The sequence below is a fragment of the Podarcis vaucheri genome (assembly GCF_965113315.1).
Source record: "Podarcis vaucheri genome assembly, chromosome: 1".
NCBI classification, from domain to species: Eukaryota; Metazoa; Chordata; class Lepidosauria; order Squamata; family Lacertidae; genus Podarcis; species Podarcis vaucheri.
The window spans coordinates 117,936,652-118,008,740 of record NC_138759.1 but is presented as its reverse complement, the minus strand read 5'-3'; the positions used below and the strand labels follow the sequence as shown (position 1 = coordinate 118,008,740).

Sequence of the window (72,089 nt, the reverse complement as noted above, 5' to 3'; positions counted from 1 at the left end):
TCAGGGTCATGTGGCCAGCATGACTAAGCCGCTTCTGGCGAACCAGAGCGGCGCACGGAAACACCGTTTACCTTCCCGCCAGAGCGGTACCTATTTATCTACTTGCACTTTGACGTGCTTTCAAACTGCTAGGTTGGCAGGAGCAGGGACTGAGCAATGGGAGGTCACCCGTCATGGGGATTCGAACCGCTGACCTTCTGATCGGCAAGTCCTAGGCTCTGTGGTTTAACCCACAGCACCACCCATGTCCCCAGATACAAAAGTAGCAGTGTGCAAATAGAGTATATTCTCACCTGCATCAGAGCACCCACAGAGCTTTCTATCAAGGTGCATTCTGTAATCTCATGAGTTCTGTAACTGAGCTTGTGTTACAATCCGTAAAACTAAAGTGTAAAATATCAGAAATAAGCACAGGAGTCCACTTAATTATGGTCTGGTTGCATATTTATTGCTTTTATATGCATTGCCAAATCCTACAAAATTACTATTTTGGAACAAAACAAAACTATGTCCTATCTTTTTTCTTGACTTGGTTTCTTGTCTTCCTGCCATAGAAGATAACAACAATTTCAACTTTCAAATTAATATTTTAAAAAGCTTATTGGGTTTGCAGTTGTAGAGACAGAGACTGACATTATGCACTCTTAAAATGTGAAGTGCAACAAAGAAAGTTCAGCAGGCTTCAAAGCCCACCAAAATCAATGGGAATTGTGAATTTAATTTTGCATTATTGTTCCCAAGGGATGCAAGTGGATTTAAATCCATCTGAACTGAATCGAGTACGTGCAAAAACCAAACAAAACACTGTAGCGCATGGTGAATTCTAGATTGCTTGTGGTTGTTTTTAATGCTCAGTTTTGAGTGTCACTCTTCTGAGGATATGTTGACAGGTGTAAGTAACAATAATAATATACAGCCGTGTCAGTTAGATATGAACCTGATAAAAGTCCCTTCCACTGAAGTGAATGAGCACATCTAACTCAGCTTTTGTTCTGTTCACTCATTTGCAAGAATGGGTTTGTGCTTTCCCCCCTTATTTTTCACAGCTAAAAGACAGGTCTGTTAAGCAACACATTTCTCATCCAGTTGTCCAGTGTCCTTGTCACGTGGGGGCACCACAAAAATGGCTAGCATAAAACTGAAACCAAAGTCCCAAACTACACATTATACAATGGTGCCTCGGGTTACAAACACCTCGGGTTACAAACACTTCAGGTTACAGACCCCGCTAACCCGGAAGTAGTACCTCGGGTTGAGAACTTTACCTCAGGAAGAGAACAGAAATCGTGTGGTGGCGGCAGCGGGAGGCCCCATTAGCTAGAGTGGTTCCTCAGGTTAAGAACGGTTTCAGGTTAAGAACGGACCTCCGGAACAAATTAAGTTCGTAACCAGAGGTACCACTGTACTGGATGCATTATGGGATATAGTATAATTTTGGGGGAGGGGGTGTTAGAAGTGGGAGACCCAAATATCAGAAGCTGTGGAACCTCAGACATGCTGGGTAGAGGAGTTTGACCGTTCCCCCTGCTGTGATCCTGGCAAAAATATGTCCCCATGCGGACGAAAACCTCTCATCAGTGCCAATGGGTATGAGTAACACATTTGAGATTGGCATGCCATTGGGACCAATAATCCCAATAATTCAGTGAAAAGAGCATTGGCCTTTTGCTGCCTGCAGTTCGTCAGGAGCAACTTGTCGTGTGAGATTATAGAGCCATCAATGGACAGTCCAAGATAAACCATGCCATTTAATTGTCTACGTGCTGAGACAAATGGCGAGCTTGCCTTAAGAGGAAGCCTGCATTTCTATGTTCATCTTTCTTTCCATATACTACTTCAGTGAGTTAATGGTGATTCAATCTATTCGGAGCTGGAAGCTACTTCTCTAAGCTGGAGCATTTGAATGAAAAATGGGCAACCCACCCAGCCAAATCTCCCTTGGCCAAATGATCCCATTTAATCAGTGTTATTGTTTATATCTAGACAGGGGCTTTTAATCTGAGTATCTATCTACTAATTCTAACTAAAGGAAAGGAAATGGTGGGCAGGGAGGAGGGAGACAGAGTGTAAGTATCATTGCTGAGTCAGTTTTTCCTTTATCTATCTATCATGACAAACACGGCAGAGGAGTCTTGCTTTCCCCCAGAGGATTCTCATGCTGGGTCAAGGAAACATCTGCTTCACAATCCTGAAAAGGATTCTCTCCCCCTCCCCGCCCGACTCTTCTTCTGTATGTGTGTGTTCTCTTTTTTGCCACTTTTTCTTCGGTGTGTACATAATGTCTGGCAGCCTAATCAAGCATGCACGGTAAATTCTGTACCTAACAATATCCACTCCTGGTGTCCTTTAGATCAGGAATAGCCAGTGAGGTGCCTTCTAGATATCTATTGGACTACAACTCCCCATCAGCATCAGCCAGCATAGACAATGGTCATGAACAACAGGAACCCTGGTCCAACAGCATCCTGCCTGTTGTCTGATACTTGAGATGGATCTACACGCATGGTTTTTAACGTTAAGGAAGGGTTAATGGATGGTTTTGATAACACAGACAGACACATGACGTCCTCCTTTTTACATTCCTAATGCGCTATTACCTTGTCTTTTTTATCGCTTCATTTTTAATTGTTTTATGAGACTATACCAGTGAAGCACTGCTCGTATATCCCTATGTAGTGTTTTACCTTTTTTCACTGCATTCAAACTGCAACCCACCCCCTCAAATGGTATCCAAAGGATGGTGTTCAGGGAGGAAGAATTAAAATGTTACACCAGAGGGCGGAGCAGAGCAACCAGCGACCAGTAGCAGAAAAGAAACAGCGTTTTGGAAAATGGCGTGGCCGGGTATTACTGTACTTACAGTTGAAGAAAAAAACCAAGGTGAAAAATGTTTTCATTAACAAATATGCCCTATGACATTTTAGAATGACATATCTAATATCATTCTAATAGGAGGAAATAACGTTAAACAGGTCAGTGTAGATCCAGCCTTGGAAAACTTTCCAAGGCCGCATTCACATGGCAATTTATTCCATTTCATGTCATTTCCCTAACTGTTAATTTCCACATTATATTTGAACTTTCACAGGAAGTAAAAGCAATTTCTGGAACTATAGTGGAAGTATAGTGGATTAGAGCACAGCTTTGACACACATTTCTATTATTATTTGCTAGCGATTTTTTTCTGGAAGCAAATAACATGAAAATGAGCACTAAACTTGCACTAAACGATCATGACAATAGGGGAAATTCCTTGCAGCTATAGGTATACGGAGAAGAAATGCTCATTAAAATCCTGACAAGCTTTCACGAGGACTTTTGAGAATATGAAAACAGCTGCAGAAAAGTAGAGAGCTGAATTTAAAGATGAGAAAAAGATGAGAAACCAACATTTGACAGATTGGTTCATCCCTAGATGTAAACAGGAATGAGCTGCTTACTATTGAGTCCTTGATTTTCTAGAACTGTCTTCTAGTTGAGTGCGTTGTGTTCTACTCCCCAGTCAGTGAAGGGGTAGAATTCGTTGTCAGTCAGGGTGAGTTTTCTTAAGAGAACCAAGCTCCTGAGGACTTAGGCTGCTATTTGTAATGTAGTAATGGGGCCTCCATGCAGCCTACTGAGTAGAGCAGGCATCCCCAACCTTCGGCCCTCCAGATGTTTTGGCCTACAACTCCCATGATTCCTAGCTAACAGGACCAGTGGTCAGGGATGATGGGAATTGTAGTCCAAAGCAGCTGGAGGGCCGAAGGTTGGGGATGCCTGGACTAGCGCATACCCTCCAATATTTGTCAGATGAAAATAGGGACTTTTCTCACTTTCCCGCAACTGACCCTCCCATTTTTTGTTCCCCTTCCTCTACCATTGCAGAGCATTTCCACTACCACTACACCAATGGGACACAGCACACACACCCTCCACTGTCCTGAAAAAAACCCTTAATCCCGGTTTTATTTTATTCTTTGGTAGATTCACAAAAAGAGAAACACACACCAATAAATAAGGTTGAGAAAGGGGCAAGATTAGACGCGGATGCACAAAGCATTTTTAAAAAGTGGCTGGGGAAAACCAGCCAGATGGGCAGGGTATAAATAAATTATTATTATTATTGTTGTTGTTGTTGTTGTTGTTGTTGTTAAAATAAATAAATCAAGACTCCTTGCTCTCTGCTCCACTTCTCCTTTCTTCCTGCCCAGGCAGCCCTGTCCTCTCCCTGCACCTCAGAGCCGGTGTGTCATGTGTGACTGGACCTTAGCAGTGGCAGCCAGTGTGGTGTAGTGGTTAAGAGCAGTGGACTCGTAATCTGGTGAACCGGGTTCGCTTCCCCGCTCCTCCACATGCAGTTGCTGGGTGACCTTGGGCCAGTCACACTTCTCTGAAGTCTCTCAGCCTCACTCACCTCACAGAGTGTTTATTGTGGGGAAGGAAGGGAAAGGAGAATGTTGGCCGCTTTGAGACTCCTTAGGGTAGTGATAAAGCGGAGTATCAAATCCAAACTCTTCTTCTTCCTCCTCCTCCCCTTCCTCCTCCTTGCCCACTCTCCAGCAGCCACTATGAGCTGCGCAAGGGAGGAGGCTGGCAGCAGCGGCCATGGAGAGGCAACGGGATGCTCCCTCACAGCTGCCACTGCCGCTGCCTGCTCATCCTCCTCCCTAAGCTTGGCAGCAGTGGTGCTGGAGGCAGGGGCAGAGCAAGGTGGATGCAGTGGGGTCTGCCCTGGGTGTCATCACCAAGGGGGGTGACGTTCGGCGCACCAACCGCCCACGACTCCTGCCTACCCCGAGCGATTGGGGGAAGAGGGCGAGTTGCGCTGCTTTGCCAGTGGCCTTTCCCCTTTCCTCCTTTGCTTTGACAGTCCCACGCTCCTGGGCTGCTGTAGGAGGCAGGCAGGCAGGGAGGGAGATGACAGGAAGGAGGCTGGTGAGCAAACAAGCGTAGGGTGGAGGGAAGGAGAGAAGCAGAAGCTCCCTCAAGTCAGGACCCAAACCCTGTAACCCCCAAAAAAGTTCAAAAACTTTGGCGAACCCTCCCCTGAAAGAAGCTCAACAACTTTGGTCAATCCTTCCCTGGAAAAAAGCTCAACAGCTCCTGGCAATGACAATGGGTAGATCGCACCCAGTATTTTTACTGTGAGTAGATCGCAGTCTCTTGGGGGTCCAACTAGATTTCAATGTGGGGGGGGACAAGAAAGTTTCTGCACCGGGTACCACCTGACCTTGCTACGCCACTGGCTGGAGGAAGAAATGGGGACATTCAAGGATCAAATCAGAAGCCGGGATGGATTTTGTGATTCTGGGACTGTCCCTGGAAAAAAGGGACACTAAGATTTAGGGCAAGGAGTAAGATAGAGATGCAAGATGTCATTAATATTAGTGTATGGTGAAGTTCATCAGACATCAAAAACAGCTTTTAGTTCAAAGCAGTGATGGGAGAGTACAACATCGTTCCTGATCCTGTTAATAATGCTGCACGTGTAGAAATCTGTCCTATGGATGCTTTGTAGGCCTTTGGGACATTCGCTCCCACCTCTGCTTTTAAAAAGAGTTCCACGGACCAGAAATGCAAACACAAATTTTGCTGAGAAATGCTTCTGCTAAACGTTCAGCTTCTGGTTGCTGTGCTTAATGCTGCTACCTACCGTCAGCTTTTGTTCTCGTTGCTGCATTTTAAAATATTTATCGTTTAAGACCTGCTGCTTTTATTGGTATTATAGCCATGGTGAGCTGCCATGGGGGCTCGTATTCATAGGCAGAAAGGCAAGAGAGAATTGTAAGGAATGAGTAAAATAAATAAATGCAAACGGAGAAAACAAAGGGAGAAACCAAGAAAGCACTTCTGTTAAAAAGTCTGTATTTAAAGCTAATGAGTGCATCCCCCTAAATATATGGTACCGGTTTATCTTCCCCGAAATAAGACAGCAACTTAGTGATTTTTTAATTTCTACTTTTTTTACTATTTTGTTAATCTAATCACCAACTTCTGTGCTAGCATGTAACATCAAGTGATAATCAGGCATGCCCCCTCCCTCAAAAAGAAAAAAGGAAAAGGGTTTATTAGCACCAAAATTTGGCATTTTCTTCTTCTCTTTGCTTCTTGGAGGAGTGAGCATGTGAAGCACTGCCTGTGTGAATCAGCCAAGTCAGGTCATTCATGATATAAAAGAGCTTTTTGAATCCATTAATAATAGCAAAGACAAGTGGGAAAACCTCAGGTAAATATGAACTCTGCCACTGGATGATGTCAGTTGTCCAATAATTATATGCTTAATCACTTTGCCTTGCTTTAGTGTCTTCAGAATCAGTTCCTGCAGTCAAAGGGGAAGAAATTAGCATCTTAACAGATAAGGGTACAATGCTAGGACAGCAGAGAGCTCTGAGGTCATATTGGATTTGAGCAAGAGTTGTTTTGCAGTGAAAGTGTGGTTGATCTCTAGAGACCAGCTTTCAGCTGAAAATGATTTCCCTGTTTATAAATATGCATTGCCTGACTTCTCTCCCCAACCCCCAAGTTATTATGTTTTGACAACAGCCTCAGCTCCCAAGAGTCAATGGAGTTATTTAAAATGACAGGTCTCCTCTTGAAATTGTCTGCATTTGTGTGGCTTTCCCCCCTTTTCGTACCATCTACAATTAAAAATTAAAAGCTAGACATTTCATCGGGATAATTTAGAGATTTAATCCTATTTAATTACTATCAAAAAATCTTATTGCTGGATAATTGAGCGTTAATTGCAAGGAAACAGCCAATTTTCTTCTCAACTGTTGATGGTTTGCATTTTCAAAATAAAGCAACGAAAGCAAAACTGATCCTGATGTTCTTCTGTAGCTTTCCGTTAGCAATCATTAGAAGTAAAGATTCCACAATTTCATTGATCAGAGTCGGCTTGCAGATATGCTGAGACGCAACATGAAAACAAAAACAGATTTGCCAGATGTCTCCCTGTGGAGGTTCTGGCACACATGGGGCTGTGCATAGGAAAATGTTGCTAGCTTGTCCCAGCTGACTGGTTCTTTCATCATCTTTTGTGCCACAAAGTCCCTGCCATTCCTCTAACTTCCTCAAACTCTCCATGACTATATGTGCATTAAGACTCATTTTGATCTAGGCCCTCCAAGTTGCAAGGATCGTCTCCTAACTACCAAGCCTTTCAAGCTTGGGAGTACCTGGCCTGAATTTTACATTTTCCAGCTCTAAAACTAAATCAATGCATAGCTAAACTCATATGATGTTGGATTCAGGAGGTAGCTGTGTTGGTCTGACGCAGTCGAAATAAATAAAAAAAGTATCCAGTAGCACCTTAGAGACCAACTAAGTTTGTTATGGGTATAAGCTTTCGTGTGCATCTGAAGAAGTGTGCATGCACACGAAAGCTTACACCCAGAACAAACTTGGTTGGTCTCTAAGGTGCTACTGGACATTTTTTTTATTTTTTCATATGACTTTGGTTTGCCTATCATCTTCTCTATGCCTGAACTTATTGTTTGTTCCGTGCTTGCTTCGGTAGCACATATACTAAAACTGGAACAATACAGAGAAGATTAGCATGGCCCCTGCGCAAGGATGACACGCAAATTCGTGAAGTGTTCCATTTTTTAAAAAAAACAATTTATTTTCTGTTTCCTTTTCAAAAATATTTCAAAGTTTTGCTTTGGTTATTGAGAAGTTCTGGTCCAATCCATAGACACACCCATATACTTGACCTCATGTTACTGCTGAGATAGATGATAGATAGATATAGACAGAGATAGATAGATAGATGATAGATAGATTAGATAGATAGATAGATAGATAGATAGATAGATAGATAGATAGATGATAGATAGATGATAGATAGATAGATAGATAGATAGATAGATAGAGATAGATTAGATAGATAGATAGATAGATAGATAGATAGATAGATAGAGATAGATATAGATAGATAGATAGATAGATAGATAGATAGATAGATAGATAGATGATAGATAGATAGATAGATAGATAGATGATAGATAGATGATAGATGATATAGATAGATGATAGATAGATAGATAGATAGATAGATAGATAGATAGATAGATAGAGATGAGAGCACATGCTCTGGAAACAGAAGATCCCAGGTTTGATCCCTAGTTGGACTTGGAAATACTTTGGACTGAAACTCTGGCAAGCCAATGCCAGTCAAAACAGGGCAGGAAAAGTGGGGGACCACTTTGATACGGTAGGCTGGATCCCAAAGTAGCCACCCTTCCATAGGTCACTTTTGACAGATGGGCAGGACTACCTACCTGTCCATCACCTGACATCATGTTCCATGCCTGCTGGAAAGCTTGCGTCCTGTTCTCGGTTTAAATGCAGTGCCAAATGCAAGCCCACTGCCAAACAGAGCAGGTTCTAGTGCGGCTTTCCTTCTTGCTAAGAGAAAAGTCTGATCTTTTGAGGAAGTGGTTTTCTTGCACAAGAGCTTTCACTCAATTATAATTTCACAATCTGAGCTTGCTGGTATGTGATTGAATTTCCCCACCCACCCTGTAAAATAGGGACAGTCTGGAAACACCTTTTGGGTATGGTCATTGGCACCAGAATCATTAAAAAAAACAATAATTTATATTTTATCAAGGTGATTTCAGTTAAAAGAAATAAAGTGATACAGGGGGAAAAGAAGGAAAAGTGAGAGGGAGAAAAACAACAACAGAGATACATATAAAAGCAAAAATATACCGTATTTTTCGCTCTATAACACACAGCTGACCATAATACGCACATAGTTTTTAGAGAAGGAAAACAAGGAAAAAAATATTCTGAATGAAACAGTGGATATATCATTTTTGTGCTTCATGCTGTGGCCACAGACATGTGATTTGACGGTGAGTTTGGGGTAGCCCAATGCAAAAATCCTAAGAATCCATGTGGATCTGTGCTTTGTAACCACGTTTTTGCACCATTGTGGGCCCAAAAAACAATATACGATATTCCCATACATTCTTGTATCAATTGGTATAGTGTTATCATCCTAGTGCTTATGTAAATGTTAATAGCCTACTACATTTTGTATAAACACATGCCAAATATTATTGTATTTATCCATACAGAGCCTGCATCTGTAAGCAGTCCGTTCACAAATTGCCAGTGATGTCATATCATCAGTCCATTTACTGAAGGGTATCATTCTGACCCTGGTGCCAGACTCATATGACCATGAATGTTGCTGTGTTGTTGACTTGCACTTTGCAGACATAGCCTCTGCTCTACAACACTCTGTGTGTGTGTGTTTTATATGGTGAGAAAACGGTCTTTGAAGCTTGTGAGATGTAGATAATATTTATTTTATTGCAGTGACTCTGCTGATCTGACCACCAGTGATGGGGCAAGGGTGTTTAGGAGTATGGAGTTGAATTCCCTAGGCTCCTTTCCTGAAAAACAAAGTTGATTCCCTGCCCCCAAATACTGAAATTGGCCAGATGAACCTTTGAAGCCTCCACCATGCTAAACCTTAATGCAATGACCTAAAAAGACACTTGCTTTGACCCGCCTACCCACAAGCCATCTCTACATTCAGCCAAGAGCCGAGGAGGGTGGAGCCAATAGCTCCCCACCTCCACAATGGGCAGAAAAGAGACACACCCCAATATGTGTGTGTGCATGTAGACACACACAGCCTGCTTGCCTACTTGGCCCAGAAAAACAGCAGCCTAGCTACGACCATCCAAGCAAGGGGCTAGGAAGGAAATGCACCCATTTAATTTACTGGCTCTGTGCCAATTAAGAGGATTGTTGATTTGCCTCTGTGTGCAAAAATCTGTTCTTTGCCCTGGCGCTCTTGCCCATCCTTCATTTTCCCAATGTATTTATTGAACATTTCATTGTTCTCATCACTGAATATTTTGTTTTTGTCAGCGAATTTTGACTGTTCTGACAAATCCCATTCATCAACTGATACTGAAACCAACTGAGGCTTAAAACTGTTTCCCAGTATTGTATCAGGCTTTCTGTTAGAGAAAGGGGGGAAAGGAGCGGGGGGGGGGTGTTTTTAAACAAAAACAAAATAAAATAATAATCCCAAACAGAAAATTCAAGCTAAATGAATACAGCCTAACAGTGCCTTTTTTCCAATGAGTAAAAAAATAATAATCTAAAAAGTGTGCCCTTGAAATATGGATGTGCAACAAGCTCACGACAAGTATATAGGATTCATTTTCTCCAGATAATAATGTATATTTAAGAGAGCCACTAAGAGATGTCAATGCTAATTTAGTACATCTATTCCATTACATGCTGTTAACTTTTGCTTCTTTGACAACCTCGTCCATTACGTTTGCTGCTTTGGTTCAAAATCTGATTTGTGAAAATACCCTAACTCCAATTTAATATAATATTATAAATCCAACTGCATCTAAGTGAATGCCTTATTATTTACTTTAGGCACATATCCTCCTTTTATAAATATAATCTTTAGAGTTCAATAACAAATACGTGACCCTTTTTCAAAAAAAGGCTCAGAGAGTTGTAGGGTTTGCCCTGTAAAGGAACAAGGGATACTTACTGCAGGACGAGAATTGCTCTGAGCAAGCCAAGGGTGAGACAAACTAAACCGTCTTGAAAGCCTTATCCTCCGGGAGTTAATCTAATCCTTTTTTTAATGTTGGCGGCACTCATTATGTTAAGTTGTGGGCGAACATATCAGACGACACAGCGATTCTTCAAACAGCTCTTGTTTATTCAGAGGCAGAACAGAACTGAACTGAAGGGCTCAGTCAGCCTGCTTATATAGAGCTCCAGGAAACAGTTACTGTAGCAACTTTCTAAAACTATCCAATCACTGAACGTCACTTTCGATCCTTCATTTGCATAAAAGTTATCCAGTCACTGAATGTCACTTTCGATCCTTCATTTGCATAACTATCTACAGTATCCCCCTGCTAGCCCAGGGTGAGAACTTCAATACATAACACATTACATCTTGTGGGAATGAGTTCTATAGTTTAACTTTGTGCAGTGTGAAGAAGTACTTTCTTTTATCTGTCTTAAATCTCCCAACATTCAGCTCTATAGGATAGCTCTAGTTCTGGTATAATGGGCGGAAAGCTTCTCCCTCTTCGCTTTCTCTACATGGTGTCAACAAGGTCATGACCAGCAGACTGGGATGTTGGAAAATCAAAGGCTTTAGGTTCTAAAGAGGCCCTATGAAGGGACATGTCCCAGATTGTGCTTTGTGACTCCACAATGCTGACTGTGAGGCTCTCCTTGTAGATTCAATATCCTCAACAGACAGGTGTCCACCATCAGGAAACTCAATGGTCAGAAGGAGGCAGTCAATGATATCCTCTCCAGATATCCAGATGGTGTGCTCTTTAAGTGACCCTGAAGTAGAAATATATTTTAAAGAGTGTGGGCCAACGGCGTTGTTATTTTTGTGCACCCTTGAGATTTTATCTCCCTCCTTTTTCTTTCCCCCTTGGTGCCTTCCTTCCTCTAGTTCCCATGGTTTCCAGAAATGGCCACACTTCAGTGTCCACAAAAGCTTCCCAGAATGAGGCCTCTTTGGGAAGGAGGAAGGCAAAGCCTATTTTGGGAAGGGGAGAAACAAAACTTCTCAGTGCATTGAGCAAGCCTCTCCAGATATTCTCCTTTTTTGTCAGACCAGCTCTTTTTCTTCTCTCTGGCAATAGATCTGTCTTTTTCGCACTGGAGAGGTTTCTACTGTAAGTCAGGGCCAAACCACATGTGAGGCAGGAGATTGATGATCAGATCGCCTAACCAGTTTCTTTCTTAACTGTAAAGCAGCTGTATGGGCTCTGGTTTTGATTGCACCAGTGGTGCTGGAGGAGGTGTATTTATTGAATCCCTCGCTACCGCCATGCCATTTCATTAATCTAAACCATCCCTTCTTTGCTTCTATTACTCATGCTGGGGTGGGAAAATACTGTATGTATATCATGCTGTATTTTTTCCCCTCACCACAGGGTTAATAAAAAGCTTTGTGATGGTGATGATTAAGGCTGTAATAAGGCATTGTTTTTTATATTACCATTCACTGTATGCAGCATCAGTTCCATTCTGCTACAGTTCATGTTCCTCCCTAGTACTGAGAAAGAGCCAGTGTGGTGTAGAGGTTAAGAGCGGTGGACTCGTAATCTGGGGAACTGGGTTCGCGTCTCCGCTCCTCCACATGCAGCTGCTGGGTGACCTTGGGCTAGTCACACTTCTCTGAAGTCTCTCAGCCCCACTCACCTCACAGAGTGTTTGTTGTGGGGGAGGAAGGGAAAGGAGATTGTAAGCCGCTTTGAGACTCCTTCGGGTAGTGATAAAGTGGGATATCAAATCCAAACTCTTCTTCTTCTTCCCAAAATGACGTCAAAGGTAAAGGTAAAAGGTAAAGGCCCCTGAATTCAACTATGGGGTGTGGCACTCATCTCTGCTTTCAGGCCAAGGGAGCTGTCATTTGTCTGCAGACAACTTGTCAGTTCATGTGGCCAGCATGACTAAACCGCTTCTGGTGCAACGGGACACCGTGGTGAGTGCCAGAGCGCATGGAAACACCATTTAGCTTCCTGCTGCAGCGGTATCTATTTAACTACTCGTGCTGGTATGCTTTAAACTGCTAGATTGGCAGGGGCTAGGACAAAGCGACAGAAGCTCACCCCGTCACACGGACTCGAACTGCTGACCTCACGATTGGCAAGCCCAAGAGGCTCGGTGGTTTAGACCACAGCGCCACCCACGTCCCTCCAAAATGATGTTATTCATCACTGATCTCCTAATTATGGGTTGGTAATATAAGAAAGGAAGCTGCTCTGTGCCAGAGGGCAAAGGGGTGGGGTGGGACCCCTCCCTCATCTGACTAGTACTGAGAAACACAATAGCCAGGGTGGTGTGAGGGACCTCTTGTGGTGTTAATGCTGTCAGCCCCTCCATCGTAGGATCCGGTTGTATATATGTGACTCCGCTGTTCCTCATTCCACGAAAACCAGATCCTAGTTAAGAGCCTGGAACCCCTGGAATTTTGTACCACTCAGAGACTAGGGCGGCATTCAATTATATATATATATATATATATATATATATATATATATATATATATATATATATATTTGCTTTCGTAGATTTTCACGGGTACAGGAATGCAGGTTTTGGTGTCTTCGGGTGTATTCCCGTGTAAGAGTTGGGGTGTCTGGGCGACGTTTCGACGAGGTCTCACTCGTCATCTTCAGGCTGGTGCTTTCGGCTTCTTGTTACTGGAACAGAGCAGGATCTTAGTGTTTGAGTTCCTATAAATACTGTTGAGGGGGTGTGGTGTATAGCCTCCAACGTTCTGGGCAGAGAGGAAGTTCCTAGATTAGTGTGCCTTTTCTTCTTTTGTTCCTTAATTACTTGAGGGATATCTTGAGTGATTTCATGAGTGATATTCTGAATACCACTTAGGTGGGTCATTAAGTGTGGATTAGTTGCTAAAGCTTTCGTGTCTTGACCTCTTGAGCTTGTGAAGAGTTTTTCGAAGATGGCTGTGCTGCATTTAGTTGTGCTCTGGCTTGGCTTCGTGTATAGGGGCGAGCTGTGGTTTTGTGCCCTGTGCCAGCCAGATCTGTGTAGGGATTGCAGGGGGGTGCAGCATCCGGAGGTGCCACTATAGTTTGGCTACTGGATGGAGTTTGTAATTTATCTGTGGAGAGGGTCTGGGTTTGGGTCTGGTGTGGTTGATTGGTGACGGCGTTCTGTGTGCCTCTGGTTCTGGTGTCGGTTTTTGTGGGGAGGGCTAATTTCCAGATGTCTGGCAGGCGGGACGTGTCGTCACGCTTGTTCATGTTGTGAGGGTGTTTCTCTATCTCGATGGCTTCCATGATTATTCTCTTGTGGTGATGTTCCATGTTAAAGAGCAATTTGGAATCTGCAAAATTAATTTCGTGTCCTGTTTCTTTCATGTGTTGGAAAAGAGAGGAAGTTTTTTCTTCTTTTTTGACGGCATTCTTGTGTTCTGCGATACGTGCATTTATTCGTCTGTTTGTTTGTCCAATGTACGTGGCTGGGCAGACTTTGCAGGGTATTTCATAGACCCCTTGGTTTTCCAACTGGATTTTGTCTTTGGGGTTTCTGAGGATATTGGCTATTTTTTGGTTGGTGCAGAAGGCTGTTTTGATATTGTGTTTATGGAGGATTTTGCTAATTTTATCTGTAGTGCCCTTGATATAAGGAAGGAGGGCCATGCCATTGTTTTCTTCTGTGTCTTGGTTTTTGGGGGGTGTTTCTTTTTGGATTAGCTTGGTAACCCTGTTTTGCTGGTATCCATTGGCGATTAACACATTAGAGAGATTCTGTAACTCAGTTGTCAAGTGGTCTTTGTCAGCCAGGCGTTTGGTTCTGGAGATGAGAGTCTTGGCTACGGAGTTTATTTGTGCAGGGTGGTGGTGTGATTGTGCATGTAAGTAGCGGTTGGTGTGTGTTTTTTTCCGGTAGATAGTGTGTCCTAGGGAGCCATCAGGTTTTTTGTAGATTAGGACGTCAAGGAAGGGGAGTTGGTTGTTGTCTTCTATTTCCATAGTGAATTGTATTTTGGGGTGTAGGCTGTTGAGATGTGTGAGGAAGCTATCTAGTTTTTCTTTCCCGTGTGGCCAAATTACAAAGGTGTCGTCAACATATCTGAGCCAAAGTTTGGGTTTGTGTTCTGACTTATCTAAAGCATTGGTTTCAAAGTGTTCCATGTACAAATTTGCGATGACAGGTGAGAGGGGTGATCCCATAGGTGCTCCTTCTATCTGTTTGTATCTTTGTCCATTGTGGATGAAGTACGTGTTGGTTAGGCAGTGGTTGGTCAGGTCCAGGATGTATTCGGGGGGATTGTATTTGTTTTGAATGGCTGTCAAGGCTTCATTAATGGGCACTTGAGTGAAGAGAGACAAACAAACAGACGAATAAATGCACGTATCGCAGAACACAAGAATGCCGTCAAAAAAGAAGAAAAAACTTCCTCTCTTTTCCAACACATGAAAGAAACAGGACACGAAATTAATTTTGCAGATTCCAAATTGCTCTTTAACATGGAACATCACCACAAGAGAATAATCATGGAAGCCATCGAGATAGAGAAACACCCTCACAACATGAACAAGCGTGACGACACGTCCCGCCTGCCAGACATCTGGAAATTAGCCCTCCCCACAAAAACCGACACCAGAACCAGAGGCACACAGAACGCCGTCACCAATCAACCACACCAGACCCAAACCCAGACCCTCTCCACAGATAAATTACAAACTCCATCCAGTAGCCAAACTATAGTGGCACCTCCGGATGCTGCACCCCCCTGCAATCCCTACACAGATCTGGCTGGCACAGGGCACAAAACCACAGCTCGCCCCTATACACGAAGCCAAGCCAGAGCACAACTAAATGCAGCACAGCCATCTTCGAAAAACTCTTCACAAGCTCAAGAGGTCAAGACACGAAAGCTTTAGCAACTAATCCACACTTAATGACCCACCTAAGTGGTATTCAGAATATCACTCATGAAATCACTCAAGATATCCCTCAAGTAATTAAGGAACAAAAGAAGAAAAGGCACACTAATCTAGGAACTTCCTCTCTGCCCAGAACGTTGGAGGCTATACACCACACCCCCTCAACAGTATTTATAGGAACTCAAACACTAAGATCCTGCTCTGTTCCAGTAACAAGAAGCCGAAAGCACCAGCCTGAAGATGACGAGTGAGACCTCGTCGAAACGTCGCCCAGACACCCCAACTCTTACACGGGAATACACCCGAAGACACCAAAACCTGCATTCCTGTACCCGTGAAAATCTACGAAAGCATATATATATATATATATATATATATATATATATATATATATATGAGAGAATGTGTGTCCTCTTTCCTCTCCACCACTGATCTCATACCACATATGGGCACATATTATCTTGTCTGCAAGTGCAAAAGCAGGCTGTACAAACCAACTCTGAGGTAGCCACCAACATATAGAGAGCCAATTATGCAGCCTTTTCCATTTTAGTTGTTCCACAGCAGCAACACGTTTTGGTTGACTCTAGCGTCCCAATTCCACCGTCATATTTACCAGGGGTGTCCTCTAGGGGACAGTTGAGGAAACAGATGGTAGGAATCTCTGTACCCCTTTTGGTTCCTGAGAGAGGGGCTTGTGAGTCATTCCCCGTGCCCAGGCTCTGCTTTGTAGTTGACACATGCAGAGAAGGGTTGAATGAGGCTAATATTACTTTTGAATTCCACCATCTCCTTGCCAATTTCCTCAGATTTTCCACTGACGTCTTTTACTGCCTCACCAGCTTAATCCGAAGGGAATTTTTTGTTGCAGGCTTCTCCTTCCAGGAGCTGCAGTGCACATTCTCAAACAAGGCAAAGTTAAATTTCTTGTTCCTTGAAATAATTTATTTCACTGCAATTTCCCCAATGCAAGCCAGATTAAAAAAAAAGTGGGGGAAATCTGGGACTAAGTTAAAGCACATTTGTACCAGATGTCTCATTTGTGAGGAGAAGAATTCAGCTCTGATCAGAAGAGAATGTATGTGTAGCAGGTAGAATGGGGGCTATAGGAGTTTGAGATAAGAGGCATGTTGGATTCATAGTTTCATCCCATAAAAGGACAATACAGACTCCACTGCTTTTTATATTGCTTTTTATATTAGATGTTCAGATGTTTTTTAAAGGCAATCAAGTTGAAGCTCTAGGATTCAACTACCCTCGTGAAAAGACTGGCTGTTGTCACACATGAGACTTAAATTAGCTTTTGTTTCAAATTGTTTTCATCTAATATGAATGGAAGCCTGGGTTGTATGTGCATACAATTTTCTGCTGAAATCTCTCCTATATTAACAGCATCCATCATGCCACAAGTGCCCTTATGCATGTTTACTCACACATAGTTCTGTGGGACTTACTCTCAGGTAAGTGTACACAGGATCAAAGCCTTATAGCACAATTGTAGGCATATTTACTTGGAAGTAAGCCCTGCCCTGTCTAATGGGGCTTAGGCTAGAATCCTATGCATAATAACTTGGTAGTAGACAATTGAGCTCAGTGGAACTTCCTTCCAAATACACATGTATAAGATTGCACTGTGAGTGTCCTATAGAAAAACACCTCTGTAGTTTAATCCTCTACATACATACTTGGAAACAAGTCCTACTGAGATCAGTGGGACTTCCAGCAGAATCTTCTAATGTCTACTCAGAATTAAATTCCACTTATTTCAATGGGGCTTACGCCCAAGTAATTGGATATAGGATTGCAGTCTTACTCCCATTTTAGAGTGCTTAGAACTGCAGCCTCAGTAAAGGGTTTTGAGTATATCTGGGGATTAACATATAAGGTTACCAATAAAAATAAGTAGTGCTAAAATTGTTCCTCTGAAAGAAAGAGTTATCAGAATAAGTGATGAGGAAAACACACTCAAGCCAATCAATTTTTCTCAGGATATTAGCTGTTCCACAGCAGCCGAAGAAGGAAGATATCAGTCAATAGATGCTTGGATTAACTACTTTATGAGCAATAAGGCAAATCAAGATTGGCATTTTAACATTGCTTAAATCAACTGTGTTATGAGAATCAATGGAAGGATCGACTCAATAGGTGCCTGCGTTAATTCGCAGGTGGATATGACTTACATCTTTCAATTTTGAGCCACAACAGAGACAAAAATACTTTCGGCCATGATCCCACACAGAGCAAAGAATATTTGAAACCATTGAAATCGACAGGGTTAAGGATGCTTGACTATATGACCTTTGTCCATTAAAGGGCAGATGAGCATCTTCTTCCATTTGCCAGTTCATTATGTAATAGATTAGCTCTAGATCAAAGTCCATCATATTTCACATGGACATACTGCAAAAATTGTGTGTGTTGGAATCTTCACCCCAAACTAAACTTCCAGATGGTCAATGAGCAAGAGACAGTAAAACAGTGGCACCCAGAGGTGAATTTTTAATCACAGTTGAAATCAACAGCATTAATGATTATGTCACATTCTCTCTCCTGTGCTGCCCCCATAATAAACACAAATAGTAGAGACAACAGGATTCAGAACAGCCCTCCTAATCCCTGTTGAAGGACTTGTTTATTAATATTTTGTCAGGCATTTTAAGTAAGCTATTCTGATTCTATGGTTAATTTTGACTGAGGACACAGCCACAGGTTTAAAGCAATCATTTCATTTTAACAGCCTTGGCTTACCTCCAAGGAATCCTGGGCAGTGCAGTTGGTTAAGGGTGCTGACCTCTCACACAGGTACAGTTCCCAGCACCCATAACAAACTATGGGGCAGATTCAACTTATGGGTCCCTCTATACACAAGAACTTTCACCAGAGCAATGGGGCTTTCCCCCATCTCCTCCCAGCCCCATGAGCCCCATGAGCCCCCCAGATTGGCTCACAAGTGTCAGGAAAACACCCATAACAAGGGGGTGGAACAGAAGACAGGAGATTGTTCCAACATGCAAGCAGTGGCAGAGGAAGGGGTGTGCAGGTGTGCGGTGTCATCACTGAGGGGGATGACAAAAATACAAGTTTTAAAAAATATTTTTAAAAAATTGGGCTCACTAAACTTTTTAGTTCAATCAACAAATGTAACGAAACGTGGCTGGCACTGGGCACCACACCCTGGGGGCCGGCACTTACCACAGGGCCTGCAGAATGCCTGAGCTGTGCATGTCTCCTGGGAGTGACATGGTGGCTTGGGCGCCTGCAGGCCTGAAACGGCAGCACGGGGCTTGCGTCTGCCCACCACCTCTCCCTCAGCCACCCTACAGATGAGGAGGAGAGGCTTTGTGCAGTGTGCCCTGCCCCCATGGGCGGCTTGCCCCATCCCCAGCTGCAGGACGCGCGCACCACACTGCGCACCCGAGCAGCTAGCTACGCTGCTGCATGAAAGCAGAGACGCACTCACAGAGCAATCTCCTTAGCGTTCCATTGAATTTCTCCATATAGTTCCCAGATTTCTCCATGACTGTTAAAGTGGTAAGAGCATTTGAAAAAACATGGGATGGTTTTATCCCATTGTAACCTCCTTTAAAAAGGGGGGGGGACCATTTTTATTTGATTTTACAACAAAAATCAAATATAATTTTATATTAATGGTTTTGATTTTATAACAAAACCAAATACATATCCATAGAGAGAGATTTCTCTGAATCTTGAGATTTCCCCTCAGAATGAGGCATTTAGGATGCTAGTGGGATGTTCATTTGCGGGAGCATATTATACCCATTGTTCAACAGCCGGTTCCCATTTCTGAGTGTGCAATTTCTGAGCATGCAATTCTAAGTACTGGTGATTGCTCTGAAAGCCGTAAGTGACTTGAGTTTGCAGCACCTCATACTAACAACCTCATCCGATACCAACATGTCTGTTCCCTAAGATCTGAAGGGGCAGCTCTCCTCTGTGTTCTGATTATGGCCAAGGCAAAAGACTAGCTGAGACATGAGTTTGTGGGAATGTTCAGGGTGGGAGGAAAGGATATACTGTTTATTAATATTTCCTAACTTGAGCCAGCAAGTTCATTTACTTAGCAGAGTTTACATTCCCCTTGTACATGCACAGCAGATAGCTGGTTGCAGGCTTGCGTAAGCCTCTGACTATTATACATTTCAATCTGTCTTTAGACTGAATTGTACGTTCCTGGTAAGTTCCCTTGAATCCCTCTTAAAAGAATAAAGGCACCACAATCTCATTCAAAGTCAGTAAAAGAAGTTTGCTTACATCAATTCTAGATTCCTGAAGGCAGACTTAGTTACAAATATGTACATGTGGATCTACGCCATATGGGGGAATAATCCCAGTGCTTCTGCTAGCTGAGAGCTAGCAGAGCAGTCCTAGCTAGAAGCTGGTCAAACGAAGAAGGAAGTCAAAAAGAGGGAGGTCTGCTGCGTGACACGTCCTTTTGTTACCTGGGCAGGTTAGGTCACGCCCGCCTTCTATCACATGCAAAAGGAAGGATGCTCCAGCCAGGAGGAACAGGAAGTTTCGACTGGCTGGACCAAACATTCCCTCGCATGGCTTCTCTAGCATTACAAGGAATGCTGTACTTGACTGCCTCTCATGGATCACATCCCACATAAAGATCCTTTTTATAGTTTCCCCTGGATTATGAAACTCTCTTCCTCTGGACATAGCTGTCAACGTCTCCCCTTTTTTTAAGGGAAATTCCCTTATTCCGAATAGGATTCCTCACAAAAAAAGGGAAAAGTTGACAGCTATGCCTCTGGAAGTGTGCTTGGTTTCTTCCTCCCTCCCTGTCTTCCACTGCCTAGTGAAGACTTAAACAAAAAATTTAACCTGCCTGGTTATGAAAGCTTTAACCACTGGTCCTATTATTTCATCGATTGATAGCCTCCAACGTTCCTCGGATGAAAATAGGGGGTTTTCATAAATAAATTTAAGACAGGGGCAAGAATAGACACAGATGCACAAAGCATTTTCTTTTTAAATCCAGACTCTTTGTGCTCCGCTCCTCCTTTTCTCCCGGCCATGGGGGCCCTGCCCTCTGCCTGCACCTCAGAGCTAGGCCTTTCCGGTGGCAGCCTCTCCTCCTCGCCTGCTCTCCAGCAGCCACTACGAGTTGCCAAAGGGAGGCAGCTGGCAGCAGCGGCCATGGATAGGGAAATAGGGACATTCCAGGATCAAATCAGAAGCCAGGATGGCTTCTGTAGTTCCGGGAATATCCCTGGAAAATAGGGGTGCTTGGGAGATATGTGATTGCGCCTCTCTTTTACTGTTATTGAAGCTGTTGTGACAGTGTGTTACATTTGTTTTCAGTGATAGAAATCTCCCTGGGTGCTGGTTTTTTTGGTTTTTTTTACAATGGAAGGGAGTGATATAAATGGTATAATCCAAAGCAATACAGGTCATTTGACATGCTGTGGTTTATTGCTCTTAAGGAAGGCTACTTTGGCTGATCAGCTTGCATTTCTCACTCTTTTTTTGTAATAATTTTTATTAATTTTCAATTTTACATTTCCAAATAAACAAACTTTAAAATACCTAGTGACTTCCCTTCTTCTCCTCCATGGTTCATTATACATATCATACATCCCTGCATATTTTACTATAACCATTCAAATCAGTTTTCTACTTCTACATCCATCAAAAATTATGTACTCTGTTGAATTTATCTTAGTGCTGCCAGCGTTTTCAGCTGTATACAGTTATTTGCCATATATTCAATAAATGTTTTCCACTCTTTAAATGTATGTTCTTCTTGCTTTCTTATTCTCTGTGTTAAATCTGCAAGTTCTGCATATTCTGTCGACTTAAGCTGCCAATCCTCTTTACTTGGGACATTGCTCACTTTCCATTTTTGGACTAACAAAACATGGGCTGCAGTTGTTGCATACATAAATAGGTAAGGTAAAGGCAAAGGACCCCTGGACAGTTAAGTCCAGTCAAAGGCAACTATGGGGTGCAGCACTTATCTCGCTTCTCAGGCCAAGGGGGCTGGTGTTTGTCCACAGACAGCTTTCCGGGTCATGTGGCCAGCATGACTAAACCACTTCTGGCACAATGAGACACCGTGACAGAAGCCAGAGTGCACGGAAACGCTATTTACCTTCCCGCCGCAGTGATACTTATTTATCTACTTGCATTGGCTTGCTTTCGAACTGCTAGGTTGGCATACATAAATAACCTTTTTGGACACCTAGGAGCTTCTGTTTGGTTTATTCCCAACAAAAAGGACTCTAGTTATTGTTGTTTTGGAAAGTAGTTTTAAACATTTTTTTCAATTCATTATAAATCATTTCCCAATATACATTTACCTTTTTACATGTCCACCACATGTGAAAAAAGTTCCTTCCATTTCTTTACACTTCCAACACATATCTGAGTCTGTTTTATAAATCTTAGCCTACCTACTTGGAGTTAAATACCATCTATGAGCACTTCTCTCTTTTGGCCAGTAGTGGTGCAACAGCTAAATCCTTGCCTGAGATCTCTTAGCAGTCACCACTTCAAGATATACCCTGGGGCTGAGCCCTGCTGAGAAGGAGAGCAGCTCTGTTACCATGTCATGTTTCTCACTACTGAGCACTGAAAACTGAGCACCAAATAAAGCAGAGGCAATCTCCTGCAGGCTGTTTCCACGTGCGTGGCGGATGCCGCAGTGTGTGCTGCCATTTCCTCCCAAACCATCATGTTAAAAGGGCAGGATAATTAGAACAACCCTGATGATCCCATCCTGGATTCATTCTTGTGGCTTTAAGAGGAAGCTGGAAAGGAAATGAGCAGATTTGTGATGACCGCAAATTGCCCAAAGACTGCAGAGGCTTCCTTGTAAGACAGCCCGGGATTTGCTCATCATCCCACTATTTTTTCTGACCAGAAAGAAAGAAAGAAAGAAAGAACGAGCTGCAACAACGAGGTGATATAAGCGCCAGTTATTTATCTCACCAAAAACTTTAATTAAATCCAAAGAAAGTGTGTGGCTCTCCTGCATCAATCTCGGAAAGGCACAATAAAATCAGGCTCATTGATTTTTAATTAAAAGGCTATACCTTTGCAATTAGCAAGGCGCGTGCCTGCACTGCAATCAAAGTAGGGCTTCATGGCTGCGCTGAACTGCAGAAAATGGCTGGGGCAGCAGTGTGCTGGCCTCCAGGAGACCCAGACGATGGCCGGATCCATGGTGAGGTTCCGCTTTAAAGCACTGCGGAAGCCTTAAATGGAGTTCCAGGCAGGAACAAGACTGTAGGGTAAGGAACTGGTTTGGTCAGTTTCCCTGGCAGGCTGTTCCACAGTTGTATTGCTTTGGATTTGCATCCTTTGGATCTTTATCCTCTCCTTCCCCCAAGTTGTTCGGAGTAGCCAGCATGCATGGTCGCCCTGTTTAATCATCACAACGACCCTGTGAAGCAGGTTAGGCTGAGAGAGAACGACCGGCCCAAGGGCTGAGCAGGGATCTGAACTCAGATCTCCCTGGTCACCACATCAGTTCTTTCTCAGCCTCAGTGTTAGGATCATAGCTGTCAACTTACAGATTTGAAAATAAGGGACCAGCAGCCTCGAAAATAAGGGATCAACAGCCAAAATAAGGGATTTTCCAAGCACAGGCATGTTCAACTTCTGAGCCCCTCCAAGCCAAAGGCAGAAAGCCCAGCCAGCAGCCAAACGAAGCCTCAAGCGGTGGTTCCCACAGTGCAGCAACCCAGCAAAGGGGATGCAGCAAGGAAAACCACTGTCACCTCTCTGCTGGGAAGCGCTGAGCAAAGCTGAGCCCCCAGGCAATGCGGCCGATTTGATCGGCACAAGGCATGTAAGCAGTCGTTCTTAGACTCCTTATTGGGTGAGCAACGCAGCCAAGCAACACAGTTAGAGCCTCCCTCCTCCCTGGCCAGCAGAGAGGGAGGGAGAGGAGCTGCTTCCTTTAAAACCCGGGAAATTTAAGGGACATCATCAGTAAGGGACAGCAGCGGGACACAGCGCTGGGATAAGGGACTTTCCCACCAAATAAGGGACGGTTGACAGCTATGGTTAGGATAGCTGAAAGATCATCTTGCACGCTTAGATTCTGGCATTGCAGGAGGGGGTTGTTTTGCTTTGTTTACTGTTTGTGCATTTTAAACAGAAAATCAAAGAAAACAGAAAGGATTGGAATCTTGCCAAAGTGTCACAATTTAAATAAGAGACTGAATCTGAGTTCATTGTCCTGATCAACAGTACCAAGACTTCTTGTTCTCTGGAATTACTCTCACCCAAGAAACAAGAAAGAACGGAAAGAATGCCAGTGTGGCTGCAGGATCAGGCCAAAGGCCCATCTAGGACAGCATCCTGCTCTCACAGTGGCCAACCAGCACCCTCCCCACCAGCAACCAGCATTTAGAGGCATATTTCCTCAAACAGTGGAGGCAGAAGATCAGACCCTCCAAGTATCCCTGTTTTCTAGGGACAGTCCCAGATTCACAGAAGTCATCCCAGTTTCTGATTTGACCCCGGAATGTCCCGCTTTCCCTTAGGATATTCCTATTTTCATCAGAGAATTGTTGGAGGGTGTGGAGTTATGCAACCCCCGAGCCAAGGAGATCACTACACAACCTTTAGAAGACATATGAAGGTAGCCCTGTAGAGGGATTTTTTATGTTTTATGTTTTATTATGTTTTTATATATGTTGGGAGCTGCCCAGAGTGGCTGGGGCAACCCAGTCAGATGGGCAGGGTACTGTTGTTGTTGCTGCTGTTGTTGAATAGGGTGTCCCTGTTTTCTTCAGAGAAACGTTGGAGGGTAGTATTATTATTCAAAGTGTTGGTGCTGACCTTTCAAGCCCTAAACGGCCATGGCCCTGTATACCTGAAGGAGCGTCTCCACCCCCATTGTTCAGCCTGGACACTGAGGTCCAGCTCCGAGGGCCTTCAGACAGTTCCCTCACTGCGAGAAGTGAAGCTATGGGGAACCAGGCAGAGGGCCTTCTTGGTGGTGGTGCCCGCCCTGTGGAAAGCCCTCCTATCAGATGTCAAGGAAATAGTCAACTATCTGACATCTAGAAGACATCTGAAGGCAGCCCTGTTTAGGGAAGTTTTCAATGTTTGATATTTTATTGCTTTTTTATTCGGTTGGGAGCCGCCCAGAGTAGCTGGGGAAACCTAGCCAGATGGGTGGGGTATATATATTATTATTATTATTATTATTATTATTATTATTATTATTAGACATTGTGCCTAGTAGCCTAGTAGCCATATTGATCTGTGCTCAAGTGGAAGGCAAACCTTTCCCAACAGCTCCAGACAACCAGGCAGAAAAACTATAGTTGCAGAAGTTCCACTGTCTCTGCCCCTTGGATATCGCTTTCTCCGGTTCCTGGTGTTCCCCCCACCCCACACTAAGATCTGGCATAAAGCAGGCTAAAAACAAGCCAATAAAGGCACTGGGATTCTATGCAAGAGATCAGGATGTGCCTGGCTTCCCCCGCCCCTTCCCTACCCAATGATGGGGGTATTCAAAGCTCCACTGCAGCAATGCGCAAAGCCAGCAAATAAACGGCCAGCCTCATTATCAGCCCTACACCGAAAGGCAAGGAGATCAGCTACGGGTGCAATATTGCTCTAATGATCTTCCTTTCCCTGCAATTGTATTGCTTATGAATAGGGTATCAGGCAACACCGAATTTATTGCAGGTTTTTAACAGGTCTTAAGGGCGAATATTACCCATCAGCAGCATTGATCTATTGAGCTGTTTCCGCAGCTTCCGAGGGGGGAGAGTCTTCTCCGTTGTCCACTTTTTCACAGGCGAGAGGAGGAGAAAGGTCAATACGGCAACCTGCAGCAACAGCTAATGGTGCCACCCTGTGGCTAGAAAACGCACACAGCCTCGCCGGCTGGCCAATTGTTCTCTGCCTCGTGTCATTATTGCACTGTAAACTGCAGAGCGCGTAAACCGAAAAATAAAATATCTAATCATACTCAGAGGTATAAGCCCCAAAATCAGCAGAAATAAGAGGACGGAAGCTATTAGGCTTCCACGTGGCTCATAAATTAATTGGCGCGGCAGAACATCTTTTGCTGGGCCCAGCAAAGGAAGCCGCATAAAGGATGGAGACATGGAAATAATATCAGCAGAGCATCCCTGGTTATGAACCATGAAGCCTCTTAAACAGTTTTCAATCTCGCTTTTTAATGTTATCACATCCATAAAATATTGTCTTTTATTATTGCAACTGATGAATGTGTATGGCTGTTTATTGCTGGGCAAAGGGCTTAAGTTGTTGCAAGGCAAGTTGTCTGTGTGTTTTTAACAGTGGGAGTGGCGGAGAGGGGGGAGGCTTTGGTTCCCAGAAAATGTCATCGCTCCAGTGATCTACTCCTCTGGAAAGGAAATGTTCCTCAGGTGCACAGTAGGAGGAGAGAACAGAGTTTGTGACCTGATTCCAAGAACTGCTGCATCAACCGGTAAGGCTGGGCTAGGCAGATCTGTGCAAAGCTGCCATCACAAAACCTGATGACAGGCCAGCTTACTATGGGACAAGGACAAGGGTCTGTGTGAACGTTGAGGTGAACTGTGGAATTAAGTGAGATATTATTCATATGCATTAGATCCAGGAGAGGAAACCAGCTGTCTTTAAAGATGTTGTTGGGATTTGTTGTTGTTGTTGTTGTTTAGTCGTGTCTGACTCTTTGTGACCCCATGGACCAGAGCACACCAGGCACTCCTGTCTTCCACTGCCTCCTCCAGTTTGGTCGAACTCATGCTGGTAGCTTCGAGAACACTGTCCAGCCATCTCATCCTCTGTCGTCCCCTTCTCCTTGTGCCCTCCATCTTTCCCAACATCAGGGTATTTTTAAGGGAGTCTTCTCTTCTCATGAGGTGGCCAAAGTATTGGAGCCTCAGCTTCATGATCTGTCCTTCCAGTGAGCACTCAGGGCTGATTTCCTTAAGAATGGGTAGGTTTGATCTTCTTGTAGTCCATGGGACTCTCAAGAGTCTCCTCCAGCACCATAATTCAAAAGCATCAATTCTTCGGCGATCAGCCTTCTTTATGGTCCAGTTCTCACTTCCATACATCACTACTGGGAAAACCATAGCTTTAACTATACGGACCTTCGTTGGCAAGGTGATGTCTCTGCTTTTTAAGATGCTGTCTAGGTTTGTCATTGCTTTTCTCCCAAGAAGCAGGCGTCTTTTAATTTTGTGACTGCTGTCACCATCTGCAGTGATCATGGAGCCCAAGAAAGTAAAATCTCTCACTGCCTCCATTTCTTCCCCTTCTATTTGCCAGGAGGTGATGGGCCCAGTGGCCATGATCTTCATTTTTTTGATGTTGAGCTTCAGACCATATTTTGCGCTCTCCTCTTTCACCCTCATTAAAAGGTTCTTCAATTCCTCCTCACTTTCTGCCATCATATCTGAGGTTGTTGACATTTCTTCCGGCAATCTTAATTCCGGTTTGGGATTCATCCAGCCCAGCCTTTCGCATGGTGAATTCTGCATATAAGTTAAATAAGCAGGGAGACAATATACAGCCTTGTCATACTCCTTTCCCAATTTTGAACCAATCTGTTGTTCCATATCCAGTTCTAACTGTAGCTTCTTGTCCCACATAGAGATTTGTTGGGATACAGCTCCTCTTATTTCCCAGCAGCCCATTGGCCACACTAGCAGTGGCTGATGCTGGTTCAAGTTCAACAACCTCTGGGAGACCTTGGGCTGTAAGAAGGCATCAATTTCCATTCTGACCTATGTTCACTGCATGCAGCAGTGTTTCCATTCCACTGCAGTTCAGCTTGCAACAGAACTGCACTCTATATCTCGCTGTCTGCTGTGGGTGAATTTTATATAATTATATCATTACATAATTAATTATTCCACACCCTTAATCGCACTGCAAAGGAAGCACAATGCAAATGGGAAGGACTCATCATTTGTGTATCACGTGTAGAATGAACAACAACAACAACAACAACAAATAATCATATTTGTTGGATTGATTTCTGTTTTGGACATGGGACCAACAAGTGAACAAAGGCAATTTCTGCTCAGAAGCAGGTTTGCCTCCTCATTGAGAACTAGGTTTTAATGTGTGGAGGGATGCTAAATATTCATTCCTTCTTTCATCCAAGGAAATAAAGTTCATCTATGGGGGTGGGAGGGAGAGATATGATTTAGGACAGTGCCAGATTTAGGGCAGTGTGGGCTGTTCCCCTGCATAGGGTGCAGGCTGAGATAGCACAAAATTGAGAAAATCCATAATTGAAAAGATCCATTTTGGAGTGCCAAATTTTGGCCTCACACGGGACGCCATATTACAAAAGATTACCAGAGTCCACCCCTGCTTAGGGAAAGTGCTGTAGGTCAGTGGCAGAGCATCCCCAAAGTCCCAGGTTGAATACCTGACATGTATCCTGCCCCTCCTTTGAAGACTTCCAGCAGTATGGATGAGAATCATCCCATTTTATCCTCATCACAATTCTTTAAGGTTGGAGGGAGTGACAAGGCCACCAGCCACCAACGGGTATCATAGCTAATCAGAGATTTAAACCCAGATTTCTCATATTCCAAGAGCAGGTCTAACATACAGAATAACCCCCATAATCTATAGCAGGGATGGGACGAACCTGTGGTCCTCTGGTTGACTGGTCATATATGGTGACCCAGCAGGGGATCAGTAAACATGCTTCTTTTGCTTGCTTGGGACTGCAAAGCCAAGGGGTTGCCAATCCACAGTGCATCTCTGGAAGTCAACAGTCACTTCCTGGAGGTCAGCGTTTTGTGGGAGAGATTCAAGCAAAAACCAGAAATGAAGGAAATTAATGTGGGTTAAAGTGCTCTGTGGGGATGCGGGTGGCGCTGTGGGTTAAACCACAGAGGCTAGGACTTGCCGATCAGAAGGTCGGTGGTTCGAATCCCTGCCATGGGGTGAGCTCCCGTTGCTCAGTCCCTGCTCCTGCCCACCTAGCAGTTCAAAAGCACGTCAAAGTGCAAGTAGATAAATAGGTACCGCTCCGGTGGGAAGGTAAACGGCATTTCCGTGTGCTGCTCTGGTTGGCCAGAAGCGGCTGAGTCATGCTGGCCACATGACCCGGAAGCTGTACGCCGGCTCCCTCGGCCAATAAAGCGAGATGAGCACCACAACCCCAGAGTCGGTCACGACTGGACCTAACGGTCAGGGGTTCCTTTACCTTAAAGTGCTCTGTGAACCTACAGAACTAATCCACTGAGGTAGGTTTGCCTTTAAATGCAAAGTATTTCTCCCCCATCCTTTGACGGCGATGCTGGTGACTTTTATAATAAAAACTTCTATGTTGGTTCAAGTCTATGTAAGAGCCCAGTTACATATTACTTCCCCTCTGGCAAAAAAATGAATGGCATTGACAGCTAATTCAGCCATTACGTTTTAATGATTTAATTTTTATAATCACTCCCATAATACAACACCTTAGTCACAAACCCGTTAAAGGGGAATTAAAATGGAAATGCCCTGCGTTGTAACATTCACCCCCTTTTTGCAGCCCACAGGATATTGTTGGATTCCAGTTTTCCCATCCACCCCAACCAACATGGCCACTCGTCAAGTGTGGTGGGATCTGAAGACCCACAACTTCTAGAAGGCCATAAGTTTCCCACCTATGAACTGTTGTATAGTCTTCTAACAAAGAGTCTGACTTATTTCTGACCTTCACACTCAAAGCAATATAAAGGCTGCAAAGCGTCACATGTTGTTGAATTTCAATGCCCCATCTGTATTGGCCTTCCATCAACTTTTGAAAATGCACCCGTTTGCACAGGGGGTGGCGCTGTTGTCTAAACCACTGAGCCTCTTGGGCTTGCCAGTGGGAAGGTCAGCAGTTCAAATCCACGCAATGGAATGAGCTCCCATTGCTCTGTCCCAGCTACTGCCAACCTAGCAGTTCAAAAGCACGCCAGTGCAAGTAGATAAATAGGTACCACTGCGGCGGGAAGGTAAACGGCATTTCCGTGCACTCTGGTTTCCATCACAGTGTCCTGTTGTGCCAGAAGCGGTTTAGTCATGCTGGCCACATGACCTGGAAAGCTTTCTGTAGACAAACACCGGCTCCCTCAGCCTGAAGCGAGATGAGCGCCACAACCCCAGAGTCGCCTTTGACTGGACTTAATTGTCCAGGGGTCCTTTACCTTTTAACCTGCTCTCTTTTTTAAAAAATATTTTTTTTATTAAAGATTTTCTTGAATTACAAAAGTACATACAGAATGTTCACCCACAATTTAACAGTCTCAGTTTTCCGTCCATAGAATCTATTTGGTGTGGGACACTGATGTTATAGCCCAACAAGATAACAAGAACCCACCATCAGCATACGAATCAATATAGCTAACTTGACCCAACGAGCCCCTCCCTGCTCCCACACACATGCTTACAAAACTCACTGCAGTCAAAGGAAATCAACCAAACATGCCCTGGACTCGCCAACCGCTCTCACCACCAATGAAAGCATATAAATGAAAAGAAAGAGAACTTACCCACGTGACACTGACACAGAAACCTTGCACACACACTGTGTAAAACATGAAAGGATACTACCCCAACCCTCTCTCACACAGGCACACTTTTGAACTCTCAACCTAAGTTCCCAGTTTTAATTGCTGTGATATTTTATTGTGTATTTTCATTACGGATGTTCATATCTTAATGTCTGTCTAATCATTTGTAAACCACTTAGAAATCTCTTTTAGCATTTAGCAGTTTAGAAATTAAGAAATAGTAGTAGTAATCATAGTAATTATTATTATTATTATTATTCCCAAATTCCTAGTCACTTGCATCGGAGGGCATGTTTGTTATCAGAAATCCAGCATGCCCAGTAGATTAAGAGCTGCCTTTTAAATGTGTGTTCATGTCATGTGCTGATATCCTGCAATATATACCGTATTTTTTGCACCATAACACTCACTTTTTTCCTCCTAAAAAGTAAGGGGAAATGTCTATGCGTGTTATGGAGGGAATGCCTGCGGATTTTCCTCCTCTAAAAACTACGTGCGTGTTATGGTCGGGTGCGTGTTATAGAGCGAAAAATACGGTAAATTCTCCCACCCAGCCATTAGAGGATGCTATGTTCAGCATGGTGCAAATGCACCAATGGGAGCGCCAGGTTGGCTCTGCTGTCACATTTGCACCATGCCAACCTTTGTTGCCACCTGTCAGGGACTGGCTGGACAATGAGGAGTGGGGGTTCCAGCTGGAGAACCCCCTAGGGAAGCTTCAGAAGAGGAAGGCTCAGGGCCAGGGGAGTGGTGGTGGGACACAGAAGACACGTCAGAGGATGACGAGGGTGGGCAGACTGGTTGATTGCTGAACAAGCAACAAGCTTGAGTGAAAGAGAGGAAGAAGAGGCAGAAAGCACTGCAGATGCAGGACAGGCCGCTGAGAAGGAGGTGGGGGCTGAGGCTGCGACAGGTTCATAGGAGCCAGCTGGTCCTACTGTATTCAGCTGCCGCCCTCTCTTGTCTTCAAGGGCACAGAGCAAAGAGTATGTAGCAGAGCAAAGAGTACAGAGAGCCCCTCCCAGATGGAGTTTAAGACTGCTGGGAAAACAGCAGGCCGGGGAGGCCCAGATCATCAGTGCTTCACCAGGGCCAGTCTTGCCCATAGGTTTCTCTGTTTGTATTCTGTTTCCTTGAATAAAAAAAAATCAACTTTACTGCTCCTCTCTGAGTCTCCATCCTGAGCTGCAGTTGAACCAGCCCTGACACCACCTCATTTCTACCTCCCGGCACGCAGCGGCAGTGACTTGACTGACGGGAGGTCAGGGGAATGCAACCCCCACACCATCCACTGCTGGTTTAGTCACATGTCATAGCTGACTTGTTGGAGTGGAAAACAAAATAAAGCTTCCCTTCTCTTATTTTCAGACATGGCCTATAGCAGGGGTCAGCAAGGTTTGCCTCGCTTGGGCCAGTTCACTCCAGTGGAGATTCCTCCGTGGGCCAAATCACATGTGCACTCACGCTTTCCAGCATCTGCGTCTGTGCAGATGTGATTTCTGGCATCTGCGCAGGTGCAATTTCCGGCGCCACGGAAGTGAGTCCCTGCGCCACGCTGCGCCGGTTTAGCACAGCACGCAGGGACTCCCTAAGCGGGCAACTCAGTTCTGGGGTGGCTCATGGGCCAATTAAACGACCCCCATGGGCCACTTAGGTTGCTGACCCCTGGTCTATAGCTTCCTATATGCAGCCACCTTTCAGTAATGCAAACACTGTTCGGATCACTCCAGAAATTAGAAACCAAAAGGCAAAGGGAAATATCCCCGAACCCTACCAAAGCTGGGAAAGCTTTTGAACCCCAGTCTCCTCAAGTGACCTTCCCATGCATACGCCATTTGTTCTCCCTGACAGAACTCAGGATATACAAAATGGAAATATTTTCGTTTCCGCTTGTTGCAAGCTGGAAATAAATAGGGCAGCGGGGCAGCCAACCCACTAAAGCAGAATAATAGCTGATTGAGCTCTATTAAAGTCAATGAGACTTAGACTGGTTTAAACCCAAGTACTTCAGCTTAATTGGGTTGCGAACTGGACTGATAGTTGTTTGGTGTGTGCATTCCTAGTGATGTGATATCATCACTGGCCTGTGAAATGTCGAAAAAGCAGCTGTTTCTGGCTTTGGACCCCCGTCTTGTGGCCTGAAAGCAGGATATAGCAAAAATAGGGCAGGTGGGTACCAGAATGGGTCACAGAGAAACGATGCAGGATAAATTTCCCAGTCATTCAAGCTAGCACCACCACATGCTCAAAACTGAATTTAAGTCAAGAAGCACTTTTGCTCACATAAGGAATTAAAAGCAGGGTTTTTAAGGAATAGCTGCCTATTTTCCCCCTCAACACTTTTCTTTTGATGGCCGTTAGAGGAAGGGTTGTCATATTAAAAATGCATTAACTAAACCAGCTAAAACCATAAGGCTTTGTATTTGATGGGACTCCACACATGGGAATACACACACACATACAATGAAAACTTATTAGGCATCAGAAGAAATCTGTCAAGCCTTCCCCTCCTCCTGTACGGGGCCATGTACATCAGTTATACGGCACATGTAAATTAATTCTAGTTCTATTACAGCTTTCGAAAAGGAAGGAAGACTCCATTCTCCCTTCTTTGCTTTCTAGCTCTACATAACATTTCTTGCTTCTTAATGCAGGTTTTGCTGAAAAATACTGTGCCATCTTTACAGAGAACAGGTGCTTTTTCAAATCCTATTTAACGTAACATTCAGTGCTCTTTTTCAGCTCAACAAGGTGGCAGAGAGGAGGAAACACTATTGTCCAAGAAATTTGGGATTTCCTTAAAAAAAAAAAGGAACCAGGGCAATGTGAAATTCTGGGAGGGAACGTGGTGTTCTCTCAGTTGAGACTTTGTTACCAATTTGGAAGCATCCATTGTATTACTACAGCAGTGTTATTGAGCTAGTTTTATTAAGGCAAATTTATAGCAATGTTAGAAATTAATACCACTCTTATTTCCACCACAGCCTGGCTTTATTGAATGCCATGGGGCATATTAATCAGTAAAGCCAAGCAGTGCATGAAATAAAAGTATAAATTAACCTGTAACATGAATGTAAAAATGGGGTTTAATAAAAGAGAAATAAATAACACTTTAATGATAATCAAGCAGCCTGGCCTAACCAAGCGTAGAGTGTAATAATGCTGAAAACAACCCACTGATACACATTTAAAATGAAGTTTAAAGCCATGACACAAACAAAAAAATAATAAGAATGAAATCCAAAGTTCAGAAAAAGGTTTGAATCATTTCACATTCAACCACTGAGGCATATAAAAGAAAATATGCCCTCCATGTTCAGGAGCAACATGTACAGTAGTACTTCAGATTGCAGGTCTTCCTTCTATGACTACCGGTCAATAACGGAATTGACCGGTAGTATTCTGAGCTATTCCCACAAATAAAAGAACAATCATGGAATATTTCCTCATGGCTTTCTTAAGGCACCTCTATCCCGCTTTTCATCTGCAGCTCACAAAATACGTTTTTTAAAACATCATCCTATATAAACCTGCCTGGGATGGCGCTTTATGGATCTTTTTCAAAGGCCCTTTTACGTATTCTTCCACCTTTGGAAGTAAAACAAGACCAGGTGAGAGACTAGGGAAATACCTTTCCCTGTAGTGGCATCTTAGCTATGGAATGCCATCCTCAGGAATGTTTACCTGGCACCAGGTTTACGCACTAAGTGGAAGCACTTCTTTCCCCAGTTTTAGTGCTCCTGCTGCTTTTATGGAATTTTATTAATCTGCAGAGGTTTGTTTGTTTGTTTGTTTGTTTGTTTGTTTGTTTGTTTAGAACTTTTATAACCCACCCTTCATTTGAAGGTCCCAGGGTGGAGAATACATACACATTAAAACTAATTAATTCACTGAAAAGGATATTTCACCGACAGTATAACCCGTGATATTTTTCTAGGAAACGCGGTGCCAGAACTCACCACGACTGCCCTCCCTTGTTCTCTTAGAATGTCAAAGATGCCCACCTAAAAGGTGCTGGAACCAAGTTCCGGTGAGTTCTGCCTAAAAAAAAAAGCCCATCATAAAAAACACAAAATATATTGTAAATATTTACTTGAATCTGATTTTAGAGTGCCTTAACTGTTTTCCAGATGGGTAGCCACCTTAGTCTGTTCTAGGAAAAACAAAAAGTCTTGTGGCACCTTAACTACTAAGAAATGCACTATGCACTCCAGATGTTTTTGGTCTACAACTCCCATGATCCCTAGCTAGCATGACCAGTGGTCAGGGATGATGGGAATTGTAGTCTCAAAACATCTGGTGGGCCGAGGTTGAGGAAGCCTGGCTGTGATCCACAAACTCTTATGCCATAGTTAATTTGGGCACTTCCAGAGATCGGGACTTAATATTTCAAACAGGACGTTCTAGATAGTGCAAGCAAGTTGTTGGCAACAGTTTGCCTAGGCGTGAGATATAGGCCATGATTACGGTTGCCATATTTCAAGAAGTAAAAATCCGGACCACCCCCCCCCCCCAATTTTGGGGAAAGCCTGAAATTCTATGGACGTATGACGTATATTGGTTTCTTCAGGGTTTTCACAATATGCACACAGTCGGAATATTCTGGACAATTTTAAAATAAGTTGGGATGGCCTGGAGGCTGCTGAGTGACTGTCCATGTGTGTGCAAATTGGGGTGGAGTGGGGTTCCTTTATACCCTGCAGAGATCTCTCCAACTGTCATATGGTGCTTGTGAAGAGAAGAATCACGCTCTACGTTTTTAATGGCTTCAATCTGTTTCTTAAATTTATCAGGTGCAAAAACATGTATGCCAAGCACACAGAATATAAAGGGATGTGTGTGTAGCAATAACTACGATCTCTTCAAAGCCATTTGTACCTATAATTGAGATACCATTTTTTTAAAGCACATTTTGTTTGTTTGGATCAGCTCTTTTAGATAAATGCCTGTTTATTTCTATGGCCCCGTTGAAACTAATTAAAGTATCACCTTCGTAATTCTTAATAAGGCAATCAGGGCCTAAATTTCAAGGCTTGCCTTTAGGTACGGGTTGTAAAGTTGCTGCTGACAGGTATCTTAAGGCTTGTTTTTAAAATGCAGCCGTCATATATTCCAAGCCTGAACGCAAACAAAAGCCCAGTGCATGAACATTTGACCCAAACCTTCTGTTATAAAACAACATATGAGCTCCCTCTTCTGGACTCCCAGGAGAAGTTGAGTGACAAAAATCCCAACAAAACAATTTTCACTTGCCTGCTCATCGCAAACAAAAAGTGTAGTGTAAAGATGATGAGCTACCAGTACCTGCTGAATTCTGGCTGTATTAAAAAGCTTGAAGTCTTCCTCTAAAAAAAGAAGCTAAAATGCTACTCCGAAACAACCGTACAATTATTAATGGCACTATTGTGAGGAAAAAAGTATAGACGTTTTTAAAAAGGGAATTAAAAGATAGCGCGGCAAGTTGTATTTCGGGCTTTTATAAAGGTAACGTACTCTTGCTGTTTAAATTTGCCATGTCTGCTACTTTTGATAGAGCAGTGTTGCCTCATGACTGCCTTTTCAAAGTACGTCTTGGGTTCCGTCGAAGCCGTTCAGGATCTGACTCCAGAGAAAATGTAATGATACTAAACAGGAGGCAGCCTTCACATTTAGTCAAGTGAGGTCCCAGTACTCTTTGATGCTGTTCACTGGGAGTTCTGTCAGCTAATGAGTCAAGCCATCTGCAGCTATTTCCTGACAGATGTGGCAAACCATACTGAGTTGCATCTCTTAATGGGGAACGCCGCAAAAAAACCTCCAGCTCTTCCCTCCAGATTATAGGGCAGACTATTTAACCATCAGATGAAGCAGTTTTCCCTAGTGCACAGTTTATTAGGCTTTTTGTGTGTGTCACAAAGTCTTCCCCACCCAGAATTCCAGGTACCATCACTGCGAGTGCCATCCACCAAATGGTGGAAGGATCAAAGGATCAGAATGTGTGTTTTACCTGTGTGTGGCACCAAACCTACCATCCACCAACAACAGACAACAAACTGGTCTAGGAAGCTGAAATATACTCAGAGTCGAGTAGTAATTCCATGTTCTTTATTTCAGCTCATAGGAACAGTGATTACATTTCCCCCAAACCTCAGGCTTTATATACTTTATTTACACAATGAGTACCATCTGATTGGTTGATTATGTTTCCCTCCTGGAGCCTGATTGGGCTGCCAGTTGTTGAAACCTAGTATCCTACCGGCCTAATAGGCTGATTAACTTCCTCCTGGGGTCTGATTGGGCTGCTCCTGCAGGCCAATCAGGTTGTTGCATTCTAGGATCCTACCTGCCTATTGTTCTAGGATCCAAGCTTAGTACATAACAGAAGTCCTCCTCAGCTGGGATCTGGATGAGCAAATTGCTACCTGCCATCCGCAGTCTGTGAAATGGGAATAATGCAGGCTAACACAGGTTTTGTTGTTGTTTACGGAAATAAAAGCAACACTTTCTGAAAAGCACTTAAGCTGCTGTTCACATCTTCATGGAAGCCAGTGTACAAATGCTGATTTTCATGGCTGCAAAATGAGTGCTTTGCACACCCAAGGAGTTGGGGCTATCATGAATGATAACCAGCAACAGTCATTCTCATAGCAGACCCACTGAAATCAATGGGCACCCTATAATTATAGTAGGTGATGCTCTCTGGAACGTTGCTTAGGCAGTGTTCGTGTGACTATTGTTTGAATACATGGCAGGAGCTACAATCCATATTTATCCTGTGGTTTCTTGAGAGACGCCGCTGTTCACTGTTCACTGTTTCTCCAACCAGCTTCCATCTGTTTGAGAAACATCAGATGCGTTCACTTTGCTGTTAAACTGAGGAGTGCACTTTTGAGGCAGCCATTGCGCATGCGTGGACGACAGCACATGTGCGGATGCCGGTTTTTTGAACAGGAGTTGAGAGGGCTGCAGATGCAGGGAAACCAAACAGGCAAGGTGCATTAGGTGAAGACGTCCACACCCCTTCTCCGGTGTGTACAATATGATTTGAAACACAGTGGGGGGAATGATACTTCTTCATTTTAAGTCGTGTGCCTCCTCCATGTGCGGTCCGGAGGGTGGCAACACAAGGGCCTTCTCTGTAGTGGCTGCCTGTTTGCGGAATGAAGAAGAAGAGGAGGAGGAGGAGTTTGGATTTGATATCCCGCTTCATCACTACCCGAAGGAGTCTCAAAGCGGCTAACATTCTCCTTTCCCTTCCTTCCCCACAACAAACACTCTGTGAGGTGAGTGGGGCTGAGAGACTTCAAGGAAGTGTGACTAGTCCAAGGTCACCCAGCAGCTGCATGTGGAGGAGCGGGGATGCGAACCCGGTTCACCAGATTACGAGTCCACCGCTCTTAACCATTACATCACACTGGCTTTCCCCAAGAAGGTTCAGCCTGATGCCTTCACTCTCTGTTTTTAGACACCAGGCAAAAAAGTTCCTCTTCAACCAGGCCTTGGGCTGATTAATATTCTACAACCTTTTAAATGTGTCTGTGGGAAGGGGAGGGGGTATTGTTTTGCTGTTTTGTTTTACTTATTTACTTGCCTTTATCCTGTATTTTATTCAGTGAACTGCTCTGAGATCTTATGAGGAAGGGCAGCAAGGGCAGTATATAAAACAAACAAACAAACAGATTGTACATAGTCTTATCTTGCTTTACCAACCATAGCAAGATGTTTTAAAACATTTAAAAACATGGTGTGAAAACTCCAAACAATGTGATGTGCTTCGTGAAGTGTCAACGACCGGACTTCCTTCAGCGCAAAGAATTTTATCCCTTACAAATATCTATCTCCTGGTATCTGAAATCTCATCAAGGGCCCTAGGGCTTCCAAGCTTTGCTCCTCATCTACCCCACCATGGGGGGGGGGGACCCTCAACAGCAACCATTGTTTTATTTTTATTTTTTTAATACCCCGGCATAATGCCACGCATCCTCGTGTGTTTTCTCTTCGTCTCATTGAACCAGCGAAAGGACTGCGCCAGCTCTGCTTGCTGCTGGTAGCTGTCACTAACACTCAATCTGTCTTCACAAAATGTTATTGCAAGTGCGTTCATCTGGGGTGTCCTTATTCGCGACAGCTGACCTTCATAGGGTACATGTGACATTTAAAGAAAAGTTCTGCTTTACAGCCTTCCCTGTGCTTTTGGTTATAAATTATTTGTAGAGTATCAGTAATAATAATTGATTCCAGCCAGTAAGTAATAGAGTTATAAACAGCTCCCACTATTTAACGAAAGTAATGCCTCAGTCCCTGGCCTTATTTATTAGTATTCGAGAGCTCACCACAGCTCCTCTAAAATCAGTTATTGCTTAATTAAACTAGAAAAGATGACCTGCCGATGACTCTTTGTTCTTTCCGTAAAATACCAGCAGTGTAATTTCAGTTTTTCCTGCATGTTTATTTTTCAAGCACGACCCAAATACAGTACTGAAGTGTAAACAAACGTCAGGTAGATGAGAAAAGTGTGTATTTTCCCCCTTTGAAGCTTTAGATCTTTATTTCCACTCAATGTACTATCTGGTGTTTTTTTAAAAAAAATAGCCACTGCAGACATTTCCATTTTATTAGCTACTTTATAGCTCTCCTTATGTTCACAAGTGAATCAGTTCGAGAGATGGGGTAGATACACTCTCAAAGAGGAAATATTCTCAATGACTTTTTAAAAAGCACCATGTTAAAACTTACTGCATTTCACCGGAAATGCAATATATCTCGTGAAGTGCTACAGTAGTTACATGTTTGGAATATACAGCAAGCAATGTCCACAGACATAAAACCAGAAATGAAAAGACCTCACCAGTAAATGCTCTGATGTATGAGGCAATCTCTCCATCAAATAACAGCATGAAGATTTCAAATAAATAATCCCCAATTAAATCCTATCACAAGAAAAAAAGAAAAAGGATGGCAGGCACCGGATTTCACTCCACTCTCTCCCCCCCCCGGTACAATATAGTGATAACTGACAAATAAAACTTAATGCCACATTATCATGATGCAAATAAAAACGTACTGTATTCTTATATAAATGTCAAGGTTGTGATTGTAGCTCTGTATATCATTTCTCCGCCACTAGCTGGCACCCTCGCTTTAAAAATGCCATACACTTCCTTGAATCCGCATTTGGATTTTACTAATTAGGAAGCAAGAGACAGTGTTTTGTGGAGGCAGCAGACAGCCAAGAAAACATCTGGGGTGAAACAAGCTGAAAGTTTATATTTGTGGGGTTGACTGCTAAGCAAAGGGGCCTAGTGTCTAATGGGCCGTGTTCATTAATCAGAATCCAAGTGTTCTGGAAAATATTAGGACTTAATCCTTGGTGGATCAGGAAGCCGTGCATATAGCAACCAGGGAACGTATACAATACTGATATGGAATCAAATTATTACTATCACAAATTATACACAGTGAATGTTTTATATTTGCTGAAAGTGGGGGGGAATGCTCCAGTGTGCCAGCTGATTTAACAAACATTGTGTGTGTGTGTGTGTGTGTGTGAGAGAGAGAGAGAGAGAGAGAGAGAGAGAGAGAGAGAGAGAGATTTTACTCTAATAATTGCTACCTGGCTACCTTTATTCCCTGAAGCCCAGGTGACAGCTGCCCCAGGAGGCTATTCTGTTGCTCCTCTTTTCCCCAGGCGACATTTTGTTGCCATCAACTGGCTCCAGTAGGATTGCACAGCTGTGCTTTCCAATGCTTGTTCCAGAACCTTCTCTAAAGCACAAGCCATGTCGGGTTCAGAGAAATCAGCCAGAGCGAGGACATCATTCAGCCATTCCCTTAAGAGTCATCGACAAAATAGATCCAAATCGTGACAAATTGCACGTTGATCATGTTGGGACAATGAAAGCACAAGAAATGACACCGACTGGCCCGAAATTCCACTGAAACGAAATTGTCGTGCATTTAAGGGCAAAATCACTCTGTCCCGTGTGGCAACGTCAAGATTTCCGCATTGTGTTGTAAGGTCAGCAATACACCTTGAGATGCTCTTTTGGTACCTAGGAGTTATTTATTAATCTAAAAACTTTTGGTAGAATGTTCCAAAGCAGAATTTAAAACTTATTTTGGTCATCATGCAATATAAACAACATTCATTTAAATAATACTTGCTTTTTCTCATATTGCCTATGTCTACAGCCACTAATTAGTGCATAAAGATATTGAGTTGGATCCAGGCCTCCTCTCAAATTTGGAAAAAGCTGCTTTCTTTCTTCTTTTTCAAGTTAGCTTTCTTCACAGTTTGGCTTTGACCTGTCAGCTGCATAGAGAACAGCTAGCCCTAAAAAGGTTGCTTGAGATACAAGTGTGGGGCTCTCTGTTTTTCCTTTGCTTCAGTTCAGATTCCAGGCACCGTACCCATTTCGTTTCCAATACAAACTGCCCATTTAATTGCACTGTGAGTTTTATGATATGTGCCCCAGGCAGCATTCTTTATAGGAAGTGCCTCCGTGTTTATATAGACATGCAGGGTGTGCTCACACAAAGCAAAGCCAGAAAAATCTTCCTTGAAGAGCGATAAGTTTTTTCACAGCTATATCATTTCAGAAATGCTGATAGGCCAGAGGAGCAGAGGGGTGGTTGTCTTTTTGTTTCAATCAAATCAATATACAGTGGTACCTCAGGTTAAGAACTTAATTCGTTCCGGAGGTCCGTTCTTAACCTGAAACTGTTCTTAACCTGAGGTACCACTTTAGCTAATGGGGCCTCCCGCTGCCGCCAGCGCACATTTTCTGTTCTCATCCTGAGGTAAAGTTCTTAACCCGAGGTACTACTTCTGGGTTAGCGGAGTCTGTAACCTGAAGCGTTAGTAACCTGAAGCGTCTGTAACCCAAGGTACCACTGTAGCTCGGTTGGTTAGAGCGTGGCGCTGATAACGCCAAGGTTGAAGGTTTGATCCCCGTATGGGACAGCTGCATATTCCTGCACTGCAGGGGGTTGGACTAGATGATCCTCAGGGTCCCTTCCAACTCGACAATCATACACAAGGTTTTTCCCCCTTTAGGCTCCTTGAGTTCCCCTTCCCTCCTTTCGTACTACAAATGTGTACACAGTGCCAACTTAAAAGGCTGGTGGGTCGTTCTTCTACTCAATTTGGATTGAAGCTGGGGAGGGTGGGGCGGGACGTGCATTGAAACACACTATTTCCTAATAAAGAATGATGGAAATCTATAAGTTACCTTGGAGACCAATGTAAACAGTTGAGCTCCTTAGCAGGATTTAAATAACATTTGTAATGTAACAAGAACTAGGAGTAAAGGGGATATTTTTAAAAAATTGTTGTTGTTTAGTCGTTTAGTCGTGTCCGACTCTTCGTGACCCAGTGGACCAGAGCACGCCAGGAACTCCTGTCTTCCACTTCCTCCCGCAGTTTGGTCAAACTCATGCTGGTAGCTTCAAGAACACTGTCCAACCATCTCGTCCTCTGTCATCCCCTTCTCCTTGTGCCCTCCATCTTTCCCAACATCAGGGTCTTTTCCAGGGAGTCTTCTCTTCTCATGAAGTGGCCAAAGTATTGGAGCCCCAGCTTCAGGATCTGTCCTTCCAGGGCTGAAAGTAAAATCTCTCACTGCCTCCATTTCTTCCCCTTCTATTTGCCAGGAGGTGATGGGACCAGTGGCCCTGATTGGAGTGACTTAAAATATGCAGCAGAAAAGGATTAGTGACGGAACCCGTGGAGGGATGGGGGGAAGTCCAGAGATTTGGCTGATTCTTTGCTTGTTTATATTTTTATTATTGATGATTTTGAATTCAAATTTTAATTTGTAAAACTAAATAAAAAAATTTAAAAAAAAACACCTCTGGAGAACTGCCACTAGTCGTTATCAACAGGACTGGACTAAATTAGGGTTGCCATATTTCAAAAAGTGAAAATCTGGCCAGAAAAATTGTTGAGCTTCTCGGGGGGAGGGGGTTGTTGAGCTTTTTCATTTTACAATTTGCCAGAAAAATCTACACTTCTGACATGCCATGCACCCGGGTTTTCCCGGACATTTTTGCTAATTTCCGGAAATTCCGCCTGGATTCCATTTCCGGCGGACGAATCCCGGCTATGTCCAGGGAATTCCAAATGCATGCCAGCCCTAGTTAAATGAACCGCCATGGCTCTGACTCCATTTAAAGCAGCTGCCTGTGTTCTTAGGCCTAGGAGGCTTTGAGAGGCTTTGAGTAGATTCAATATCAGGAAATACTGGTGGTGCTAGAGGTCTCCCTAATCTGAATTAAAGGACTGAGGGAGATCCCGGTAGGAGGAGCGTGTTCCAACTGGACTTCATTCAGTGCTAAAGTTCCAGTGATGCTGATAAACCACAACAAAGGGGTGAGAAGACAGGAGACTCCTGAGCACACAGGAGAGGATGGTGACAAGTTCTGGTCTGATGCCACATCTCACAGCAGCATCACAAATAGCTCCAAGGGAGCATCTGATTGGCCACTGTGTGAGAACAGGATGCTGGACTAGCTGGGTCACTGGAGAGATGCAGTGTGGTGTAGTGGTTAAGAGCGGTGGACTTGTAATCTGGTGAACCAGGTTTGCGTCTCTTCTCCTCCGCATGCAGCTGCTGGGTGACCTTGGGCTAGTCACACTTCTCTGAAGTCTCTCAGCCCCACTCACCTCACAGAGTGTTTGTTGTGGGGGAGGAAGGGAAAGGAGAATGTTAGCCGCTTTGAGACTCCTTCGGGTAGTGATAAAGCAGGATATCAAATCCAAACTACTACTCCTCTTCTTCTTCTTCTGTTCTGGCGTTCTTAGCTTGCTCCAAACAAAGGTTGTGCAAGGCTGTGCATGGAACAGTTGTGGGTTGTTTCTTCTGCCAAGGAACCTGGGCTGAACTTTTCAGGGCAACAGATAAGAACTCATTCATTCATTAACTAGCTACTTGTTTGATCCTGCCTTTCTTCATCGAGTAGCCTTTACATGTCTGGTAAAAGGTAAAGGACGCCTGGACGGTTAAGTCCTGTCAAAGGCGACTGTGGGGTTGTGGCGCTCATCTTGCTTTCAGGCCGAGGGAGCCGGCGTTTGTCTACAGACAGCATTCCAGGTCATGTGGCCAGCAGGACTAAACTGCTTCTGGCGTGACGTAACACCGTGACGGAAACCAGAGCGCACGCAAATGCCGTTTACCTTCCCACTACTGCAGTACCCATTTATCTACTTGCGTGGTGTGCTTTCAAACTGCTAGGTTGGTAAAAGCTGGGACAGTGCAATGGGAGCTCACCCCTTGTATGCGCAGATTCGAACCGCCGACCTTTGGATCGGCAAGCTCAAGAGGCTCAGTGGTTTAGACCACAGTGCCATCTGCGTCAATGTATCCTCTTAAGCAATAAGGCTCACACAATATTCAGAGTTAAAACCACAGTGTATCAATTGCATTAGCCTTGCAGTTCAGCTCTCCTACAGCATGGTAAACAGAAAGGCAAATTAAAATGAACTTCCCAAAATGGAAAACAATTTTTAAATTGAAAAAAACCACCTTTGTTTTGCTTCCTGCTTTGTGGCTCCCATTGGCAGTGTCGGACTTTAAAATTTCGGTGGCGCCCTGTGTGACACCCAAACTCAGACCCCCACCCTGACTCTCACCTTCATTGCTACAGCACCCTCTGCAGCACCCTCTTGGCTTGACGCCTAGTGCAGGCAAACCAATCACGCTCCCCTAAATCCACCTCTGTTGTTGATGGAGCAATGCCAGCAGTCAGAGTTCAACTTTATTCACTGGTGCAATTGGCAAACGCAGTAGAGGATCAATTGGTTGAACTCATTGTTAATGAAGGGTTACAGCTCTGTTTGCTTCTAAAACAAGCAAGGCAAGTCAATTTTCCTGTGCCTGGCAGCAACCATCAGAGGCATTGACCTGCTGGGCAGGATACAATGAGTTTCTGCTTTCCCACTCTGCCAAACCAGAATTATTGCATCAGTGACCTGGACTTCTGCTCTCAACTCAGGGTTCGTCCACACTTCCACTTGTTCTGTGCCTAGAAAGCACAGGGCTGAGTGGTTTTCTGCTTAAACTATGCTTTCTTGGCAAGTGCCCAAGTGGTTTTGCCTCTCCTCCACTGCTTTCTCCTGGAAAACGTCAATCCAGAGGAAACCCAGCAGACATTTGCTCCAATTCAGCAGTCAATAGCGGGGGGTGGGGTTCCCCAGAGGAAAGCAACAGTGTGGATGAGTCCTCAAGCAGGCTGATGCTCATTGGAACTGATAGGGTGGGAGGCAGGGAGCCCAACAGTAGGGGGCGCCAGAGCCAATGATAGGCAGCGCCAGCTAACTCTAGCTTTGTCTCCAACCTACTCCCAACAGTGTGACAACACTGAGACTAAGCAGGAGGAAGCTGACAGGCTGTGCTGTCCCATGAACTGTTTGTAAGAAATGGAGCAGGCAGGTGGTGTGGGGCTGAAAGAGGGCAGACTGGGGTTAGGGGGCAGTACCCCATTTGTCCCAATACACCAGGCCCCTTTTACTCCAACTGATGTAGCTGGAGAAAGACGGTACTTTTAAAGAGAGCTGGAGGAAGTATGAGCGGGACTTCATATTGCATGGGGAGCCCACAGGTTTCTTTTGCCCCATTGTTACTTCTAGCCTTTTCCTGAAATACCAAGAAAAACATCCAAGAAATTTTAGCAGAAGGGAACGTAGGGTGAATGTACACACTGCACATGACATTCCAGTGTGGTGTAGTGGTTAAGAGCGGTGGACTCGTAATCTGGGGAACCGGGTTCACTTCCCCGCTCCTCCACATGCAGCTGCTGGGTGACCTTGGGCCAGTCACACTTCTCTGAAGTCTCTCAGCCCCACTCACCTCACAGAGTGTTTGTTGTGGGGGAGGAAGGGAAAGGAGAGTGTTGGCCACTTTGAGACTCCTTCAGGTAGTGATAAAGCGGGATATCAAATCCAAACTCTTCTTCTTCTTCATTCAAACCACTTTCAAGACACAGGGTGAGGGGGAAATGGGTTGGATCCACAGGTGGAAGTGGTTTTTATTCAGCAGAAGCACCTATGAAGGTGAGAAAGGAGGAGAGACCATGGGGTTGCGGCACTCATCTCACTTTCAGGCCGAGGGTGCAGGTGTTTGTCCACAGACAGCTTTTCAGGTCATGTGGCCAGCATGACTAAACTGATTCTGTTGCAACAGGACGCCGTGACGGAAACCAGAGCGCATGGAAACGCCATTTACCTTCCCACTGCAGCGATACCTATTTATCTACTTGCACTGGTGTGCTTTCGAACTGCTAAGAGCTGAGACAGAACAACGAAAGCTCACCACCATCGAGCAGATTCAAACTGCTGACCTTCTGATCAGCAAGCCCAAGAGACTCAGTGGTTTAGACCACAGTGCCACCCACGTCCCCATGTATACCTAAGTGGACTTTTTGCTGGTATGCTTCAGCCCCTGGCTGACCACCAAAGTGACTCTCGGACCCCCAAAAGCTAGCCTTCAACAAAGGACTAACCTTCATTACAGATCTGTAGTTTGAATCAAGCAAAGCTTACCTTGAACCTGAGCTTTTCAGGGGTATTTTCACATTCTCCAAGATCCCTTCCAACTCAAACACTATGTGGTTGCAATGGAACTCTTTATCCTGGGTTTCCCCATGTTCGGCAGACACTTATGAGAGGTTTCATTTGGTATGGGACCACTATGTTTGACAGCACTTCAACAAGGATTGTCATGCCAGTCAAAGGACACAATTCAGCCATGGATTCAATTCCATCTAAAACAGCCAATGCTTTTGGTCCCATTGATTTCAGTGGGAGAGTCCAAGGTTGGCTGGGTCATCATGACCCATATTGAAATACATATTTGATATTCAGTGTGTTTTCTACACTTAAAAACTCTCATCACTGCATGGCACCTGAATTACAAGCGTATTTTGATTATTTTGCTTAACTTCATATGTTTAAGAACACGTAGAAAACTATTCCACAGCTTCAGTTGCTCAACCTTTTCCTTCCCAAACAAAAGAATCTGTTTTATCTATTTCTTCTAGCTAAAGTTGATCTGCACTTGTTTACCACGAAAGGTGAATGTTACCTCTATAAGGCAGCACCAATCTGAAGGCTATTTCAGCTCCATGAAAGCACATCTCAAAATTAATCATTCAGGTATTATTCCATTTTGTGTGTTATACAGTTGACCTTAACTTAGATATTTGTTTGTGTAAACTGCTTATATTACTATCCTCCTTATTAGTGTAAGAATATGATTAATCATACGGTCTATGAAAGCAGGAGAACTCAAATCATGTGTGTCCTGAAGGCAGGAAATGTCATCAGGTTATATATTGCCATAAATATTTGTAGTACTCAGCAGTTTCCAACTGTGCCTGTTGCAATGTGACCTACGATATTAAGCACTCGGGTGTGCGTTACTGAGCAGAAACATGAATGTATCAATGACACACCAGTGAATATCCCTTTTAACATGCACATCACTGATCAGACTCCCGTCAGTGTCTGTATTTAATGAATTCAGCTCTTGACAGAAGTGCTTCTCATTTACTCCAACAAAGGTATTATGTTTTATGCTTAAATTCTCACTTCTCATTTGACACAATCTCAAGTAGAGCTCAACTGTGTGAGGCATGTCACACGTTAGTGGCAAATGGGCTATTAATTTGAGTATTATATTTTTACCCCTGGAGGATTACTGAGGCCTTTTTTATGTATTTATAATTTTCTTCCATCGTGCCTCATTTTACCTGATTTAATATTTGATTATTTGATTTGTGTTGGGCATCCCTTAGAGGACTAGGTTAACAGGAAACTAATCCATGTAAATAATAATCACAATGCTTTCAGTTAAACAGTGATGAGAACAAATCGTTTGTCAGCACAGCGGGAAGTCCTCTTAATTCTCTTCTAGCCCCACCAGCAACAAGCAGTGATTGTTGAGACCCTATGGCAGCATGGAGTGGTGGTTAGAACAGTCTTCTCCAGCTTAGTCCCCGCCAGATATTTAAGACTACATCTTCCATCTGCCCCAACCAGCATGGTCAATAGTCAGGGATGACAGTTCAGTCCAAAACACCTGGAGGTCACCAGACAAAGGAAGGCTAGATCTGAGTGTTGGACAGAAGAGACCTGGGTTCAAATCCCCACCCAGTCATGAAGTCCACTGGGTGTCCATAGACCAGTCACCATCTATCTCAGCCTAGCTAACTGCATAGGTTGCTGTGAGGATGGGAGAGAGAATCACTGATATCACCTGAAGTTCTTTGGAGGAGTGTGTGTGTGTGTGTGTGTGTGTGTGTGTGTGATCATGGAGGAAGATATGGTGCATGAAATATATCTGAACATGACTTTTCAGTTATGCTCCCTACATCTAACAGGCTTACTGACTCTCTTATTTGATTTAGAACTGTATATCTATCACACAAGTCGTGCTGGACATAGATATGAACAGATTTTTCCTCAACATCTAGGTGTATAATATATTGACCAGGTACTGGATAATGTAGTTCTATATTTTCAGTTCGCTTTTCCAGCAGGGCAGGCTGAACATCTCTTAACTTCTTCCAATCTTTTTCTGCAAGTATATTTTGAAGTGGTTGCAATGAGTCTCACTGTGTCCTCAAAAACATAGGTGGATTAACTGGGTTACTTTTTGAACTGAATATGCACAACTTTGTCATGAATACCAGTTTGTGTTCAAGGGAGATATAGCGTGCTAAACATAAACCCATTCCGTGGGCGATGAAGAGTTTGTGTCACCAGCACTCAGAATGGTAGGGCAAATGCCTTGGAGGCATCAATCAAAGTTGATGCCAGGATTGCGGTCTTCTAATTTTAAGGGTCCGTGTTTTTAAGGGCCAGCACTGCAACTACCATTGCCTCCTCTGAAATGCCTTGCTATTTCAGGGTGCGGTGCTGGCTTGGTTATGGTAGCTGAGCTGCCTTTTATTCCCCCCCCAAAAAGGGGGTGCAGAGCTGAGACCCCCACCAAGCTAGGAGGCTATAGCACACATTTCCTCTGCTGCCAGCCACCCCATCACAGAGCAAGCTCATGGACGTGGGGAGCTGCCTATGAGAAGGGTACTGTGTTGGAGAGAGCAGCTTGCCTGAGACTCCCTCAAACCTGCCCTGTAGGGATTATCATCATTGTAGTCATGGACCAAAATTTCTGAAGGCCCTCACAGGGCTCTCGCTGCTTGCACACTTCAGCAGCTTATATAGTGCAGGGAGCTGTGATGTCAGTATCTCGTAGGATGTGCAGTGGGCTGGTGTGAGGTGATGTTTTCTTGTCCCCATGTGCAGATTAACTCAATCTATACATTGTTAACATGGGCAAGCATCATCTTCTCGGTGATTTGTGTGTGCCGGTGGTATTGCCATGGATACTCGGGAAGCAGCTGTTAGGGCTGCTACGCTCTCTTGTTTTGTGTTTCTGTCGTTTTCTTCTCCTCCGTTTTCCTGCTCAGTGAAAGCCAGCCATCACCATGGCAGAACTCGAAAGCTACCTGTCTAGTCCTACTGGACTGGCATAAATCACCATGGCAGAACTCGAAAGCTGCCTGTCTAGTCCTACTGGACTGGCATAAATCATAGTACTCCGGTTTAAAGGGGCTATATAGCTTGCAATTGTATAATTAGACCAAAGAATTAGCGGTGTTTACAAGTAATCATTGCTGGTTGTTCGATGAATGCCTGCCAGTGTGCTTAAGAAATTGCTGGGGCTAATAGAAAAAGTGATATTTGTTCTGTTTAGAAGCCAGAAAATGGCAACTCAGACCAACAACATATATTTAAATTCAGCCTGAGAGAGTTGGCTGTTATTGGCTGAACACAGACCCCATGGTGTTTGCTAGCAACCACTCCCACAATCAGATCTGCATTGCAGTCATGGAAGGAAAACGATCTATTTTTTTTTCTACCTTGCTCATCAGGGGTTCTAAGAAGCAAGTCAGAAAGGACACATTCACATCTCTCTAGTTTTGATCTTCAGAGCAAATAATTTAAAAAATTAAATATGCATCAAATAATGCAGCTGTGTCTCATTAAAATTCTCAAATTAATAATCACAGGAAACCTTACATTCACATTGCAGATTTATTCATCAAACAAAGGGACTTCAAAGAGAGTGATTGTAAAATTAGAAGTCATTATCACAAAGAGCAACAAACTGAATTAGTTATCCTTAAATAAAATATGGAAACATCTCAACTTCCATTCTCTGCTTCCTCTGGCCAAACATAGATGGATATTTTATGGTCCAGTCCTAAAATTTATTCCGTCTGTAACTGAGTGCACAGGATGGGTTGAACCAAATCACAACAGCAAAACAAACAAAACAGAAAACAAAATAAACACACCATCTTGCATACTGATGTTGTGGTTATGTTTTGACAGCTCAAATATTTGGAATTTAATGTCTTGTCTCCTTGCCTTCACTTACATATATCTGAAAATTAAAAAACAGTTAAGAGAAAAGAGAAGCAATCTCATTTATATTTGCTAATCTTGCATATTATTGAAGAATTACAAGCAACCACGTCAGGTTTTTTGCAGGCACACGTCATGTGTGAAATTACTGCAATGTACCTGCATGTGCAACCATCATTTATTAGTTTCCTTTTTAAGATATTTACATACTGCCCTTCACTATATTTACAAACAAGAAAAAAACAACTACAAAATAAACAAAAGCATTAACATCATTCTCACAAGTTACATAAACAGCATAACTTAAAAACACCATTAAAATGGCTTAATCTATTAGCCACTAAAAACCTGGTGGGAAAGGTGGGTTTTCAACAGGCATATGAAAGAACAGAGTTGTGGGAAGGTACCGTAATTCCAAAGATGCGAAACCACCACTGAAAAAGACCTTCCACAGGTCGCTGCACTCAACAGGTCCTTTAATACAAGAATCACTAGGAAAGTCTCTTCCACTGATTTTAGTATGTGGGCAGGTGGATGGATATAGGAGAAAGCGTTTTCTCAGATATTTGGGATCCAGCCCATTCAGGGCTTTAGATATCAGCTTAAGTCCTTCAGTTAGGCCCAGAAGATAGCTGGCAACCAGTTGCTTCTGTCTGAGAATAGGTGTTATATACACAACAACCCCGCTACTCATATCAATATTCTCACCATCACATTCTGCGTTAATTGCAAATTCTGGAGAGCCTTCAAGAGTTGGAAGACCCATATAAAGTGTATTATAAAAGTCCATCCTGAAGGTTATCAGGGTGTGGATAACTGTAGTCAGGCTATTCCTGCCCAGAAAAAGCTGTAGCTGAGGGACCAACCTAAGCAGCTGCTGAGGTCGCCTTAGCTTCAAGTGACAATGATAGCTCTAGACTGAACTCCCAAACCACACTCTTGCTCTTCAGTAAGTGCAATACCATCCAGAACATGTTGTCTGACCAAATCCCAGACATGGTAACCCCCAAAGCACAGAGCTTCTATCTTGGTTGGATTCAACTTCCATTTCTTGAGCCACATCCAGTTCAATACCACTTCCAGGCACTAATGCAGGACCTTCACTTTGACAGGGTTGGTGAGCAACCCAAGTAGGGGCAGCAGCCCCTACCATATTTATACATGTGTTTTATATGCCAACTACATCTTTAGTCTCCTGCTTTCAGAGACTGCTGTTTTTGCAAAGAAGGAAGCTCCACCCAAATAATTTTTTTAAATTATCATATTTGCATACTGTCCTTTATCTGAAGATTACAGGGAGGTTCACCACATAAAAATACGCTGAATTGGGCTAGATGAAACACATTTGAGCCCTATTTTATTTTATTTTTTGCTTTTGCCATTTTTGCAACGTCAGTACAGATGAGAATTCAAATGGAAATGTTAATTTGCATGAAAGCCAATGCAAATTTAGATGGAGATTCCACTCACAAGGTGTCACCAGGGCCGTCTTACCTATAGGCAGTAGGGGTGCAGGGCACCCGGGCGCGGGCTCTCAGGGCGCTAGGCCGAGAGTCCGGGGCCCGAGAGTTGAGTCTGGGGAAGAGCCCGTCTGTTGGTTGGGCTCTCCTGCTGCAGGCGGCTCTGCGCCGCGAGTTCGGGGACAACCAAGCCAGTGAGATGCTGAGGCGGCCGGCCAGCTCCACCCTCCTGCATGCCTGGGACTGGGCAACCAGGATGGGGACGCACCAGGCGGATCTTTGCACCCCGGCACTGCATATGCTTAAGACAGCCCTGGGTGTCACAACACTTTTGGGACAACCATGCTTATTTAGCTATAGGATTCGAAGTGTTTGTGTTCCTACCTCTCCACTCTAACAACCCTTAGGAGAATTAGATCAAAGCTACAAAGTATTAAGCATGGAGATGGGGCAGGGGGAATTGATCTATTTTGACAGAATATGAATTGGATGATACACTTTAACGCCATGTAATTTTGTACACGGGCATAGCCAGGAATTCTGTTTGTGGGGGGCAGGGTATTGTTAAGGGGAGACAGAACCTCAGATTTGTATTGATTTAAGGGAGGCAGCTGCACCCCCACAGCTACGCCCATAATTTTGTACACCTCGAAATTGTGTTTTTTGGTATAAAGTTTACAGGTTTCTAGTCCAGACAGGGGTTAGCATTGCAGAGGAGCCGGCCAGGCCCAGCGACTCTGGAGGGCCCCCGGCCAGCTGAAAGCACCCCCAAGGAGATCGTAGCATCTCTTGGGCGGTGGGAGACCCTCCTCCGCGCTGCAACCGCATGCCTTCTCCTCAAGACAACTCCGGGGCAAAAGCGGCACAACAAAGCTGCTGCTGCTGCTCGCGTGCCCACGAAAAACAGGCAAGCTAGCGGCTGCAAAACACTTGCAAGTAAACAGCTGCCGCTGCTTCGAATCGTTACTCTGGGAGGCGCCATGGCTGGATCTCCCAGGGGAGGGGGGGGATGGAAGCGGCGGCGGCGGCCTTTCTACAGATCAATTATATATTCTGAGTGAGTGGCCTTAATGCAGCGTCCCCGTCCCCGCTTCAAACGTTGTTGAACTACAACTCCCATCGTCCCCGGCCGCTGGGCCAAATCTGGCGGGAACGGGCGAGTTCAACAACAACAACTGGCGCCCCCACCGCGAGGCTCCTGCGTCCCTGAGGTAAAGAGGCGAGAGAGGCTGTGCGGGTGCGGGTGCGGGTGCGCGCGCGCACCCCGGCCCGCCTACGCGCGCTTTCCCTCGCAGCCACGTCAGCTGTCACTTCCCCCCCACACACACACACCCGCCACACACGTCAGCCCTCCCTTTCCCACTCGCCGCCGTTGCCGCGCGCGCGATCCCGTCCCGCGTGCCAGCGCGCTCTTTGTCTTGGCCGCGGCGGCGCCGTTGGGGAGGACTGGGCTGAGGCGAAGGGAAGGTGGGTGGTGGTGGTGGTGCGGGACCTTCCCTCCCACCCACGACCCGGAATCGGCCCTCACTCGTGGTCAGGCACGAGCACGAAACACGGCTTTCACCCCACCCCCTCCCCCCGCGTCTCGAGCGCCCTCATTAAACGCTCCGCGCTCGTGCACGCGCGCCCGCCTCCCCTCCCCCCCTCCCGCTAAACGCCCGTTTATTTGCTGTTCTCCCTCCCGCCCCCGCGAGCCCGCCTTCCTCTCACGTGCCCCGCTTTTCCTCTGACCCGCCCCGCCCACCCTCTTCCTCTCGGCTCCATATTGAGGAGGCTGAAGGAGGCTAAATCCAGTCACAAAATGGAGGTAACGTTTGTCGGCGCCGCCGCCGCCGCGCGGGAAGGCAGGCAGGCAAGGAGAGGGTCCTGCAACGGCGGTTGCGGAGCGGGCGTGAGAGTGGGTGGGTGGGGGTTGCAGAGGGAGCGGGCGCGTGGCGCGGCGTATGAGGGGCTCGCGGGAGGGATAGCGATTGGCTGGCTCGGCTCCTGGCCTTCTCCCCATCCACCTCCCCCCCCCCTTCTAACCACCTCGGTTCTTGCTTTATCCAGCTGCAAACAGCTAATTATCCGAAATGGCGCGAGAGGGCGGCGGCAGTTGGGCGGGAGAGGCTTCTGTTGGGCGCCATTGTAACCCTGTGGAGAAAGAGGCTCGAGTTTGAGAGAGAGCAGCCGCAGGAGGCCCTTTCCTAAGTTGAACCCAAACCAAAATCCTTCCCTCAACTCTATAGTAGGCTTGAATATATATATATATATATATATATATATATGCAAATTACAGCCCGTGACTTGATCCAAGTGCCTATCACTCGATGGTCTCGCCGGTTCTCATTCGACTTCCCGAGCCACTTGTGCAGCTTTCGCCTTTTTAAAGTTTAAAAGTATAACCTTTCGAGTAAAATCCCACTGACTTGAGCGCGAGGACGAAACACATCCTGAGAACCTGGCTGAGGGCACCCCCCCCCCAAAAAAAAATGTATTAGAATTTGCTATATCTTTTAGCTGCATAACCTGTGTTTTTTTTAATGAAAATAAAATAGTTAACCAAAAAAAGCACCCAGTTCCTCCTACACAGCAGCAGAACAGCTAAGACTAACTGCCTCCCATAAATCAATTATTCGGGTGCTTTCAGTTATAATATTATGGGATATCTTGCACTTGTCCACGTGGCCCAATGGTGCTTGAGATGAAAACATGTTCTCCCCCCCCCCCAATAGTTCTGAATAACTGGTGGTTTGACGTTGATTTTGAATTGTAGCTGTTCCTAATTCTGTCTGTCTTGCTGAGTATTTTGGTGGCTGTCACTAAAGCCAGTGACTGGCGTTTTCTGGTTCATGCAAACAACCAGGCCTTCAAATGCCTCTTTAATAACATTATCTAGCTAATTATCTTTCTCTACCAGTATGATCAAAAGCCTGGCAGCTGAATTCTGAACGAAAGTAATGGATTCAACACCCCATTGAGTGATTAGTTTTGTAGATGAGTCCCCTTTATAAATTCATTCTATCCTATGCTTTTGATAGAATTACTTGAGAGAAAGCTCCATAAGGTTCCAATTTAATTTTTATTATATCCATTCTGTAACCAAAAAATTAACATAAAGATGTGAATAAAATAATCTTTTTAAGATTGGATGTGAGAAGACTTTCCAGACCTTGAAATCTTAAATTAGATTTAATTAAAACTGAACCTGATTGTGTAGCTTCAATGAAAGTCCTCCTCAAACCAATGCTGAACTAAAGTATAACAAGCATTTTTGTATGATGACATGCCAAATAATATTTTGCAAATCTGGAGACAACTATCTATGATTAAAACCTTTGCACATGTAGACTTGAAATGTCAAACACATGTTGCTTCAAAAAAACTATAACAATGTTGTGCTCTACACTGCATTCTGGTTTTTGTTTTTTAAAATTTCTAGCTGACATATAGATTTTATCTGTTATCCTATTAAACTTCAGAAACACTTGATCAGGCACCCCCAACCTTCGGCCCTCCAGATATTTTGGACTACAGTTCCCATCATCCCTGACCACTGGTCCTGTTAGCTAGGGATCATGGAAGTTGTAGGCCAAAACATCTGGAGGGCCGCAGATTGGGGATGCCTGCACTTGATGGTATAACACTTGTTTTGTACATGAAAATTAGAAATAACCTTCTGAAACATCTAAGTATTATTTATGTGACTTAGCAGTCTTGCCTAATCCTGTTTACCTGTAGCAGGAAAAGGGCTTTGTATTGTACCTGTAACAAGAACTATATGCTGTTCATGATACTAATGTTCTCCTTGGCCTTCTTGCTGAAACGAGCTATGCAGGGTGTATTGGGGCTTGCTTTTTTGCGCTGTTTCAGGGTTTGCATTCTCTCTATAGCTTTGCTTATCTAAGCTGAGTGTTAGGGACCTGGGTCATAGAATTGTAGAGTTGGAAGGGACCCCAAGTGTGAGGTGTTGAACCCCTTCAGTAGAAGCTACTGTCTGTCTTGAGTTATAAAAGGATTCAGAGAAGGCCTCTTGAATTTATTGCTTTAATTGGCCATTTCTTTCTTCCATTATTTATATGTAACTGGTTTGGCAACAGTTATTCCCTGCAAAAAAGCAAAATTTAGAAGGATAAATGTCCCTGCTCAGCATAACACGTGGGGGCTGATATTTTTGATCAAAACTACACCCCCTCTGCATACAAATAAATGGAGGACATAATTGCTAGATTTGACCTAACACAGCCCCGCAACTTGCAATAGTAGCATAATTGCAATGAACTACATTGCAGGCTTGTTGTAAGCCACTTCTTCTGTCCAACTTGGGCTGTATCCACCACCCTGGTTTGCAACTCCACCAGACCACACTGCAGGGTTGTTGAAAACAATGCAGCCTGCAATTATGAGGAGTGAAACACTGGAGGGTTGTCCTAAATCACTCTCCCAGCCAGCCCCTCTCCAACCTGAATTATGGGGAGAATTGCATTGGCAGGGCTAATTATTTAAATGTAGTGTTTCACAGGAAATAGGTCATGAGGCTAGAAAGATAAGTAGTGCCTCTGTTTGCTGGCACTCTGTAAGGCAATGCACATGCTAGTGCCCAAAACTAGGGGCTTCTCTGTTGAGTTGTTATGGGCACCTTTATCCTGCCGAGGGATTTTTAAATTATTGCTTCTCTGTGAGAAGCAGGAAGTGGCGCATCTAGGCAACAACATGGCCATCGCTGTGAGATAGAGATCTGAATCTATATCAAAGATCAGAACTGTGGGTTCAGTCATACCTCAGCTGTAAGCAGGGCAACAAGGACGTCAAGTCAATCCCTCCCACCCCTTTCTTTAAGCCGCTGGCCTAGTAAAAAAGGCCGCCTCTGCTTCAAGGACCCGGATGTCTCGCAGGAACGAGAGGCGCCAGGTTTGAAGGCAAAGTAGCTGTGACGTAAGCCTTGTATGGAGAGGCAGGTTTGGTGGACTCAGACAACACAATGAGGGGGAGAGGCGGAAGAGCCGAGGCGCTGGCATAGGGGTGAGAGAAAGGGCGCTGGCTGGCTGTTAAAGGGAGACTGGGCTCTTGATTCCTTCCCGCTCCTCCACCAGGCCTTTCTTCAATCAGTGGACTATAGGGGTTGAAGCACAGAGACCTGCCTTTAAACTAATATCGGGTACTCTAAAGCATGTTTAAACACATCTGAACAGTGTCTGATTGGCTTGCTATTGAATTGGCTTCCACAATAAGTAAAGATACTGTCGGGTTTTTAAATAGTAATATATTTCCAGTGATACTGTCAGGTTATATGCCTGGCTGACCTATTCAGGCATTTGTTCCCCTTTTTTGCTAGCTACTGCTTTGCAATTCAGGGTGCAAACAGATAAGTTCCATATTTCAGGATAAATGGCTTGAGATTAAAGACATTGTTTCATTCTCTCATACAGTACCATCCCTTTAAAGTGGCTCCCATATGCTTGCTTCACTAAAATAAGCCATTTATTTGTATGAGAGTAAGAAAGTAAAAACTTTTAGGAACGGGTAAATTACTCGTGCTACTTGTTATCTAGGTTAAAAGGAGCAACTGAGTCAGAACGCTCTCCAAAAATGGCGTGTAAAGATGAGAGAGAGGCTGAAGATTACAAGAGGAGGGGAAGAAGATCTTCACAGGTGGAATACTTTATTTTTTCCTAGTTCTGTTACATGGGTAAACAGAGAATTCTTGCTTTCTGCTGCTTTGGTAACACTGTGTTTGCTCAGACGCTACATTGCATTCTTCTCTTCTGCTTGGCTCTTACGCATGTATTATACTTTTCATTCGCCACACTAGTTGGTGATTTCTATAATAGCTTCTAACTTAATACTTATGCATATTGAGAGTGTTACTATGAAGTCTTGAACTGGAAAACCAGCAGTGCTGTGTCTAATGGTATAAAAGTGATCAAATTCTATGAACAGGCATTTTACTAAGCTTTTAATGGTTCTCCAGAAATACAATATACAGAAATGAGCAAGAACTGAGTATTGCCTGTTGATTAGGATTTAGAAATTTCGGACTGCATCCATTGTTGGATACGCCTTCATAAAAAGATACTCAGTATAGAAAACTAGTGTGTTGGGGGTAAGGTGTTCAATAGTCTTCAAAGCAGAGGAGCATTACGTCATAGAAGGTCATGTCTGCAATCTTAAGAGTGTCAGACCAAACATAGGTTTACCATATGACTGAGAACAAGGCCAGATGCTGCCAGGAGTGGGGATGATCAATTTCTGAACCAGTTGTAGTGGGCATTATTTTAGAGCTCTTTAGCAATAAAGCTGTTTTTGAGAATCCATATATTTCCCTTCTCCAATGCCCCCCATGACTTCTTACAAACTCTGAATGGTGGCTTGTAATGTATGGGGTTATGGTTTTAGTTCTGTGTTGTATAATTGTAGAGTTCCAAAAAACCACAAGATCTTGCTGTGTGAGGCAGCACCATCCACCAACTGCCCACAGATGAATGGAATGCATAAGATCTAAAGACATCCTGTTTGTGGAAGGCAGGAGGAACAAGGGAAAGCTAGCTGCCATTTTGCAATCAGTCCATCATGACAAAGGTCCTGCTTTATGGGAACTTACCAGAAGTTTTAAGTTTTTTCTAGCTGCCCTCATCTTTTGGCAAGGAAGATGTGGAGCCTGTTCCTTGCTCTGTAGCTTGGATCTGGGGTGGGTATCATCCCCATAAGAGTTCTGAACATAAGAAGAAGGAAGACCCCAACCTTGCTCTCCCAACTCCAAGCATGAATGTTTGGCTGTGGGTGACTTAGATGTAAGAAACACCTTGGATGCTTGCTGTCAAAGCAGCTCTGAAGAGAAATGTTGGGATGGGACACTTCAGTAGTAGAAATCAAGAGCTGCAAAGAGCCTCAAGACCCCACCCAAATAAGGAGGTTGAGGATTGCCATTTTGTCAAATCTTGCATCTGGAGGTCCAGCAGGAGATCAGAGACTAAGGCTGTAGTCCTGCACAATTTAAGCCCCACTGAAAACATTGGGACTTGCTTCCTGGTAAACATGCATGTTTCACAGCAAAGGAGAGACTGAATGACCACAAAGCTTCAGCTTGGCTACTAAAGATAACCAAAATTTGTGACCTTCTGTCTTCCGGTTTGGACCAATTTATACCGTGTCCATTTGCTAACCAGCTTCCATAATCCAGGTTTTACCTAGAAGCCCCCTAGTATTCCAGAATAGTTGCCATAAAAACCATGATGGGAAAGATTAAAGTCTTGTAGAATTGGCGATGTGAGCTATGCTTTTCTGCTCAACTGTATTAGCTAGGCATACATTTCTCCACTAATAATTAGGAATGCTGTGGGTGTCAGTTAAGAAGGCTGTTGCAGAACATTGTACTTGTTTCTCTGAAAACATGTGGCTGTTAAGCCTCTTGTGTAGGGACAAAATAAAATGTAATTTAGGGAAATCTGTTACTTAGTTTGGAGTCTCTCCAGAAGAATCAATAGCTTAATTCAGAGAAATGTACTACTTTCAAGGAGCGATGGTTAAAAATACTGTTGATATTGGGGAGTTCCTGCGGCATCTAACCTGCTTCTGAGGGAGAAAGTAAACACATTGTGAAGTGAGAGTGTAGTACATAAAAAAAGAAAAGGAAACATTTATATTTTTCTGTTCCTTTGAATTATAGCTCCTCCGTTTGAAGACTTTAACATTAGGCTTTCATTTAGTCTCTCATATACATCACCTGTAATAAAACATGTAATTTCTACCTGCAAACTAAGGCACCTGAGGTTGCAGCTTATAAGAGGAACCATAGGCAAATGAACCACCATTACCAGTGCCCTGCTGGAATTGTATGAGCAGGGGAGACGTGAGGGCAGACCAGCATTCTTGTGCTTCTTCATCCTTCCCTGAGGTTTTATTTTCATGCCCCATAAAATTCATTACACCAGTTCCAGAGCTGTCAGTCACCTCCCTGGTTTGGGTGTGTGTGTAGAGGAACTGGGAAGGGTATGGAACTGTTGGATCTATAGCCTTCCCCCAGCAGGGACATAATTTTATAAATAATAGCTCTCCACACATTATTTATGCAACCTTAATGCGAAGTTCCTTGGGTGCTCGTCACTAAACAGTTCCCATGGGGGCGCGACATAGCAGAACTGATACAATGGAGTTTGCAGCATAACACAAAATGGTTGCCACATCTAAAAGAGCAGGAAAAAGATGACCACAGAATGAGGCAGGCATGCCCCTCATCAGTCTCTGCTGTGCTCAGTCACGGAGAGAAACTCTTGTTTGAAAGGGAAGGGAGGGGTGAGTGTCCAGCCCTGGCATCTAATGAAATGTGTAATGGCAGTGGAGGGGGGTGTTCAATGTAGGAGAGACTGAGCCAGTGTAAAGAGGAACTGAGCAGAAAGAACAAAGAATCTCTCAGGCACTGTGGATTTTTTAGAGGATGTTTCTTGAGACCTTTTGCGGGTGCCATTGGAAATACTGGAAGGCACCCTAGGCTCCATGAGTACCACACTGGTGGTCCCTGCCTTGGTACATGAAGTGTAAATGAGAAAGTGATATCATAAAATGGGTAAGAACATCTTGTTCCTTATGTTTCTTAGAATTGAAATACCTCATCTACTCTTTGGAATGATTAGGACTCATCTATATGGGGACAAATTCTGTGTCTCCTGAAACTTTTTCAGTTATGCCATGCACAGAGGACACCTTTGTTTTGTAGTGCAATGGTGTGTTTCTGAGCCATAAGCAATGCAGTTGGCTATTTAAAAAATGCGGCAACATTCTTATTCCGTTGTGTGCAGATTATTCTGAACTTTACAAAGTTAAGTAGGACTGGATGCTGCTCTCTCGTGTTGTGTAGCCTAAAGTTTTGTCCTTCCTGCAAAAAACAAATAAATCTGGGGGTTGAGATGTTAGGCGTGGTAAGTAGAAAATTATAAGTACCGTTAGTTGATGTGTTTAGTGATTAGCCAACTTTTGCTAGAGTTGTCTATCCTCTGAAGTTCACGACATGGCATTAAAGGTTTTTTGTTTGTTACTCCTTTTAACTTAACTTGAAATAGTCAACATTTCTTTATATGCACAGACCAAAGACATCAGTTGATGAAAGTGTTAGATTCTTAGTTGAAGTTTATGTCCTTATCCTAGCTGCCTCTAGCACACTAACAGCACAGACCTTTGCATGCCTGCTCCAAAATCCCATTGAGTCTAGTGGGACTTAATTCATGTAAATGTGTAGAGAGTTGTACTTAAGACAGACTTGAGGGTAAGCACTGTTGAACATAATGGGATTCCTTTTCCATAAACTTGCCTAGGATGCATTGGATGGCTACTTTACTGAGTAAACATGCACTGAATGAGGCTGTAAGAACTGTTTAGAATCATAGAATCATAGAGTTGGAATAGACCACAAGGGCCATCGAGTCCAACCCCCTGCCAAGCAGGAAACACCATCAGTGTTTATACACTATGTAACAAAATCCTGGATTTGCACCCTTTAAATTTGTTTATGTAGAAGTAAGTGTACAGAGAGAGGAACCGTGAGCCAGTTGAGTTTATTATTTATTTAAATATTTACATTCCTCACTTTTCATTAAAAAATACAGCAAAGCAGTATAATAGTACCTAATCATAGTGAAGTGTGATAAGACAGTAAGTTACTGTGAATTGTGTGGGTGGACTTCGCTGCAATAACACAAATCTCGTACAGCATATTGAAACTTACCTTCTTTCAGGGCTACGATCCTAAAGAACCCGAACAGTTGAGAAAACTGTTTATTGGTGGCCTGAGCTTTGAAACTACAGATGATAGTTTAAGAGAACATTTTGAAAAATGGGGCACACTCACAGATTGTGTGGTAAGTGATCATAACGTTCAGTTTACTGTTAACAATGTTATGTGTGCTTACTTGGAAGAAAGTCTCACTATTTCCAGTGGGGCTTACTCCTAGGTAAGTATGCACAGGTTTGCAGCATTCACAAAAGTCAGTGCCTAAATTATTGTTATATGCTTTAACTTTCTTGAAGGTGATGAGAGACCCACAGACAAAACGTTCCCGAGGCTTTGGCTTTGTGACCTATTCTTGTGTGGAAGAAGTAGATGCTGCTATGGCAGCCCGCCCACATAAGGTTGATGGACGTGTGGTGGAACCAAAGAGAGCCGTTTCTAGAGAAGTAAGTGAATATTTCAGTATATATACTGAATTTGTCAAACCTTAATTGTAGGAACTTTTAATCATTTGCAAATCTTTTTGTAAGACAATTGTAAGTATTTAGGCATGGCACCATCTTGGAAGGTTGAGATACTAAATGTAACTTGTTACTTTGTAGGATTCTGTGAAACCTGGTGCTCATTTAACAGTGAAAAAAATATTTGTGGGAGGAATTAAAGAAGACACAGAAGACTACAATTTAAGAGATTACTTTGAAAAATACGGCAAAATCGAAACCATAGAAGTAATGGAAGACAGACAGAGTGGAAAGAAAAGAGGGTTTGCCTTTGTAACGTTTGATGATCATGATACAGTCGACAAAATTGTTGGTATGTAATGCTTTCCTTTTGTGCAGCCTTTTTATATTTCTTTCAAGCTATTGTTGCATGGAACTTTCTCCTAGTGAACAAAAAAATTACTGTAAGAACTAGACTTCCTTTTGCTTTCTTACTAAATTGAATATATTTTAAAAGATTACCCTTTTAAAGCTCAATATAGCGCTGGGGGGTGCTTTTCTCTCCTGAACTTTTTTGTGCGGTGGCTTTCCTACAATTTTAGACCATGAGGAGCATGATTTGCCCCCAACCTCTCTTCAATCCCCCTCCCCTGCCTGAATCTTTCTAACATGTCTTTGTAGTTACGTGCCTAGCTGAGAAAGACAGTCCAGTTTCCAGCCTGTACTGTTTGTTGTTGTTGTTGTTTTACTCAATCAATCCAGTTCCCTTGCTGGGACCCTTGTAAGGATCTAGCTGGCTGTCTACCTGTCCCTATTCCTCCCCTCTCCCACTTGGTTTGGTCACATGCTCTCTCTCCTGCAAGTAAGAATTTCATGCTACACCCCCAGGTTTCAAGCATCCTTCACACTAATTGAGTATACTTAAGAGCCGGGTACAACAGACTTGCTAACTGCTTTAAAATATAGCCTGGACAATGCTAGGATCCTAAAGAACCTTGGGTCCAAAGCAATCACATTCTTGGAAATCCAGCAGGAAAATGAGCGCACCTGGGTTGAGTGGGAAGAGTCCAACGCAAATGACCATCAGGTACCACACAATGGAGGTCTATGGAGGACATGATCGGCTAAAATCCGAAAGGGGAAGCTTTTTTATTTCATTATTTCCTACTGTTTCCATATCATTCAAGCACTGCTTGGATTCCATGAGTCATTTGTTCTCTGAGGAGCTCTTTCCCCCTCTTTTCCCCATGAATTTTTCCTTCTCCCACTCCCCCCAAATAATTTCTAGGCTCCAGAGATGTTCCTTCCTTATGAAGAGGTGAGATGAGAGGGATGCCGAGCATCCATTTTATGATATATTCTGCCCACAAAGATCTAGGAAACAAACTTCATTGCCCACTGTTTTCCTGACTTCCTTTCTTTGGCTCTTTGTGCTATGTGTCTTTTGTTTTATGGTATTTTTAGAGTTTCCTTTCCTGATTATAAGGAGGAAATAAAACTAAATAATACTGCTGCTCCTGTGAAAATATCTTCTGAATAATATGGCATAAGTGCTTATTCAATTGTGTGCATTTTTATAATAAGGATCGTTTCAAAACTTCTTTTAGTTCAGAAATACCACACTATAAATGGACATAACTGTGAAGTGAAGAAAGCTCTCTCCAAGCAAGAAATGCAGACGGCAACTGCACAGAGAAGTGAGTTTGTTACATAATAGCACAGCCTGTGGCGATAACTGCCTACAAGCATTTTAATAATTCACTCTCTTTATTCTTTAGGTCGTGGAAGCAGTTCAGGCAACTTCATGGGCCGTGGGAACTTTGGAGGCAGTGGTGGAAGTTATGGCAGAGGAGGAAGTTTTGGTGGCAGAGGTAAACATCTGTTCTTGCTTCTCCATCCCCCTCCAAAAATACTACCCTGAATTACAGTGCATCACTGTATCTTACACTTTTTGTTCTGATTTTAGGTGGTTACGGTGGCGGAAGTGGTGGTGGTGGTGGCAGCAGAGGAAGTTACGGGAGTGGTGATGGATACAATGGCTTTGGTGATGGTAAGGATCTAATACCAGTTCAATTATACTTGTGGGGAAGGGTTGTCAGTCCCTTAGATCTGCCTGGTGTATCTTAATGTGAGAAATGTGAAAGGGAAGCTGATAACTTGTGGACAATCTAAGTATTACAAGAAATTGGGTTCTCTTAAGTCATGATTGGGATGCAGGTTAAACCACAGAGCCTAGGACTTGCCAATCAGAAGGCTGGTGGTTCGAATCCCCGCGACGGGGTGAGCTCCCGTTGCTCGGTCCCAGTTCCTGCCAACCTAGCAATTCGAAAGCGTGTCAAAGTGCAAGTAGATAAATAGGTACCACTCCGGCGGGAAGGTAAACAGCATTTCTGTGTGCTGCTCTGGTTCGCCAGAAGCGGCTTAGTCATGCTGGCCACATGACCCGGAAGCTGTACGCCGGCTGCAACCCCAGAGTCGGCCACGACTGGACCTAATGGTCAGGGGTCCCTTTACCTTTAAGTCATGATTAACTTATCCCATGGGACTAAAAAAAACACCCTTATATCAGACTGGGTGATCACCACACTTGTCCAGGGCAGCTGATGGCAGGCTGTCCATCATTTAGATTCAGGTAGGTAGCCGTGTTGGTCTGACACAGTCGAAATAAATAAAAAAATGTCCAGTAGCACCTTAGAGACCTACTAAGTTTGTTCTGAATATTAGCCAGTGGTAGGTCTTGGAATGCGGCATTCCAATAAAGGCAATAGGGCTGAGACAAGCTAGGATCCACTGATCCCAAACTGGTCTCACTGCTGTCATGTGATGCTGTCAGGCCCAATTGCCTTTCCAGCCTGGAATGTCTCCCCACCCCACCTTCCACCTTGGCCACAAAGAGTGGCAGGGCTGCAGATGCATTTTCCCTGTCATTCCACAAAGCCCTGCCACCTGGAAGGACAGCTGATTGTGCCCCAGCCTGGATCTAATCCAGTGTCATGAATCCTAAGTTCCTGTGAACAAAATTCTGCTCATGGGAGTGCCACCACCCCTGGGGGCAGGGAAGGAGGTCCCCTAAAAAAGTGCTCCAGGTAGTTGGGGAATCTCCAATAAAAGTTGCATAGGTGTGGCACAGAGGGCTACTGGTGAAATTGGCAAACACTTCCCCCTTCCGCTCGCTCTTTCTATTAGTAAGAGCTTCCACTGGATCAGATTCTCTTCTGTAAATGGACAGGCAACTTGGGCTCTAAACATTATTTTTAGATTTGTGAAATGTATGTAACCTATTAAGAGACTTTGGAATTGCGTTATTGACTGCAGCCAAAATATAGTTGGGTATGCACAAAGCCTTCTCAGAGCAGGATAAATAACCAAAATATGGGTGATCCTCAAGCTGCTTGAATGACCCATGACAGATAGAGCCTCTGGTCCTCGCACTTGGAATACTCGGCAGTTTCCAGTAATCAAGTGATAAATCATGCTCAGTGGCAACCAGTCTTCATCTATGGACATGAAATGGTTTCCATTGATTGTAAACAGCAAATTGTGACTACAAATCCTTAGACAGTCGTGGCTAAGTCATTGATTTTATTTGGACTTCTCCATTGGGATGACTTGATTGGTAGTTATTACCAAGTCGTAATAAGCCTTTCATAGTGGTTGGTCTCCATGCAGTATTGGTGATTTTTTGGATACTTCTTTACAGTTCCCAGTTACTTTTGTGTTTTGATCATGTCGTTTCATAACAAAACATTCACATTTCTGTCACTTCTATTGATCTTTCTCAAGGTGGGAACTATGGAGGTAGTCCTGGGTACGGCGGCAGAGGAGGTTATGGTGGCAGCCCGACCTATGGAACCCCAGGTGGTGGATATGGCGGAGGAGGTGGAGGCTATGATGGTTACAATGAAGGGGGGAGCTTCGGTGGTAAGAATCCTGAAGTATATTGTGTTGATCCATCTGTTCTGCTCATGTTGGATAACAAGCTTGAGGCCTTTAGCCTGTCACTGTTTTTAAAATGTTGTGCAGTGTAAACTTCAGCTGAAAATGAAAACCACTTCCAAGTTCTAACCCCTTGAAATCACAGTGGTATGAAAGATATATGGGAAAGCTTCATGGTTCCCCGCCCCCCAGGCCAGGTTTATAGGATGTCTTTTTTAAACTATAGAGTTGCACTGGTAACAAGACTCCAGAGCAGGGGATCTATAGAAAGAGGGCTTGCTTTCCCAGCTGAGCAACCTTCCAGTGGCTACATGTCAGTGGTGGACAGAGCCCAAGGCAAAAGTGTGCAAAGGAAAGTACCCCTGTAGTTTTCTGCGCATGCCCTTCTCTATCCCCCAGCCAGGGGCAAAGAGCTCATTGACACATTCCAGCCAGGCAGAACCCTCAAGAAAGGTAGAAAGGAGGGCTAGTGAGCAATGTGACCTGGGCTGAGTCCCAAGGGCTGGATAGAGAGGCCTGAAGGACTGCGTTTTGTGCCCAGGTATGAGGTTCCCCACCATTGCTTCATACAAACATTCATTAAGCCTTAAAACATAATAAGGGAACAACTTCAACTTTCTAGCCAGCTAGTTCCATTGCCCAGAATTTATTTAAGAATCTATGTTAATGGATTCTACAAACTTTCCCTCTCTTACCTGAAACTCCTTGTGAATCATTTACTGTTGTTGTTTTCTTTCTGCCTCTGCATTTTATGCCGGCATTGGAGTGTGAAGAGTCCAATCCATCTGTTCAGTGCTCAGATCTGGGGAACTTTGGATCTGTGCTAGTGAATGCCTTTCAGTGTGGATGGAATACTAGTCTCATTTTCTGGGACTGGACTACTGTCCGATAATCATTTTTAAAAAAAGAATAATAATCTTGTTCATACTTCTCTCAAGAAACTTTGAACTTGGTTAAGTTAACACAGCAGAATTTTAAGTATCCAGAGTTATTAATGTGGTTAATTAAAAGAACAGGAACCCTTAATGATTTAGCAAAGGAGTGAGCATTTTTTATTTCTCCAGCATAACAAAGGTTGGCAAGAACTGAACAAGAAATAAATTTTTGCATGTGTATTTTGAATTTTCTTGGGAACAATTGCAGTTACTCAGCCTAGCTATGATTATGTCCAGTTAGCTGAAATCCCATTATGTGCATACAGTAAATCTGGAGTTATGAAACACGTGTTGTATACTAAAGTGTATTTTGTGCTGGGTAGGTGAGTTAATGTGAATGAATTGTAGTGCACTTGAAATGTACTTCTCAAATAATTCTTGATCTGATAAGCACAAACCTTACATTTTATTATTCTCAGGCAACTACGGTGGAAGTGGAAACTATAATGACTTTGGCAATTATAGTGGACAGCAGGCCTCAAGCTATGGACCCATGAAAGGAGGTAGCAGTTTCAGTGGCAGAAGCTCAGGCAGTCCCTATGGTGGTAAGTACATCTTACTAAAGTACATATGTGTCTGTTACACTCCTAAAGAGTATTTATTTCAACAGTCCATGTTCCCATTTTTAGGTGGCTATGGATCAGGAGGAGGAGGAGGTGGTGGCTATGGTGGAAGAAGATTCTAAAAATTGTAGCAGAATAATGGTAGGTATGCTACAAATACTTGTTGTATATGAAGACTATACAACGTTTCACTGAGAGTAATCCTTTTCTTATCCTGTATTCAACAGGCTACACAGTTCTTAGGAGAGAGCGAGGAGTTGTCAGGAAAGCTGCAGGTTACTTTGAGACAGTCGTCCCAAATGCATTAGAGGAACTGTAAAATCTGCCACAGAAGGAGCGATGAACCATAGTCAGAAAAAGTTACTGCAGCTTAAACAGGAAACCCTTCTTAAGGACTGTCATAGCCACAGTTTGCAAAGAGTGCAGCTATTGATTTAATGCAATGTAGTGTTTAGATGTACATTCCTGACTTTTTTTTTTAATTTGTTGTTTGTAGCTTTGTCTTTTCTTCATAAATCAGGTATATTGCCCTGTAAATTTGTGGTAGTGGTGGTAGTGGTACCAGGAATTAAAAATAATTAAGGAACTTTTAATTTTTTCCAATATTTGTGTAGTTCAGTTTTTTCTTACTGAAACTTCTTTAAATAAAGAAATGTAGTTTTAGGGTATATTCTTGCTAGGAAAAAAAATCAGTGCATTATAATCTGTATTAATTTAAACTATAGAAATGCTGAATCGTTTAAGAACCTTAGTTTTCTGCATATGTAACCGAACGAAATGAGTTGCACATGCAAAGGGAGAGAAGAGATGTTTGCATTAAAGCTTGTTTAGCTGTATAACTAGGAGTGAGTCATTTAAACTAGTGCTTGTGAATGATAAAAAGCTTTACTTTCAAATGAAAATTCCAGATACTTCTGGCTTGTGCATATCTTAATTTGTAGCCTTTGTTTCTTAGCCTAAGACTTATAAGTAAATAAGCATTGAAAGAGATATTTTAAAGCTTTATTCAGTTTGCCTCCCATTTCATTGGTATATACAGGAACTACATTAAGCATTGGCAGAACAGGTTTATTACTATTGAGGCTTAACACCCCACCCCCAACCTCAAAACAGATTTAAGTGTGTGTGCACACACTCTTTTGAATTAAAACTTTGAAACCAATGACCTGGGTCTGTTACTTAGCTTAATTGTATAACTTCATTTGTATATATTTCTTCCCTCAAAACATGGATTCTTCTGTAATGGTCAATACTTCCTACTTTGTGTATTTCTGCATGCTCTCTTATCTGAAACAAACTTACAGCACAGGCACAATCCCTTCAAGTTCCTTGCAATTGGGTATAAATATTCTGACCTATGAACAAACCCAACACATTTCACACACTTTCTAATGCCTTGATTGTAGGCCTTGAAGGTGGTGTGAAAACCAAATGGTTCACAATCTAGCAGCAGGAAATATCTGGGCTGAACATGATATATATTTGTCACTAACAGGAGTATTGTGGGCTATAAATCCATACTTTTATGCATCAGAATCGTGTGGTCAAAACTTGATAAAATTCATAAGCAGGGGTGTGTGGTCTACTCCTTCACTTATCCAAATTTGTGTACAGCCATGTTCCCAGGCTATCCTTCTCAACCTGATCAGACTTCTCTTTTAACTATTGCCAGAGCAGTGCTTTCTGTCAGTACACATCCAGAAGAGTAGGGCACAGTGAGTAGAAGAAACTCAGACACTTGCCAGTATGATGCTGGATATTTTCTTCTGTTACTACTTCTCTAGGCCAATGAACAGTATCAGGTAAACAATTCCAGTATAGGAATGGATTATCAGACACTATAAAACTTTGCTCTAAAATTGTTGTAGGTTCAACCAAATGTGTATGTTGGGCTTGTACAAGGCATACAGTGGTGGTGGTTGTATAGAATTCTATGGTTAAATCTCAAAAAGTACAAGTGTGCTTAAACAAGGGTCAAGCACTGATACAGCCTCGAAGTGCTATACAGTGGTACCTCGAGTTACAAACACTTAAGGTTACAAACTCTCCTAACCTGGAAGAGTTACCTCGAGTTGAGAACTTTGCCCCAGGATGAGAACGGAAATCGTGTGCCGGCGGCAAGAGGCCCCATTAACGAAAGTACACCTCTAGTTAAGAACACTTTCAGGTTAAGAACGGACCTCGGAACGAATTAAGTTCGTAACTAGAGGTACCACTGTAATATCATAATAGCATATATTAAGGTGGGAATTGGGTAGTTGGCCAACAGGAAACAAGTGTTCTATAATCCAATAGGCAAAACGCGTGTAGAAGGGCATCATGTTGGTATTGTGAAATGGAATCCTCCCATTACTAAGCTGCATATGCAGATTTCATCTTAGAAGAGTAGAGTAGATGTAAACCACCCCTTTCAGGCCTACTGTTGATTGTAGGGGCAGAACCTAGAGGATGAGTTTTTCTGTTCTTGTGGGAGAGGGTGGGACCTTGATGGCACACAGTGGGGGGAGGGGGGACCAATTTTATAGTGTGTTAATCTGTTCTGCTATTCTTAATCATGCAATCTGTAAGTTGCCAGTTGTTGGTGCCAGTGACTTAGACCTAGTTCTCTGATGTGGAGAAGTGTAAGCAGAGGACAGCAATTAACCAGCTCTAAAGACTTTAGGATGTACCTCTTAGCCAAAGTGTGGATCAAAGGAGACTCAGACAGGACTTCCAGCAGCCTATTGTGTATGTGGACCAGTCAGCATATTTAAAGAATGACAAGGCAGCGACAGCACCAGCTTCAACTTCCAGAAAAGTGAAAGCATAAAATACTATGCTGATAGTGAGCAGCTTTCCAAAAGCTAGTTAAAACTGCCTATCACTGCTGAAATATCGAAGAAAGTCTAGCAAGAGTTCTTCACCAGTTGGAACCTCCTTGAGTCATAGCTACTTGAGTTCACCCAGTCATAGGTCTAGCATTTAGACCTGAAAGGAAGGGGAATGAGAATAGGTAAGGTTTGTCTCTAACACTTTTAACGAATTAAAAGAGCTACTCTTTCCTGAACAAGGTAAGAAAAATCTCTTTGACTTGCAGATTGTTGAAGAAACTTCCGCTTGACCAGATGTGGATTTCTTGCCTGTTGGAAAACCTGTGGCTTGGTAAGACTCTAGTACAATATAAAACATTGATGTGCCCATGACTGTATTCTTGGCTTTGAAAATCCAGCTTCTGTGATGAGAAGGAATTATGCAAAAACAAGGTGAGTGCCAGTACTTAATCATTGTACTTCCATACTATGAAATGTGAGCAGTGCAGCATTAAAATTTAAATTCTCTTCTGACTGATGTATAGGAAAGCCATAACTGGTGACTTTTAGCACTGATACACCTTTAGAAAACGTTTCGTGTTATTTTAGTAACGAAAGAATCCTAAAAGGTAGGTCAGTGTTATCCAGATTGCTTAAAGGTGGCTGACGTGTAGTAGCTTGTCTGATGAACTGCTTGCTGAAGCAAGATTTTAACTGGGATTTAGCCTTGCACATAGTGAAATGGTTTCTACTAGATTACATCTTTTGGTAGTAATTTCCCACAACTTAATTGATAAGTAGATTTTTAAAATAAAAACTATTTCATGTTCATTAGTACACAGGTAACTCCCTGTTTCCGCAGGGCTTGCGTTCTGGGTCAAAGCACACGTCAATGGAGTGTGTATAAGCCTGCCCCCAGCCCTCCTTTTTCCAGGTCCAAAAGGACTTGTGCGTCAGTTGGATGTGCCTAAAATGATCACTGCCTATAATTGGATTTGGGCAAATCCAATGCATAAAGTCAACCTGAATTCTGACCACTTTTGCACACCTTTTGGAACTGCAGGTTTTGTGTTGGTAATATTATTAATTACTGAATTTCAGACAAGAAAATAATTTCTTCTGGAAGTTGAGTACCTGATGTCCCTACCAAATAATTGGTTTTCAGGTAACCTAAATCTTTAAGAATGGCTTCTTAGTACTGTATCTTGGTTGGGTTTTTCCTGCATAATGTCCCATTAGTCTTGAATTTGACGTATCTCTATAAATACATAGAATTCTGCTTTGCCTTATTCTCCATCTGTGCTAGGTCTGTATGCTAATGGATGTAGGATCATGGTTCCATATCTTCTTGCCCTGTTGGGCACCCAGGCTTTTGTCAGCATCACATTCTCACTCCTATTCAACCATGAACTTTGGCAGGGAACATTTATAATTGTTGACTTCTCCCATCTTCAGACACACGTGTCAAATGTAGTGCAAATGTTTAATGGGCGAGCACACCAGTGCTACAAGGCCATGTCTCTTAATTTGCCTCTCCTGCTGCACTAGACATTGCAGTTTGCTGCTGCCGTTGCCCAGCACCAGAGTGGCAAACAGCAGCTCTGCTCATTTTCTCTTTTCTAAAATAGGGACTCAGCCAAGCTGCTTGTGTGCTCATTTTGCACCTTTCCGCCCAACACACAACAGAACGTAGATTTGGGGTGAGTGTATATGCTTCTGTTTTCTTCCTCCTCTAGTAGGAGGGTGCCAGCTCTGTGCCTAGGAAAGGAAGTCCTGAATCCTAGGTGAACTTGCTTACGTACTGTCCCAAAGCAGTCTCAGCTGCATGTTTAGTGAAGTGTTTAGAAGATTTGGGGAGAGAGGAAGTGCTAGCAGAGCAGTGTTCTTCAATAACTAGTTGGCGAAGATGGGATACTCCTTAGCCTTAACATTTTTAATGTGCTAAACTTTCATTTTCTCTTCTACTCTGCAGGGTAGAACAAAGACAACCATCTCCACAAGTTGAAAGATGACGTGAAATACGCCGATAGCCTATGATAGGTGAAAGTGATTGAAGTGTGTCATCTCTCACTCACCTTGTTCAAACACTTACAATAAAGTGTCATAAATTATGAGAGTTGGCCAATCTTTCCAATTGTATGTAGCTATTAGGCCTTCATTTCTACATCACTGCCCGTCCATTTACTAAAGATTTCCTTCCAGCTTCCACAATGTTAAAATCGAAGAGTTTTTAATTACTCAAGTGAATATTGGTAACCTTCCTTTAGTTGTACGGACTACACAGCAGATTTGGCTAACCTGATTTAACTCTAAATAAATCTCAGCCTTTGAAAGAGAAGGGGGGGGGGGAATCCCTGACAAAATTTTATGAAATCTTTTTTCACACAATAAAAAGAGAATTCAGGGCTCAGCAAGGCAGTGTCCTGATGGGGGTTGCTGTAGACAGATCTACATGTATTATCTTGGGTAGTTGGAAATGTTCTGGAATACAATATTGCATGTTTATAATAATATGAATGACATGCATTTGTGTCACTCATGCTTTCCCCTGCAAAAATATGTGTAGCAACCGGGAAAGACTTTGTGTAGGGTGAGTAGGCAATACTATGAACAGCCATCATAACTAATGTTATAGACATACTGTTTTCCAATTAGTAACAGGTTCCTGAATACAAAATGGCCCTAAAGCTAAAGAAATTATAGCACAACTATTAAAGGTTTAAAAGGCTGCTTGAAATCCATGAAACTGAAATACACCATTGCCTTGCATTTAAATAATAATAATCATGAGTAGCTATAGCTGTAATTTGAAGTTTGAATGCTTATAAAGTCATCCTATGTGTACTTACTTTGGCTTCATCAAAACCACTTTGGTCTTCAGTTAGTGTTTTTTATTCTAATACAGTATCAAACCAGAGGT

The 72,089-nt window shown here is 43.5% G+C and overlaps 1 protein-coding gene and 1 long non-coding RNA gene across 16 annotated transcripts; one reads left to right on the top strand and one right to left on the bottom strand.

Annotated features, from left to right (window-relative positions):
• Positions 1-48,999: 48,999 nt before the first annotated feature.
• On the bottom strand, positions 49,000-52,088 carry LOC309542970. Its single transcript, XR_014224489.1, has 2 exons — positions 51,836-52,088; positions 49,000-49,365 (listed from the first exon to the last, which is right to left on the bottom strand). It is a non-coding gene; the product is annotated as an uncharacterized lncRNA (long non-coding RNA).
• A 92-nt stretch (positions 52,089-52,180) lies between these two features.
• HNRNPA3 (heterogeneous nuclear ribonucleoprotein A3) lies at positions 52,181-71,283 on the top strand. 15 transcript variants are annotated; one of them, XM_082241966.1, is made up of 16 exons: positions 53,260-53,279; positions 56,338-56,437; positions 60,514-60,636; positions 60,806-60,952; positions 61,109-61,319; positions 62,554-62,643; positions 62,725-62,817; positions 62,913-62,996; positions 64,718-64,867; positions 66,237-66,362; positions 66,447-66,521; positions 66,608-69,372; positions 69,457-69,521; positions 70,271-70,334; positions 70,798-70,869; positions 71,142-71,283. In XM_082241966.1, coding segments are annotated over exons 1-11 (1,182 nt in total). In that variant the 5' UTR covers positions 53,260-53,277; the 3' UTR covers positions 66,503-66,521; positions 66,608-69,372; positions 69,457-69,521; positions 70,271-70,334; positions 70,798-70,869; positions 71,142-71,283. The 15 variants fall into 15 exon arrangements, with proteins under 15 accessions (XP_082098085.1, XP_082098084.1, XP_082098087.1 ...); XM_082241956.1 differs by lacking the exon at positions 66,608-69,372; XM_082241964.1 differs by having other exon boundaries at positions 69,457-70,334.
• Positions 71,284-72,089: the final 806 nt, after the last annotated feature.

Bases quoted from the DNA above. Each gene is read 5' to 3' on its own strand.
- HNRNPA3 (XM_082241956.1), top strand. The intron at 60,953-61,108 runs GTAAGTGAATAT...GTTACTTTGTAG, and splicing joins AGAGAGCCGTTTCTAGAGAA to GATTCTGTGAAACCTGGTGC. The intron at 66,363-66,446 runs GTAAGTACATCT...TCCCATTTTTAG, and splicing joins CTCAGGCAGTCCCTATGGTG to GTGGCTATGGATCAGGAGGA.